At 45.4% G+C, this 72089-nt stretch overlaps 2 protein-coding genes and 1 pseudogene across 2 annotated transcripts; 2 read left to right on the forward strand and 1 right to left on the reverse strand.

Annotated features, from left to right (window-relative positions):
• The first annotated feature begins 8427 nt into the window (after positions 1 to 8427).
• On the forward strand, positions 8428 to 17504 carry LOC123085597 (rab3 GTPase-activating protein catalytic subunit). The gene is made up of 21 exons (XM_044507261.1): positions 8428 to 8708; positions 9359 to 9402; positions 9499 to 9562; positions 9646 to 9760; positions 9872 to 9939; positions 10299 to 10396; positions 10815 to 10986; positions 11825 to 12041; positions 12393 to 12519; positions 12632 to 12741; positions 12841 to 12930; positions 13151 to 13279; positions 13364 to 13497; positions 14066 to 14152; positions 14229 to 14321; positions 14402 to 14473; positions 14724 to 14763; positions 14955 to 15199; positions 15552 to 15729; positions 16057 to 16262; positions 16694 to 17504. The coding sequence occupies exons 1-21, from the start codon at positions 8481 to 8483 to the stop codon at positions 16988 to 16990; spliced, it is 2814 nt and encodes a 937-aa protein (XP_044363196.1). The 5' UTR covers positions 8428 to 8480; the 3' UTR covers positions 16991 to 17504.
• A 22464-nt stretch (positions 17505 to 39968) lies between these two features.
• Positions 39969 to 48544, forward strand: LOC123083762 (sphinganine C4-monooxygenase 1-like; annotated as a pseudogene).
• A 495-nt stretch (positions 48545 to 49039) lies between these two features.
• LOC123081859 (gamma-interferon-responsive lysosomal thiol protein) lies at positions 49040 to 50383 on the reverse strand. The gene is made up of 5 exons (XM_044504368.1): positions 50034 to 50383; positions 49893 to 49958; positions 49614 to 49754; positions 49424 to 49516; positions 49040 to 49312 (listed from the first exon to the last, which is right to left on the reverse strand). Exons 1-5 carry the CDS (start codon positions 50298 to 50300, stop codon positions 49199 to 49201), a joined length of 681 nt encoding a protein of 226 aa, XP_044360303.1. The 5' UTR covers positions 50301 to 50383; the 3' UTR covers positions 49040 to 49198.
• Positions 50384 to 72089: the final 21706 nt, after the last annotated feature.

Here is a 72089-nt window from a genome sequence, read left to right on the forward strand (position 1 = left end):
ATCTCTATGAGGACTACTTCACCCCTAATGCACTATTCGACCACTATTTTTCAACACCGATACCAGATGTAGCGACCATTGGTCTTGTAGATCATGGAAGGTGTCAGGGCCTATATGATGGTTACTTCAACCTGAATAAGGATGTCGTTTGTTGTATTGGGTTCTCTGGTCTCTAGAAGTGCAGAAATGATATGAGGATGCTCGTGCATGACACAATCGTAGACCAATGAGATGAGTTCTTCCGAACGTCTGAGAGCAGATGCCCGCAAACCATGGTGAGATGTGCTACAAAGTGGTCAAAGTGTTTGGACTAGAATAATTGTGTGAACCAAATGCCGAAGAAACAACAATGCTCCTGACACTTGGAGAATTAAGGGAGTTTCCAGGTATGCTCGAATCCCTGGATTTCATACACTGAAAATGAAAGAATTGTCCATATGCTCAACAAGGGCAATACCATGACCATTAAAAAAGGCCACCATTATTCTTCAAGTAGTTGCATCACAACACCTTTAGACTTAGCACTATTTCTTTGGCATGATAGGGTCTCACAGTGCTGCGGCGATCTTCATTTTTTGCAATGTTGTGTGCAAGCGAAGCTCCTGTGTGCAACTATGCAATAATGGGCATGAGTACAACATGGGATACTATATTTGTGATGATGTATATCCTCCATGGGTGACCTTTGCCAAGACCATCTTCAATCCACTAGGTAACAAAAAAATCTCACTTTGTTACAAGACAAGGTGCTAAAAAGAATGTGGAGAGGATATATGGGGTGCTCCAAGCCTGTTTCACAGTTGTTCACGGACCTGCTAAACAATGAGATCCAAAGACATTGTGGGAGGTCATGAAAGCTTGTGTGACTATGAACATCATGACTATGGAGGATGAGGGCGAGGCGGTTCGCCAAGTTTTCAATTTCGAACAGATGGGTGATCGCATCCAGCTTCGAGAGCAGAATGCGACGGCGTCTCTGCAATTTCTCTAGATGCGTCATCAGATTCACAATGGAGGAAATCATATAAAGCTTCATAATGATCTGATGGAGCATCTGTGGGCGATTCATGTGGACGATTAGAGCATGTGTCTTGAATTTAAATCTGAAAATTTTTATTTTATAAGAATTGTGTTATATTTGACTTAATGTGACATTGGAACATTTATCTTTGAATTATTGACGCATTGTGGTACTTATCTTTGATTTTTTAAATATTTAGAGTACAGAAAAAAGAGGGGGCATATATTTGAGAGCATGGGTGGTGTCCGCCTGTCCAGATGTCTGTGGATATGTCAAGATGTGTCCGCGGACATTTGAGGACATTTATTTTGGGGGGGGGGGTAGCCTTGGAGATGCCTACCTTCCAAATGGAAGTGGGAAGTTGGTAGTGGTGTCTACTCAGAGTCTCGCAAGTTTTAGTTGTCATCGGGGTTGGTTGGGTCTGCCAAACAATGACGGATCTATAGGATCCAAGAACCAGGGTGCCACAATTTATACATACAATACATGACAACATAAATTCAATACGTATGTTCAAAAATTCGTTAAAATTACACAAATAGTACAATTTAGTCTAATTATCATCACAACTCCAACAAACAAAAAACATGCTTCATATTTTAGAAATATAGTATTTAATATAGGCATAAACTATTTCGTATTTCTTAAGAGGTGCCATTGCACCCAATGAAAACCCCACCGTATCCGCCCCTGCTGTCTAAGTCAAAAAGTATTGTTAGACTTGGATTAAGAAAAAGTGCAATGAGCAAGTGGCGTTCTTATGTTGTAATAAGTCAATAGTCCAGATAAGCTGAAGTTCTAGTGCCACAACATTAACAACGCATGATAGAGGTATCACTTTTTTTGAAACGCTTGTATAGATGCATTGTAAATTTGTAATATAGTCACAGCTAATGATAAAAAAAGATACAATCTCACCAGACTACTATTCAGAGCACAATTTATCCTTTTACATAACTTGGTGTGGCGAGCAAATTTGAATTTGAAATCTTATGAAATGCCAGATACATCTTGGACCAATGGTGCCTATTTTTTTAGTTTCCATGTAACAATTACCAATTTGACACAATAACTGAAAACATGACATATACCATTTGCCACATAACAAAAAATGGGTATACTGCAAATAGCACAATTATAGAAGTACATATAACTTACCTGAACAATGTGAAATAAGAACACGAGTGAAATACATGTCATGTTCGGATAAAAAACTAACAAAAACATGGTAACAAGATATGACATGTTCAGATAAAAATAAGTGCAATGCGAATACTTCACATATAGATAGTCCATGTAACACCAAATGAATAACATAAACACACAAAATTGTACTAGTTAATCAAACAATATAAAACAGACAAAGAAAAACACACTGTAGACTTCGTAATACATACTGGAATTCTGCAGATATGCATCGAATCAGACTGGAATTGTAAGTGGGCTATTGGGGGCAAAAAATTAAGTGGCAATATTTTATAAGAGTTTAAAACATTTTCTTGCAGTTTTTGAAAAAACACTCCCTCTGATCGAAATTAATTGACAGTTTTAGTTTTTTGAGACAAAATTGACAGTTTTAGTTTTTTTTTTTGAGGGATGAACACAACTTTATTCATCAAAAACCACAATTTGTGGGATACAGTTTAGATCATGGGGGTTTAGAAGCCACACATGGCGCCCATGTACAAGAGTTAACAAAAATTTAGCTACCCTATGAGCATCTATATTTGATCTACGACCTTCATATACAATCTTGCTGTTGAAGTTCACCGCCCTTGCTCTAATTTCAGTAATGATAGAGCCATATGATCCTCTAGCATTGCTATGAATATCATCAACCACTTGTTTTGCATCCGATGCCACAATGAAGTTGTGAAGCGCCAAGTCCTCAGCCAAAGCATACGCCTCCCGGCAGGCTATAGCTTCGAGTGTGGCCGCATCGTGAACTCCCGTGACCACTAGGGAGGAGCTCCCTAGATAGTTGCCATGCTCATCTCGACAGACTGCCATTGCTGCACCTCTCCTACGATGGGTAGATACGCCGGCATCAACGTGTATTTTGGCATGTCCCTGTGGCGGTGCCCTAGGGCGTGTGCTTCCAGCAGCTCGCCGCCGATTCCCAGTTGCATTGTGAGTCGCTTGCAGCTTCTCCTTGATGATCTCCAAGTCCATCAGGTACCTGTTAATGAACGCATGTGTGGCTCCTGGACTCTAAAAATCGCCCTCGTGGATGGCCTTCCTTCTTGCGGACCATATCGCCCAAAGGGTTACTGCAAGCCTGAGAAAAGCTTCATGCGATAATGCTTGAATCATAGAGAACAACCAAGATTTTGCTGTTGGTTCTGAGGCTGACCTCAACTGCTCCGCCAACTCTCCATCAACTAACGCCCAAATGCATTGGGACATTGTGCACTCTAGCAATGAATGTCGCCACGAGTCCGGAGCGCCACAGAGTGCGCATGAGCTTGTGGAAGACATGTGTTGATGTTCTCTAACATCTTTCATTGGCAGCGAGTGCCTAGCAAGCCTCCATAGAAACATCCTTATCTTTCCCGGTACCTGAGTGCTCCATAATGACCTCCAAGAACTGCGATCACACTCTATGTTGGATGGTCCAGCCGTTCCATCCAGCCACGCTTCTCGGCGCTCTTTTGTGTGTACAAGCATTTTGTAAGCAGATCTAACCGAGAACAGGCCATTTCTCTCGTGATTCCAAGACCAAAAATCTGCAGTTATTCTGGTGCAAAGCGGTATGCTAGTAATGATTGGTATATCTATAGGGAGCATAACTTGCCGCAAGCGGTCCATGTTCCAGCTAGCCGTAGTTGGATCAATGAGCTCGGACACATTTTGGGGAGGGTTTAATATCTTGCACCCATATGGTCTCATCATCTCCTCCCTAGGCAGCCAATTGTCAGCCCAAATACTTGTAGTAGTGCCGTCACCTATTCCGCGAATCAGGCCAATTTTGAGTATATCTCGACCCTCTACTATAGCTCTCCAAATTTGGCTTGGGTGGTTTCCGAGTGCAGCCTCAAGAATAGATGTGTTGGGAAAATAAACAGCCCCGAGAACACGTGCACTCAGTGAGTCTGGCGACTGTAATATCCTCCACACCTACCTGGCAAGTAATGATAAGTTAAAAAGCCCAAAATCCTTGAACCCAAGACCTCCCATGTCCTTTGGTTTGGTCATGTCCTCCTAGGCCACCCATGCAGGTTTCCTCTTACCATCACGGCTTCCCCACCAGAATTTGCGGATTAGCATGTTGAGATGTTCACACAAACCTCTGAGAAGCTTAAAACATGACATAGAAAAGACCGGAACCGCCTGAGCAACTGCCTTGACAAGAACCTCCTTTCCTGCCGTTACCATAGTCTTTTCTATCCATCCCTGCACCTTACTCCATAAGCGGTCTTTGAGATATTTAAAAGCACCATTCTTTGAAGAACCCACATCAGATGGCATGCCCAAATATTTCTCACTGAGGGTTTCATTAGGCACATTGAGCAATCCCTTAATTTCTGCCGTCACACTATCAGGAACTCCCTTACTGAAGAAAATCGAGGACTTATCATAGTTGATTCTCTAACCTGTGGCCTGGCAGTAAATATTCAACATCTGAAGCACCCGTGATGCTTCCACTCCATTCGCCTTGAAAAACAGCAGGCTGTCATCTGCAAGTAATAAGTGGCTAACTGGTGGCGCCGTGGATGCCACTTGTATCCCACTGTGGTTAGATGACTCTTCTCTGGATTTTATAAGGCACGAAAGGCCCTCTACTGCTATCAAAAACAAATAAAGGGAGATCGGGTCTCCTTGTCGAATTCCACGTGTAGGTGTAAACTGATCAAATTTCTTACCATTGAACAAAACGGAAAATTTTACCGACATGACCATGTTCATCACAATACTCACCCAGCCTTCTGTGAAGCCAAGTTTTATCATAATAGCCTGAAGATAAGACCACTCCATCCTATCATAGGCCTTCATCATATCTAGTTTCAAAGCGCAGTGTTAGTTCTTCTTAGCTTTTTTTCGTTTCATAAAGTGGAGGCACTCGTATGCCGTGATTATATTGTCTGTAATTAATCTCCCAGGCACAAAGGCTGACTGCTCCTCTGAGATAATTTCCGGCAACACTATCTTCAAACGATTAGAAATCACCTTGGAAGCAATCTTGTACAAAACATTACACAAGCTGATCGGGCGAAACTGAGATAATAACATTGGGTTTTTTACCTTGGGATTTAGGACCAACAAAGTCTCATTAATATTTTCTGCAAATTCTGTTTCATCCACTATTCTGAGTACTGCTTTTGTTACTTCATCACCACATACCTCCCAGTGCCTCTGAAAAAAATATGCTGAAAAGCCGTCAGGGCCCGGTGCCTTCAGTGGGAACATTTGGAACAACGCTTTTTTCACCTCCTCCTGGGTATATGGGGCATTCAGGATGGCGTTCATATCATCACTGACTCTGCGAGGTACTATATCAATAACCTGCTCCATGTTTTGTACACCCTCCGAGCTGTACAAATCAGAATAAAAGGCTGATGCGGCTGCCTCCAACTCATTTTTATCCTCCGTGACTCGGCCGTCAGGTAGCTGAAGTGATTTGATTTGATTCTTCCTTCTTCTCCTGCTTGCTCTTAGGTGAAAAAAATACGTATTTTTATCCCCGTGGACTAACCACTCCAGGCGAGCTCGTTGCCTCCAGAGAATCTCTTCCCGATGATATAGCTCAACTAATCTATCAGTGATTTTAGTTTCCAGGTGAGACGGAGCAAAACGTCCTGGAGCCGAACGTAAAGTGTCTAGTTCCTTTTTAAGCTTTGTAAATTCCTGCCTGACATTCCCAAAGTTCGTCCGTTCCTAGTTTGACAGATCAGATGAAAGCGCGCTGAGCTTATCATGCACTGCTGCAACGCTGTCCGCCGGGTTTGTAGTCCATCCAGCAGCGATCACCTGCTGCAGCTCCGGGTCTCTTTCCGAGGCTAATTCATACTCCCTCCGTTCCAAAATAGATGACTCAATTTTATACTACCTTTAGTATAAAGTTGAGTCATCTATTTTGGAACGGAGGTATTTAAATGATCGTGGAACTGGTCTGCATGCATGCACGTAGTCTCGTCGAAGCAACAGTGGTGAGTGGTCGGACGATGCAACCGTTTTATGTTCCAATATGGCAGGCGGGTATTGGGCCATCCAGCTGGGCGTTGCTACGCATCTATCCAGGCGTACACACGTAAAGGTCCCGCCTGTGACTTTCTTCTCAAACGTCCAACTGTTCCCTTGATATCCTATGTCCACCAGTTCGCACGTGTCGAGTGCATCCCTGAATGCATCCATTTGTGCCTGACTGCGTTGCCCGACACCATCATGTTCTTGGGGTGTAAGTACCTCATTAAAGTCGCCTATAACTGCCCAAGGTAAGCTAGACACACTGACAATGCCCGTCAACATGTTCCATGTCTTGTATCTTTCCGGGACTTGAGCCTCTCCGTAAACAAAAGTTAATCTGCAAGCTGATCCTCCATCATCGATAGTAACATCTATATGATATTCCGAATAGCCAATAACTTCTAACTTTATTGATTCATTCCAAAAAAATCCGAGTCCACCGCTCCTACCAGAGCTACTTACAGCAAAGCTACTATCAAAACTAAGTGTACCAGCAAGATTCTCTACTCTGGAGCCCTCTATTTGGGTTTCAAGGATACATGCTATAGAGGGGGCAAATTGCCTCGTCATATCACGAAGCTCGCGAACTGTTGCGGGTTTGCCAGCCCCACGACAGTTCCAACATATGATATTCATTGCGCTAGGCGCGACCCCCCTGGGAGGCCCGCCAAACGCGCATCAATGTTTTTGTTTGCCGCTGTGTTCTTTCCAACGGGCTTCTCTCCTGTGGATGGACTGGGTTTAGTTCTCTTTGGCTCTTGCTTAGAGGAAGGACTTTGGGGAGCGTCATGCGGTGTGATCAGCACCTTGCTGCCATGTTCTGTAGACGTATATGATTTCTGTTGCATTGGCGCTACCACCAAAGCCACCGCATCCCTCTTCTTAGCCTCTTCCGCCTCTTCCATCAGTATATCATGCTGGTTCCCCCCTGCGTTCTTGTACTCCTCATACTCAGCTGTGCTCCGCTGAGTATTGGTTCGGCCGCGACCACCGTTAAAGCGGCCTCGGCCTCTGCCCCCCTGGTTCCTCTTCCTTCTCCAGGACCGTTGCCAGGGCCCTTAAACCATGTTGCTTTCAGATCCTTGAAAACCAGGGTCTTCGGATCATGCACCCCATCGCCGCACTATTTGAACAGGTGGCCTAGGTAGCCACAGACTGCACACCAATCTGGTAGTCTTCCAAATTTGATTCTAAAGATCACACGCTGAACGCCTTCTTTTTTCTTGATCACTAGCGAGACGGCGTTCTTCAGAGGTTTAGTCACATCAATCCTCACCTTGACACGGGCAAAGTTTCCCTCAAAATCCCGCGATCTAGGCTCGGCATATATGAACTCCCCCACTGTAGCAGAGAGGGCCTTGATCTTGGAGAAAAAGCCATCCGGCAGGTCATGTATCTGCATCCAGATGTCGATCTTAGTGAGATCAATGGTTGAGGGTTTTGTAATTCCATCATACGGGGCCAGAACCACCGCTTTCCCTTTGAAAGTCCACGGGCCCTCTGCCATTACTCGCCCCCAATCGCCGAGACAGGCAAACTGCAGGGTATACATATTTTCTTCGAGTGAGCGTATCTTCACTTCCTTCGCCAGATCCCATGCAACTCTCATGTTCTTGAAGAACCAATACTGGCTGTAAGTCTTCTGTGTGTGAACCCTGGCTATTGCCATCCACCGCGTAGCCTCGACAGGGATCTCATCATCCTCCACGATCACATCCTGTAGATCCTCCTCCTTCAAACCAAGCTCATCCATCATTGCCTCAAGTTCAGTCGCCGTCGTACCTGAGCCAGATGCGCCATCATCCATGCTTCTCTTGCCCGTGAAGATCTCTTCCGCGGGCGGTACTGTCCCCAACGTACCTCCCGAGCCCGCCATCGCCAAGACCCTAGAGCCCTGCTACCGGCGAGAGGATGGGGGGCGGGGTAGATCGATCTCAACAGCAGAGAGGAACGCCGCCGAGAGGAAGAAGAAACCCTAACGAGAGGGGGCACACAGCCCACGCTCAGCTCTCTACCGGTCCGTCCATTATTCCCAGTCCAGTGGACCGACATGGACTTCACATTCACCTATACGCCGAGCCCTCAACCAAGGCCCAATACCCGGTCCACTGATAGTACACATGAGCTAATCTTCATTGTCTAAAAAAAAAAAGAAACGAGTTAGCTTCAACTCGAAACAATACGAGCTACCTAGACACAGTCTTGGTGCACCGTGGACACGTTCTCTCGGCCAGCGCACCAGTACCAAGTTCGCGAAATCTTCGGGCGACGCGGCATGGGCACATCACCCTCCCTCCCTCCTCCTCCACTTCGTCTTCCCCCCACCGATCCAACGAGGCAGACAGGGAAACTTCCTCGCGACCCCGCCCCGCCGCCCACCTCCTCCCCCGCCTCGCCGAGGGAGGGGATCGCCGACGCCGCCATGGCCTCCACCTCCTCCAAGCACGCCAAGCACCGCCGGATCGGAGAGGACGACGACGAGGAGGAGGAGGCCGAGGAGGAGGTACGCACGCTTCTGATGGCTGCTGCTCTCCCTCTCTCTCGACCGTGATTACTATCCGCCGCTGCCGTGCGCTAGCTTTCCAGCTGGGGGCTTCAATTTTATGTACCAAACGTGCGGGTGCTGCTGTTGTTGCGTGACACCGAGGTCACGGTAATGTGACTGATGCGGTTGTTACTTGTTATATTTGGTTCGTCAGACCAAGAATTAGATAACTGGATGTTTCATCACACGCTAATGTGATACAGCTGCTAGAAGGCTGTAAAGAGTTTGGTGATTGGATATTGCCCCGTCAGTCTGAGACCTCAACTAATTGTTGGCCGATTCGTCACCTATGGGAGTCTACTTCTGCAGGTGTATGCAGTTTGATGGGATCATATGTCAATGTGTGCACGCCATTGTGCTAATTAGTAACTAATGGGTAACTGTACCTTTCGTGCTTCGTTTGGTACTGTTGGTCACACCCATTTGGGAGCATGTATCTGGTTTGTAGGATCTTGTTTTCTCAATGTGATGTTTTAATTTTAGGCTTTCTACCTGTAGTTTACTAGACCAGTTTCCTAGATCTTAGAAGTCAGCATTCTGCTTCGGTTGAATATATGTCTGAGTGGTCAATTGTCTCCTGATTTATCATACTTTGTGCATTTGTGCAGCTCGGGCGATTTGATGATTTCACCATTGCTTCATCTTGGGAGAGGTACTCAGTGCTCCCCATTATTAGTTAGCTCATTTGCAGTTATCTGCAAAAAGCCAATTAAGTACGATTGCACTTATGAGTTTCTTAACCATCTAGGTTTATATCTGAGATAGAGGCAATTTGTCGTCAATGGCTAGCAGATGGCTCAAAGATCTTGATGGTATTGCTCCTTCCTGGACCCTATTTGATGCTCCGTGTGATGTATATGTATCTTTGATTTGTTAACTATATGCATTCTTGTAGCAAAAAGGTGCAGAGACTGTGCCTTCCTTTGAAAACTTGTACATGGTCAAGCGTGAACTGAAGCATGGGAAAAGAGTCTACTGTATGGAGTATCATTTTAGGAAATCTGCAAAAGGTGAGAGAAATTTACGTGCTTACTCTCCTTAACAGGTTATGCTGTTATTATTCTCTAAAACAACATTTTTGTTGAATACTTTTGTACTCAGTTACAAATACCTTTCTGTAGGCAAATATTCATACTGGGATGATGATACACATAGTACACAACTATCCTTTGGAGTAGATGAGTTTCTGGTACAGTTCACTCTCTTGTTGCATACCATACAGATACATGGATACTGACCACACACCATGATACTTTGTTGATATATTAATGAATTGCTGTTCACATTGTACTTATTTGTATTATATCAAATTACCTTGTGAGTTTCCTGGTACAGACATGATACTTTCCCGAGTAAAGAAATTGCATCAAGTTCCTCATAGAAATCTGGAAACCATCATTCTATTTTAAGTTCATCAGCAGTAGCACTCACATTTTCAAATTGTTGCAACAAGCTGTCAAGCTTCCGCATTGTGGAGGCCAGTTAATGCATATAGTTTAGTTTACATAAATACTAAATAAACTAATTATACTTTTTTATTGCTGTCAGATAATTGCCCCCTTGAGTGCCAGCGGTGTTGTTCTTGATGATCCTGAATCAACTAAGCTTTTGAGTTCTGTAGCAATTGCATTGTCTAATTGTGCCAGGTTAGTGACTTTTGACTAATTTATGAAAACTAGCAGTGAATAGTTTATTTGGTTTATCATGTGTTAGAAAAATAGTTTATTCGATTTATGGCCAGGAGAGAAAGTAGTGTATTACTGTTTAGTAGGTTAGCACATGAATATAAGCAGTGATGGTTTATTCTTTGTGTTCCCAAAGCAATTGCTTCAGTTTTTTTCTTTTGCTGTCAACTATCTTTTGTTGCTCGCGTGTTATATCTTTCCGATTAGTGAGTTTACCTTGCAGAAACAAGTAAACTTAATCTATACGAGGGTATATCAAGTCATTCACATTGCATTTGGCACATGCTGTCTTTGCAGTGGTGGAGGGTGTTGCCAGGCCATTGTTAGTTACTAGCATATCCGCTGCCATTTCTTTTACTAACATAAATTTCAATTTTAGCAATTGGCCAGCATTTGTACCTGTTCATGACCCTTCGCGAAAAGCATATATAGGAATTCAAAACATGGGAACTGTATTTACTCGAAGATTTGAAGCTGATCGAATTGGTAGCCAGGTCCCAATACGACTCATGCATCTGGAGGGTTTACATGAGCTATTCCTGTCAAAGTTTGTGAGTCTTCTCTTCAGTTTGTTACTATTATTCTTTCATAAGACCTTACTGGATCGCAGCCGGAATCAGTCTGTTCCTCAACTAAGTTTATCATTACTGAGTTTAGTAGTAGCTTGGAAGCAAGTTACACCACATGCTTCCCTCTGTTTTTGACTTTTTCCACATGTTCATATGAATTTTACGTTGAGTTTTTGTTGCAACTTTGCACAGACATGATCACATAATGTGCTAAAGCTTTTGAAATCTGGAAAGCTTGCTTTATTCCACACATCAGAAGTATACAGCCTTTCTAAAACAATGTTGCATGCAACTGACAACTGTTGAGACACGTAAAGGAAACGAAAAACACCAGCTAACCACTACCTACTCTTAACAATAGATATGATACCCCGTGAGTTGCTGCGGGAACTGGATGCACTTATTTCTTTGTGAGTTGGCAGTATGAAACTTTAGTATTTGAATTAGCAATATGAGAATTGAAACAAAAAGTGCATATAATTTATTATATAGTTGTAAACTATTTATTGAATATGAGTAGCATGCATGGTGCATGTTAAGGGGGTCTTTTCCCATGCATAGTGGCATGATGAGTTGCCATAGTTGCATGTTGAGAGTATTAAATTAAGTGGAGCATGCATGGCGGCATGGTTAGTTGGCATAATTGTGTGTTAAGATAATTGAGTTTGTCAGGATCAACTATTTAGGTATATAGGATTTGTATTTTAAAAATACTACAGTTGCTGTTGTGCAGTAATTATGTTTGTCTATGAATCCTCAATGTCACAAAATTGTCCTGGATTGCTTGTTGCATACCTAACCTTCATTGTTCTGTTTGAAGGTCCTATCCTCAACAGATTTTCCAGCAAAGGTAAAGGTAAACTTCTCGATGAAGCTTACCTACAGAACTCCTGAACATGATTATGATCATGAGGAGACTTTGGATTCTGAAGCTACCGAGTCAATACCAGAAAGTGAAGTTGCAAGCCAACCCAGAAAACAATGGGATGATGATTGCCCTTGGGCAGAGTGGTACTCTGCCGAGGATCCTATTAAAGGTAACTGCAGCTTAGATCTTTTACCCGCAATGTTGTTAATAATAACTACTTTCAAGAAAAGATAACGGGAACTACAAACCTTACCATGGATGTATTTATAAGGATCATATCAACCATCATAAGCAAACGTGGAACAAGAAGTAATGTGCATATAATATGATATGAGAAAAGTTTTAGTTATCATAAAGACATGGACTATAATAGCATACATATCCACAACCTTTTCCTTTCCTTCTAGTAGTTGAGCGATATGTGTGCAAAGTATTCTGTCAACTCTATTTTACTTTAGTATATCTCACGTTTTGGTTTAGTAGAAGATATGTAATAACACATGCTGGCAATGAATATTAGGTTTTGAGTTGACAACCATTTGGGGAGAGAAAATGTTTGAAGAGAGCTTTGAGATGGCTGAGGTGGAAAATGCTTCGTCGTTTGATGCTGATAGTTGGCTTCTTCAACCAGTGGTGTCACCATACATGTAAGCCTTTTTTGTAAAATCATCTTGATATAAGTATCATATTGTTGTTCATATTTCATGGATTGTTCCACCTCATGATGTATTCCTTTTATTTATTTCCATTCATTTTTAGGGTTGATGATTCTATTGGGAAGTTTGTTGGGTTTGCATCCCAGCTACATCTGCTAGTAAATGCATTTGAATCGTCAGCAGAGGCACAATTTTTAGAAGATTTTGTTGCAGGTTAAGTACTTCATGCATGTCGGAATTCCTTTGAAGTGATGCTAATTACTTTTTGTAGCATTTTTTTTCTGATTTTAAATTTGTCATGTTAGGAAGCAGATAATTCAGGCCAAGACAATTCAAAATCTTCTGTTGCTGTGCCTCCACCATCTGTCATTGATCGTGTTATGAAAGATCTTTTCAATGATGGTATTTATACACCCTCCTTTTCCAGTCTACAGATTCTTTAATTTAATGAACCAAAATATAAATGAGCATAATTCGTTTTGGGAAACTTAGGAAAATCTCCTGTCGTATATAATCTTGATTTAAGGAATCCACAATGCTGCACTCGGCTAGATCTATAAACTCAAACTAGAGTAATTCATTTAGACAAAAACCGGTTAACTTACATTTTGGTGTTTCTCAGAGGCTGGAAACTCAAATTATGTGGAAGCAGAAAACAAGTATGGTCGCGCTTTGAAAGGAGCACCTTCAGATTCTCTCTTTGCTCAGTTCTGTTTACATGCATTGTGGTTTGGCAACTGCAATATACGTGGTTCGTGTTCTGTGCTTAATATTTTCAATAAAGCCCTTGTTTCAATTTCATGAACTATATTAATGATTTACATTGTTATGGCAGCAATAGCAGTCTTATGGATTGATTTTGTGCGCGAAATTCGTTGGTGCTGGGAGGAGTCAGAACGACTACCGAGGATGAAAACCACTTCTAGCATTGACCTCTCTGCTTGTGTAATCCACCAAAAACTACAAATGGTACTTGTGCTAATTTCCTTGAAGCCCTTACTCAATGATATCTTTTCTCATACGAGAATTAGCAGGTTTTGTCTACGAGCAAATGTTACATTCTTATGTTGTCCAGTGTCCACTGGTATTATGTGAAATCGTGTGGGAGTTTATGTTATACATGGAATATTTGTTTGTCTGGTTACTCTGATTAGTAATATGAACTCTAGGGAGTCCCATAATTTCATCACTTGCTTTGCAAACTGCCTTTTGTGAACAGTGGACTAATACACCATCCTTTTAGCCACCTCTTTCCCTTCTGACAGACTGTCAATAAACCACCGAGTAATGTTGGTTTATTTCTCCCAAAATCTCAATTGCACAAATCTATGCATTCCATGAACAGGGTTATATTCATATCAAATTAACACAGCTAACCATGTTCTTTGTTAAAGTGTGCTGTATTTGTATTTCATGGTTCTATTGTGATCTGTAAGTCTGTAACACTGGAGTCCGTGCTACACTTGGTCCTTTTTTGTTTGTAAACAATCTGTTTCCGTGAGATCAGCATATTTACATGATTTTGCCTCCCTGCAAGCTTGCGATATGCATTGAGCGGAAGAAACCATTGAATCGTAAGAAGGATACTGATGATGCACATAAAGAAAAGACTTCAAATAGCATGGTAATATGCATCCATGCCCTTGGTATATATTTGAAGTTAAAAAGGATTTGTTGCTAACATTTCTATTTACGAACAGGCACCTGATAAAATACGTAAAGGATCAGCAGGCGCTGTCCCTTCAATGATGCTGATAAATACATTTCAGGAAATGCATGCTCCATATACTCAGGTTCTGCTTAGCACCACTCTTCTTCAGATTTAACATCAAGATGCGCATACGGCCCCCTTATTTTTCCACTAGTTTCTTAGGATGCACCTTTGATGACAGAAGATATGCATGAAGAAAGGCTCCATGCAGCTGAAGCTTTTGGCAATGCTGTTGTAAGTTCTTGAACTTAGATTACCTTGATTGTCCACACTACTAGTCAACTCTTGTTGAATTTCCATCTAATTTTTCCCGGTAAGTTGTCACCTATATTGTACTCCCCCCGTCCCATAATATAAGACATTATTACATCCAATATGTGATTATATTGGATGTAATAACGTCTTATATTATGGGATGGAGGGAGTACTTATTAGTTACCTCAAAATTAGTGTGATGTATCATACCATTCCTATTCTATTGCAGGGTTTATCTGGTCAACTGGAAAGGGATATATTATCTTCCGGTAAGGTTTATCTAAAATGCCCCCTTTCCTCAAATGGTACATGTAGACATAGCTAATTATTACTTCTATCTTGAAGAATATTATCTTACTTCCTGTGCTGTACGAATAATGATCATTGTTTTTGGAAGATGTGTGATTCCTCTTGCAGAATTTCTTCACCTGTTACTAATTAAGCTCTACTGCATGCTTAGATATGTCTGCTTTTAAAGCCGCAAACCCAGATGCTGCTTTTGAAGATTTTATTCGGTGGCATTCACCTGGTGACTGGGTGAGTGAGGACAAAAGTGATGGTAATCCAGCCTGGCCACCCAAAGGAAGGCTTTCTCAGCGTATGTCAGAACATGGGAATATGTGGCGCAAAATTTGGAATGATGCCCCAGCTTTGCCTGTCTCTGAACAGAAATCTCTGCTTGATTCTGTTCGAGAAGGAGAAAAGGTGGGTTGCTCTTTGTTATCCTAAGTTCGTATCAATAGTGATTACTTCATCATATACAACTGCATGACCTAATAAATAGGTTAGAGCAGGGGGGTTCGTGGCAGAAAGTGGGTGTTCAATTATGAAGGCTCAACACAATTACTTGTAGTTGTGTTTCAAAGTCTATGCTGAATATAACAATAAAGAATCATGAAATTTAGTTGCATATGTTCAGATGCCAGATGGAATCTTGAAATTTACTGGTTTTGCATGACTTGAAATTAAACTGGAATAATGCTACATGTGATTACAAGTAACTGCAGATAATTAGCTATAAGTTTCTGACAGAGCTTTGCATATTTGTTATATGCAGGTGGTTCATTACCTTGAAACTTTGAGGCCACAGCAGCTTCTTGAGCAAATGGTCTGCACAGCTTTCAAATCATCAGCTGACATTCTAAACAAGACCACATATGGTGGCTTCAAATTAATGAAGACTAAAATGGATCAACTATATGCTACAATGGCGTCGACATTAAGATCTCTTCAAGGTACATACTTGTTGTACAACTGTGCATAAACTGTAGACTTACATTTTGTTTTTATTTGGGTGGCCTGACATTAGTAGGGCTTGTTCTGACATGAATCTATTGAGCTTTTCTACTCCTGTGTCATTTTATTTGGATAGCTAAATTACCAGTCCAAATAAAAAGGGGACATTATTACTAAATGAAGGAACTGCCTAGTATTATCAGTTCCCTAGCAGATAAAATATCGAACTGATTAGGTTGGAAGCTAGCCAACCTTCAGTTATCAGTGGGTCTCAGGGATAATGGGACTTCTTGCCAGCTTGAATACTTATTTGGTTATTTTAACAGGGAAATCTGACACAAGTGATTTGGCTGGAGATTTGAAGCGACTTTGTCAAGTTTTTGAGCATATAGAGAAGTTGCTGATTTTTGCTGCTTCGGTCCACCGAAAACTTATAGATGCTCCAAGACTGGCTCAATCAATTTTTACCGACTACTTCAATTACTATCTTCCAAAAATGGGAACCAGCCTGGAAAGTATTTGTTATGAAAAGGTAAGTGCTATTCTTCTCGACATTTGCTATCATTACATAGTGACTCTCAAATGACAAAATCAGTACTCATAGATTTGAGGGAAGGAATAGGAGATCAGGAGCTTCACATATTCAGTCCGGTTCATATGCCTGATCGAATTGGAACCCTTATGGGTTTGCTAGTTTATACTGTATATATCCTGCACACCAAATGCCTTTTTTTTGCGGGAACCAAATGCCTTGTTAGCTACAGGTTTCACCTGTTAGAATATCAAGAAAGAAAGTTGGAGGACTAAAATGCTCATATATATTGATGCAGTGGGCTGGGGCCTGGCTGCGATTGCCCTAGCCATATGAAATTGGTTAATGGGTTATTTACAGTACCTGGCCATTGTTTTTTCTGTGAATTTCCATGGTTATATTTCTGATTTCCTCCAAATCTCGTATGTTAGGAGTTCACTACTAAGGAAAAGGTGGGGATGCTTGAAAGGGAGGCTGTATCAAGCCTGTTTCGTCCCCCTACTGCCAATCAGTCATGGAGGAAAGTTTTGAGCATGGGAAATCTTTTGAACGGGCATGAACCAGTACAAAGAGAGATTGTATTCTCAGTTCTGGAGAAACTAAGCAACGGTCACTATTCGAGCCCAACTCCGTTATCTACAGACGAACAGATTGAGACACATAGGATGTATATATCTGGTACATCTAATGATCTCTGGGTTGCTTTATCCGTGACATCCTGGGACTGAGATGTTCATCAGACACATGAAGAACAATCATAGGAGTTAGCCAGATGTGTTGATATTGCAGATCTATCAATTCCTGGGTTGAAGTTTGAGTGTACAAGAGAAGTGATCCTTTGGCATGAGAACAATGGTGGTGGCTGAATCGCAAAGCCAATGTTGCGAGAAAATTGAAGTGTCAAGTGTTGACTTGTTATCGACGAAAAACAGTGTGATCTGCATGAGGTGGCAAGCAATTGGATTGTCCAGCGACCGGGATTAAGAAGCCTGGACCATCTTTCCTGATGACGCAGTTGTAGCTTTTGTGCTTGTGGGCATCTGGAGATAATCGGGCTGCCAAGCTCCCATGTGATACCATGATTTACAGTTGCCTGTAAGAACCGTTTGTACAAAGTCTTGTACAGATTGTTTTGTTTACTCACCCTCAGTGGAGTAGTTAACTGTGGTTCCAAGTATTACACCCCCTCCACTGAGGGTGATGGCATTTTGTCCATTTTTTTAGTTGCACTATATCCAAATTGAACAGTACGTAGTAGTAGAACTACATATGGCCGGTGGTGTTGCCTCGTGCCACTGTACATCATGGGGGTGATGTTATGATCAATGATGGCGTTGAGAGTGGCGGGGTTGAGTGGGGGAGGGAGGGAGATCCTTTGTACAAGGGGCGTGTTTGGTTGTCTGCATGCAACCTAACCGGCCCGGTGCGGGATGTGCGTGGCCTGTTTGGTTGGCTGAGCTGCATGCGATTCGTGACCCGCACGGACCTTAAAGCAGGCCTGAGCCTAGCCCGGCGAAAACTGTTGAATCGGCAGTTTCTCGCGAGCCTGGCTCGGCGCGGCCATGCGTATAAGAGGGTTGCACGCCTCGGGCAGCGTGGGAGACGGAGGGGGCGTCTCATAATGCCCTCACTCTTGTCACCCTGCCCACACTGTTCTCACTGCTCCTCTCTGCCTCACTGCCCCTCCCTTTCCCCTCCTCTGATGGCTCTGCCTCGCCCACTGCCGCGCCGTCTTCTGACCCCCGTCGACCAGCGCATCACCAGGATCCAATAGCGCTGGGTGGCCGGGCTCTAGAACTCAGGCAGGGACTTAGCGTTGGCGCTGCGAGCATCGTCCCCCATCTGTTGCCGGCCACCACGAGGGCTGACCAATGCGATGACGGCCATTCCTGCTTCGCCGCCGTTGCCGGACCTCGTGGTCCTGGACTCGGCGTTGGCTTCGTCCACAGAGCCGCCGCTTCTTGGGACCCCATTGGGCAGGGGAGTTTTCTTGACCCCCGTCCAAGGGTTTTCTCCCGTCGACGCGCCGTCCTCCTCGACCTCCGCCGTGGCCATGAGCATGGGCCGATGCCGCCGGCCGTCGCCAGGGCCGGCTCCTCCTCTGCTCTGCCACCTCTCTCCTTCCCGCCGGGGTTTTCACCCCGGCCTCGGTTCGCTGCAACTGCGCAAGCTCCGCCGAGTCAAAAAATCCCCAATGCTTGCTCGTACATGTAGATTAGGGGTTTCTTTCTTAGGCATGTGCTAGTACTTAGTGGATTCGATAGGATTGGAGTAGATCCGATTCGATGCGATCCCAATCGAATTGAATCCGACCGATCTGTTCTTGTTTGCTACAGTGTGTGTTCTAGGATAATGTTCTTCTACTAGTGCTTTCTTAGGATATGTGTTCATGCTAGAATCCCCAATGCTAGTGTCATGTGCTAGGATCTGTGTTCATGCTAGGGTTTTGCTAGGATCTGTGTTCATGCAAATGGCATGTTCATGTTCAAGCTAGGATCATGTTCATGTTGCTGTTCATGTTGCGTGCTCTAGATTGTTATACATGTTCAAGCTAGGGTTTGTGTTGCATGCCCTAGATTATTATACGTGCATGTAGTAGGACTATTTTAGGATGCTGCCAAATGTGCATGGGTGCACATGGGTGCTATTTTTAGATGTTTCCATGCTTAGGATAGTGCACTGATGAGTGGCAGTTGCAGAAAACCAAATGCCACTGATCAATGACATTTGCTCATGGACAACTACCACTGATCAGTGCCACTTGCTATTGGGCAAGTCCCCTGATCAGTGGCATTTGCCCAAGAGCAAGTGCCATTGATAAGTGACATTTGGCAAAGAGTTTGTGCACTGGTCAGTGGCATTTGCTCTTGGGCAAATGTCTCTGATCAATGCCATTTGCTATAGTGCTAGTGTAACTGATCAGTGGCATTTGCAGAAGAGCTAATGCCACTGATCAGTGGTTTTTCATTTTGCAAGCACCTCTAATACTTGTCATCTTACCTGACAAGATATTGAAGAGTGATTGGGACTTGGCGGGTGGAGGAGCTTAGGTGGTGGCCGGAGCTGAGGGTGCCGAGGATCTCATCCCCACGAACAGGTGGCTCCACGGGGTGGACCTGCCTGGCAGGGTGCCTTCATGAGCCTACCTTGTTCAAGGGGACGATCTCCGAGGACCGGCCATGAGGAGGGGGCCCGAGAGCCGCTGCGCTTCTACCAGCAGATCAAGGACAGCGAGAACCTCACCATGCTCATCATCCCTTGCAAGTTCGTCGAGGTGATGAAGGAGTGGCTGGTCATCAAGTGGCTCTCATGCGTGGTCAGGCTGTCGGCGAACAAGCGATGCACGTTCTGGGTGCAGGTCCAGAACTTCGAGGGGCACATGGTGCTTGGCCGGGGCCGGAACTACTTCTGCCGCCGCCACCGGATCGTCCCCTACGACCTCGTCGTTGTGCGCATCTCAGGACTCGGCATGAAGGTCCAAATCTACAACCACGACTCCTCGGTCATGTGCAGGTTTCGTTGCAGCAGGCACAACTGCGTTGGTGACATTGATCATGCAATATAGTTAACTGAGGTGTTAGTGTTGAACTTATTATGGTCTGTCGCTAGAACTTATGGTACTTGTACTGCTGTGAACTTGTCAATATTTTGGCCAGGATCAGCACCCTGGCGTGGAGCAGGGAAGGAGGATGCCCTTGCTGTTAATCTAAGTAGTTTACTGTCATTTCCGTTGCTTACTTTATTTGATCTCATTTGGTTGCTTGTTTTGTTTGCTGTCAGTGCTTGCCTCTTTGATCCGCTGATTGATCTGTTGTCAGTTGTGTTGATCATGTGGTGGTAAGGCCACCACATTTGAATGGGGTGAGCAGAACACAAATGCTGTTTGCAACCAAACAGCTGAAGTTTGCATCTGCTCACTCCCTAAGCACAAAAATGACAACCAAACAACAGGGAGGTAAGTGCCCCTTCATGTGATGCAGGCAACCAAACATGTTGCATCTGCTGCATATGAAGAACCAGGCTGGCTGGAGATGTACATGCAAGGGGGGTACTGCAGCAAACTGCAACCAAACACGCCCAAGATGCCATTTTTGTGTGTGTGCGCGGGGGGGGGGGGGGGAGGAAGGGGATAAAACTATCTCTCCACTCCGCTGGACTCTGTGGAGCAGTGGAGCTCAGTTTTAGCCGCTCTATGAAAATGAGCTGCAGCCTGGTCCGCTTCAGGAGTGGAGTTGAGGAGCGGAGAGGAACCGAACAAGCTTTAAGTGTACTTTTTTAGATGAAACCAAGCATATTTGCCTTAGTTCAACCCCGCATGGTACAGAAACTATAGGACATCAGTTAACACACGACATCGCAAATGAGATTAATATTACGTAAGATAAAAGTAAAGAGTTCAATTTCAGTGGATAAAACCGAGCATTCACCACTATAACATGAAGTACTGCAGTCCAGGTTGACTTAGAGCATCTCCAACACCCCCTATCTCCAAAACAGTCGTCGTTTACGGAAAGTTGAGGTAAAAAACCTATTCAACGGTATCTGCAAAGTGACCATAACTTTTATAGGATCTTGTAAAATTGGTCTTTACTTCTCGCAGGTATACGGGAAGATCATCTTCTCATAAAGTTATGACAACTAAACCATTGAAGAGCCTTTTTTTGTCTGAACTTTCCTAAACGTCGCCGGAATGCTCGTGCCACCGCTGTGCTTCCCGCTGCCACGCCACCTTGCGCTCGCGCTGGCGGTGGCGGCCACCGCACCTCTTCGCCTCGCCCCTTGTCAGTAATTATCTATTTTTTGTTTAATTAAAAATAAAATAAAAGTGGATTTAGGGGAAGAAGTTTACAAAAACTGATAAAAGTTGTTCTCGGACAACTTCCCCTAAATTTTATGGTCATCCCATAAAACCAGTTTTACTGAAAGTTTTTAAGGGACCATTGGAGTTGCTCTTAGCCACCCTTAATGTTCCATTGGTCCCTGTATTTCCCATAATAGGTCATCAACGCTACCACCAGCGTATTTTTGTAGCTTCCTGCATCACTCGTCATGTGCATTTTCTGTCTCACACTAGCATAACACTTGTGTGTTGCTACGGAATTACAAAATAATTACAGTTTTATTGAATCATCAGCATACAACAATAATGAACTCGTAACACTGTAAAATTAAATAAAGCAAGTACACAACACCGCACCACAATAATTGCATGGCCATGTGAGCATTGATAATGTACTTACAAAATACTTTCACATTCAAAACACATGAGTGAGGTGGTCGTTTGCTGGTTTGATTGAACTGAGTGTAGAGGCAGGTGTGTGGTTAATTATGGCTCTCCAACCACATTATTTTTTTACCGTTTTATTCATATATATTTTTTCAAACCGGAAGAGTTTGGTGGGTTTTAGGTGGATGAACTCTTCCAAACCGAAGGGGTGTGATAGTTTCTAAATGGACGAGGGAGATTGAAATGGAGTGAGGGAGTGAACTCATCACCACCACCACCAACTCCATTTTATAAGGTAGCAGAGATGTCTATAAACTGGCCACTTATCTGCCTTGGATATCTACGGTGTCTTCTCTTATCTTTTTGTTCATGGTATTTTCCTCATCAGATCCGCCATGCAAATCAGTAGGTATATGCGTTGTTAACTTTTGAATGACATGGTTTAATGGGATCTGCAACCACACCACTGGTAATTTAAAAACACGAAGCCTCTGCATTTTCACTATCCGCCCTTGCACTGGCGGAGCTTCAACAAAGCTACATGGGCCATGGCCCACCCAGCTTTGCAACACCTCCTCCTATTATAGCCAACCCATGGGCCGAGGAAATACCAATTTCATGCAATTTAGCCTACCCAGCCCACCCAGGAATTTGCTGCAAGCTCCGCCACTGCTTCGTTGGCTGCGAAACTAGGCGTTTCATTGTCTGGGGTCCTCCCATTTCTTGTTTTTTTCTATTGTTGGTGCTGCTCTAGTCGGATTCATAACTAGTTACAGTCTTACGGGCCATTGTGGTACCCCCAGGCCTATATAAGGGGAGTACCAATGCCATAGCGATGGAGGGACTCACTCGTAGTTGGATTAGCTCCCTCTATGAACTCAATAGAAGACTAGAGCTAGGAGAAGAATAGAGCTATCTCGAGCACTAGATCTTATGTATTAGTCATAGAAAGATAATTAAAATTTGATTATTATGTTGTTATGAGGGCAAAACAACTTTTCTGCAAAATTGCCACAAACCATTCATTTCACTTACCGACATGTAGAAGTAGGTCCGTGATATGTCTCCAACGTATCTATAATTTTTGATTGCTCCATGCTACTTTATCTACTGTTTTGGACTATATTGGGCTTTATTTTCCACTTTTATATTATTTTTGGGACTAACCTATTAACTGGAGGCCCAGCCCAGAATTGCTGTTTTTTGCCTATTTCAGTATTTCGAGGAAACAGAATATCAAACAGAGTCCAAATGGAATGAAACCTTCGGGAACGTGATCTTCTCACCGAACGTGATCCAGGAGACTTGGACCCTACTCCAAGAAGTTTCCGGGGAGGTCATGAGGGTGGAGGGCGCCCCCCCTGGGCGCGCCCCCCCTGCCTCGTGGGCCCCTCGGAGCTCCACCGGCGTGCTCCTTCCAGAATCTTCTGTAGTAATCTGTTTAGATGTGGTTTTATCTTTTAATTAGGTTTGTGCCAAGTTAAACCTATTAGATCTTCTTGGAAGATAGTTATTTGATCTTGCTGTAATTTCTAGAATCTTTGCGCTCAGTGCCCGAATTGTCAAAAATCACCAGAATGTGATAAAATAGTGATACCAATTGCTGCTGATAAAAAAAAAATTCCCAGGTCGTCTAATTTTGGTAGAATTTTTTGGGTTCCATAAGTTTACGTTAGTAACAGATTACTACAGACTGTTCTGTTTTTGACATATTCTGTTTTGCGTGTGTTGTTTGCTTATTTTGATGAATCTATGGCTAGTAAAATAGTTTATAAACCATAGAGAAGTTGGAATACAGTAGGTTTAACACCAATACAAATAAAGAACAAGTTCACTACAGTACCTTAAAGTAGTCTTTTTGTTTTCTTTCTCTAACGGAGCTCACGAGATTTCTATTGAGTTTTGTGTTGTGAAGTTTTCAAGTTTTGGATGAATTCTTTTGATGGATTATGGAACAAGGAGTGGCAAGAGCCTAAGCTTGGGGATGCCCATGGCACCCCCAAGATAATCCAAGGACACCAAAAAGTCAAAGCTTGGGGATGCCCCGGTACACAGCTTTTGAGAGAGCCATATTTTTATTTGGAGCTATATTTACTTGGAGCTATATTTTTATTCACCACATGATATGTGTTTTGCTTGGAGCGTCTTGTATTATTTGTGTCTTTGCTTGTTAGTCTACCACAATCATCCTTGCTGTACACAGCTTTTGAGAGAGCCATGTATGAATTGAAATTTGTTAGAATACTCTATGTGCTTCACTTATATCTTTTGAGCTTGATAGTTTACTCTATGTGCTTCACTTATATCTTTTTGAGCATGATAATTTTTGCTCTAGTGCTTCACTTAGATCTTTTAGAGCACGGTGGTGGTTTGTTTTAAAGAAACTTGATCTCTCATGCTTCACTTAGATTATTTTGAGAGTCGTTAATAGCATGGTAATTTGCTTAATGTTAATATACTTGGTATTCAAGATATGTGAAACTTTCTTTTTAGTGGGTTGAATACTAAGATAAGTTTGATGCTTGATAATTGTTTTGAGATATGGAGGTGATAATATCATAGTTGTGCTAGTTGAGTAGTTGTGAAATTGAGAAATACTTGTGTTGAAGTTAGCAAGTCCGGTAGCATGCACGTATGGTTAAAGTTGTGTAACAAATTTGAAGCATGAAGTGTACCTGGCTTGTGCATCCTTATGAGTGGCGGTCGGGGACGAGTGATGGTCTTTTCCTACCAATCTATCCCCCTAGGAGCATGCGCGTAGTACTTGATTTTTGATGACTTCTAAATTTTTTCAATAAGTATATGAGTTCTTTTGACTAATGTTGAGTCCATGGATTATACACACTTTTACCTTTCCGCCATTTGCTAGCCTCTTCGGTACCGTGCATTGCCCTTTCTCACATTGAGAGTTGGTGCAAACTTCGCCGGTGCATCCAAACCCCGTGATATGATACGCTCTTTCACACATAAACCTCCCTATATCTTCCTCAAAACAGCCACCATACCTATCTATCATGGCATTTCCATAGCCATTCTAAGATATATTGCCATGCAACTTCCATCATCATCATCATCATGACATGCTTTACTTTTGTCATATTGCCATTGCATGATCTTGTAGTTAACATCGTATTTGTGGCAAAGCCACCATGCATTATTTTTCATACATGTCACTCTTGATTCATTGCACCATCCCGGTACACCGCCGGAGGCATTCATATAGAGTCATATCTAGTTCTAGTATCGAGTTGTAATCATTATGTTGTAATCAATAGAAGTGTGATGATCATCATTATTAGAGCATTGCCCAATCAAAAAAAAGAGAAAGGCCAAAAAGAAAAAAAGAAAGGCAAAAAAAATAGAAAATAAAAAGGGCAATGCTACTATCTCTTTTTCCGCACTTGTGCTTCAAAGTAGCACCTTGTTCTTCATGTAGTGAGTCTCATATATTGTGCTTCAAAGTAGCACCATAATTTTCATATAGTGAGTCTCATAATTTGTCTTCTTCATACTAGTGGGAATTTTTTATTATAGAACTTGGCTTGTATATTCCAACGATGGGCTTCCTCAAAATGCCCTAGGTCTTCATGAGCAAGCAAGTTGGATGCACACCCACTAGTTTTCTTTTGTTGAGCATTCTTAGCTCTAGTGCATCCGTTGCATGGCAATCCCTACTCCTTGCATTAACATCAATTGATGGCCATCTCCATAGCTCATTGATTAGCCTCGTTGATGTGAGACTTTCTCCTTTTTTGTCTTCTCCACACAATCCCCATCACCATATTCTATACCACCCATAGTGCTATGTCCATGGCTCGCGCTCATGTATTGCGTGAAGGTTGAAAAAGTTTGAGATTATTTGAGTATGAAACAATTGCTTGGCTTGTCATCGGGGGTATAGAAGTTGGGAACATCTTTGTGTGACGAAAATGAAGCATAGCCTAACTATATGATTTTGTAGGGATGAACTTCCTTTGGCCATGTTATTTTGAGATGACATAATTGTTTGATTAGTATGCTTGAAGTATTATCATTTTTATGTCAAGATGAACTTTTGTCTTGAACCTTTCAGATCTGAATATTCATACCATGATTAAGAAGATTTACATTGAAATTATGCCAAAGTATCACTCCGCATCAAAAATTCTCTTTTTATCATTTACCTACTCGAGGACGAGCAGGAATTAAGCTTGGGGATGTCTGATATGTCTCCAACGTATCTATAATTTTTGATTGCTCCATGCTACTTTATCTACTGTTTTGTACTATATTGGGCTTTATTTTCCACTTTTATATTATTTTTGGGACTAACCTATTAACCGGAGGCCTAGCCCAGAATTGCTGTTTTTTGCCTATTTCAGTATTTCGAGGGAACAGAATATCAAACGGAGTCCAAATGGAATGAAACCTTCGGGAACGTGATCTTCTCACCGAATGTGATCCAGGAGACTTGGACCCTACTCCAAGAAGTTTCCGGGGAGGTCACGAGGGTGGAGGGCGCGCCCCCCTGGGCGCGCCCCCCTGCCTCGTGGGCCCCTCGGAGCTCCACCGACGTGCTCCTTCCGCCTATATATCTCCATATACCCTAAAAACATCCGAGAGCAACATAGATCGGGAGTTCCGCCGCTAGAAGCCTCCGTAGCCACCGAAACTCAATCTAGACCCGTTCCGGCACCCTGCCGGAGGGGGCAATCCTTCTTCGGTGGCCATCTTCATCATCCCGGTGCTCTCCATGACGAGGAGGGAGTAGTTCTCCCTCGGGGCTGAGGGTATGTACCAGTAGCTATGTGTTTGATCTCTCTCTCTCTCTCTCGTGTTCTTGAGATGATACGATCTTGATGTATCGCGAGCTTTGCTATTATATTTGGATCCTATGATGTTTCTTCCCCCCTCTTCTCTCTTGTAATGAATCGAGTTTCCCCTTTGAAGTAATCTTATCGAATTGAGTCTTTAAAGACTTGAGAACACTTGATGTATGTCTTGCCGTGGATATCTGGGTGACAATGGGATACCACGTGCCACTTGATGTACGTTTTGGTGACCAACTTGTGTGTTTCGTGACATTGGGAACCTATGCATAGGGGTTGGCACACGTTTTCGTCGTGATTCTCCAGTAGAAACTTTGGGGCACTCTTTGAGGTTCTTTGTGTTGGTTGAATAGATGAATTGAGATTGTGTGATGCATATCGTATAATCATGCCCACGGATACTTGAGGTGACATTGAAGTATCTAGGTGACATTAGGGTTTTGATTGATTTGTATCTTAAGGTGTTATTCTAGTACGAACTCTAGGGCTGTTTGTGACACTTATAGGAATAGCCCAACGGATTGATTGGAAAGAATAACTTTGAGGTGGTTTCGTACCCTACCATAATCTCTTCGTTCGTTCTCCGCTATTAGTGACTTTGGAGTGACTCTTTGTTGCATGTTGAGGGATAATTTTATGATCCAATTATGTTAGTATTGTTGAGAGGACTTACACTAGTGAAAGTATGAACCCTAGGCCTTATTTCCTATCATTGCAATACCGTTTACGCTCACTTTTATCATTAGTTACCTTGCTGTTTTTATATTTTCAGATTACAAATACCTTTATCTACCATCCATATTGCACTTGTATCACCATCTCTTCGCCGAACTAGTGCACCTATACAATTTACCATTGTATTGGGTGTGTTGGGGACACAAGAGACTCTTTGTTATTTGGTTGCAGGGTTGCTTGAGAGAGACCATCTTTATCCTACGCCTCCTACGGATTGATAAACCTTAGGTCATCCACTTGAGGGAAATTTGCTACTGTCCTACAAACCTCTGCACTTGGAGGCCCTACAACGTCTACAAGAAGAAGGTTGTGTAGTAGACATCAGTCCGCTATGATCATTCCTGTGTGACTTGCCAATACATTCAATGTACTGACCCACAGGGTGCAACTTATCATGTTGCAAGATTTTATATGACGAGTAAGTGATGCGATGTAGGGCGTGTTTGGTTGCCCGCATTAGGCCCAGCCTGGCCCGCGCGGGAATAAAGTGGCCAGTTTGGTTGCCTGCTTTCACTGTGCGGCCCGCATCGCACAGAACTTAAAGCATGTCTAGGCAGGGGAGGGCGACGCGCTTCTCCCCTCGTGTGAGGAGGGGAGATGGTGCGAGCTTGCCCGCGTCACCGAAAAATCTGCGGGAGGATTTCGGCTCACCTCCCGCCGAGTCTACCCCTATTTAGCCCCTCCCTCACCGCCCCAACTCCCGCCACCATTCTCCCTTCGTTCGAGCTTTCCCGCCGACGCGCATCGGCACCGACGAGCAGGTAAGCGGCGCATCTTCATCGGCCGGCAGTCCACGGCGTCGGCGCTCCTTCACCGGCCGGCGTTGATCTTCCACGACCGTCCCCCCTCGTCCTCAAGCTGCAGCCATGGCCTCTGTGAGTTCAATCCCCTTTCTCTTTGTTCCTTCTAGCTAGATCTGAGCTGCAACTAGGGTTTGATCTAGATGCATGGTTGATTAGTGGTCTGATCTGTGAGCTGATATGGTTGATTGCTATGCTGCGGTTGCAATTTGTGGTAGGTCTAGATGTTCAAGCATGTGGTAGGCTAGATTAGTAGTAGAGTTTGAAGTTGAACCTTGTGCTTGTGTTGAATCATGCTTAGATCTGTGTTTTGTAGCTATTGGTTGTCCATTTATAGCATGTTGTTTGTTGTAGTTGTATGTTCCTGCTCATAGATTATCCGGTCTGCTTGGTAGGGTAGCGATGAAGCATGTGCTTACTATGATAGTAATGAACCATGTACATGTATGCTTCTGCTTTCATGGATTGTCCGGTATGTTGTGTGCTATGCTTACTGTCAATGCGTGCTACGATTGTAGGACATGACCACGCAGACGCAAGATCTTAGTTAGGCCCTTGTCTTGTCCACCGGCCAGTTTGCTCCATCGTTTGTCGAGGACTCGCAGCCTATATCCCAGATGGCACCTGATTCAGAGGTGTTCGCCTCTGATTCCCTCTATGTGCCAGTAGTGCTCATTGAGCCAACTACTGCTGCTGCTGCCGCTGCACTCAAGCTAGCAGCAGCAAAGGCAAAGAAGGATGGTAGGTCGAACAACATGAAGTGGCAGCCGTTCATGTCCACATTTGTGCTGAACAAGATATGTGAGCTCATCTCTAGTGGAGTTAGGACTGACAAGGGCTTCAAGGAGGTGCACTTGAACACCGTTGTGAAGAAGGTGTTTGAGTTCTATGGGCAAGAGGCGTCTGTCACTGACACGTCTCCAACGTATCTATAATTTTTTATTGCTCCATGCTATATTATCTACAGTTTTGGACTATATTGGGCTTTATTTTCCACTTTTATATTATTTTTGGGACGAACCTATTAACCGGAGGCCCAACCCAGAATTGCTATTTTTTTGCCTATTTCAGTGTTTCGAAGAAACGGAATATGAAACGGAGTCCAAACGGAATAAAACCTTCGGGGACATGATTTTCTCACCGAACATGATCCAGGAGCCTTGGACCCTGCTCCAAGGAACAAAAGAGGCGGTCACGAGGGTGGGGGCACGCCCCTCCCTAGGGCGCGCCCCCTGCCTCGTGGGCCCCTCGGTGCTCCTCCGGCGTACTCCTTCCTCCTATATATACCTACGTACCCCCAAACGATCAGAACAGGAGCCAAAAAACTAATTCCACCGCCGCAACTTTCTGTATCCACGAGATCCCATCTTGGGGCCTGTTCCGGAGCTCCGCCGGAAGAGGGCCGTCATCACGGAGGGTTTCTACATCATCATAGCCTCTCCGATGAAGTGTGAGTAGTTTACCTCAGACCTTCGGGTCCATAGTTAGTAGCTAGATGGCTTCTTCTCTCTCTTTGAATCTCAATACAAAGTTCTCCCCCTCTCGTGTGGAGATCTATTCGATGTAATCTTATTTTTGCGGTGTGTTTGTTGAGACCGATGAATTGTGAGTTTATGATCAAGTCTATCTATGAATAATATTTTAATCTTCTCTGAATTCTTTTATGTATGATTGGTTATCTTTGCAAGTCTTTTCGAATTATCCGTTTGGTTTGGCCAACTAGATTGGTAGTTCTTGCCATGGGAGAAGTGCTTAGCTTTGGGTTTGATCTTGCGGTGTCCTTTCCCAGTGACAGAAGGGGCAGCAAGGCACGTATTACATCCTTGCCATCGAGGATAACAAGATGGGGTTTATTTCATATTGCATGAATTTATCTATCTACATCATGTCATCTTGCTTAAGGCGTTACTCTGTTTTTAACTTAATACTCTAGATGCATGCTGGATAGCGGTTGATGAGTGGAGTAATAGTAGTAGATGCAGAATCGTTTCGGTCTACTTGTCACGGACGTGATGCCTATATACATGATCATGCCTAGATATTCTCATAACTATGTTCAATTCTGTCAATTGCTCAATAGTAATTTGTTCACCCACCATAGAATACTTATGCTCTTGAGAGAAGCCACTAGTGAAACCTATGGCCCTCGGGTCTATTCTCATCATATCAATTTCCATCACTTTAATCTTGCTTTGCTTTTTTACTTTGCCTTTACTTTTTACTTTGCATCTTTATACCAAAAATACCAAAAATATTATATCTATCATATCTCACTCTCGTAAGTGACCATGAAGGGATTGACAACCCCTAATTGTGTTGGTTCCGAGTAGCTATCGTTTTGTGCAGGTACGAGGGACTTGAGCGTGGCCTCCTACTGGATTGATACCTTGGTTCTCAAAAACTGAGGGAAATACTTACGCTACTGTGCTGCATCATCCCTTCCTCTTCGGGGAAAACCAACGCAAGCTCAAGACGTAGCAAGAAGGATTTCTGGCGCCGTTGCCGGGGAGTCTATGCAAAAAGTCAACATACCAAGTACCCATCACAATCCCTATCTCTCGCATTACATTATTTGCCATTTGCCTCTCGTTTTCCTCTCCCCCACTTCACCCTTGTCGTTTTATTCGCGCTCTCTCTCTATCCTCCCTCTCTATTTGCCTCTTTTGCCCGCTTGCCTTTTTTGCTCGTGTGCTAGATTGCTTGTTTGTCGCGATGGCTCAACCGAGATTTGGTGATCTCCACCTCAAAAGGTTAGAGGAGATCGAAACCAACGTTAGGAAGTTTATGGTTTTGCAATTTGAGCATAATAATTTCTTTAGAAACGAGCTTAAGGAACAAAAAAGTTTTATGAGTTATATGAATAAAGAGCTTGATGATATGTCTAAAGAATTTGATGGTATAAGATCCCAAATTGCTCGTCTAGAAAAGATGACTGCTGAAATTTCGGATATGCAAGCCACCTTAGTCAATAAGATGGCCGCTAAACCGAATGCCTATGAAAATCAAGATGAAGATCTAAAAGTTATTGATGTGTCCCCTATTAAATCTTTGTTTTGCAATATGAATCTTGTTGAAACTGAATATGATCTTCCTTTACCTAGAAGGCGTTCTAAAAATTCGGAGTATTTAGATCTTAATGATGAAATTGATGAAAGTGGGATTGAAAGAAATAAAAATCTAGATGTTGCTAAACCCACTATATTGGATTTCAAGGAATTTAAGTATGAAAGTTGCTCTTTAATTGATTGTATCTCCACATGCTTATAGTCAAAATAAAGCCTTCACCGAACATATTGTTGACGCCTTGATGCAATCTTATGAAGAAAAACTTGAGTTGAAAGTTTCTATCCCTAGAAAACTCTATGATGAGTGGGAACCAACTATTAAAATTAAAATTAAAGATCATGAGTTTTATGCTTTGTGTGATTTGGGTGCTAGTGTCTCCACTATTCCCAAAACTTTGTATGATTTATTAGATTTCCGCGATTTTGATGATTGCTCTCTAAACTTGCATCTTGCGGATTCCAATATTAAGAAACCTATGGGAAGGATTAATGATGTTATTATTGTTGCAAATAGGAATTATGTGCCCATAGATTTCATTGTTCTTGATATAGATTGCAATCCTTCTTGCCCTATTATTCTTGGTAGGCCTTTCCTTAGAACGGTTGGTGCGATTATTGATATGAAGGAAGGGAATATTAGATTTCAATTTTCATTAAAAAAGGGCATTGAACACTTTTCAAGAAATAAAATAAAATTACCATATGAAACTATTATGAGAGCCACTTATGGATTGCCTACCAAAGATGGCAATACTTAGATCTATCCTCGCTTTTATGCCTAGGTAGGGGCGTTAAACGATAGCGCTTGTTGGGAGGCAACCCAATTTTATTTTTATTCCTTGCTTTTTGATCCTGCTTAGTAATAAATAAATTATTTAGCCTCTGTTTTGGTTGTGTTTTTTGTGTTTAATTAGTGTTTGTGCCAAGTAGAACCGTTCGGAAGACTTGGGGAAAGTCTTGTTGAACTTGCTGTAAAAAACAGAAACTTTAGCGCTCACGAGAACTGCTGTCATTTTTATTTGAAGAGTGATATTTAGTTAATTCTTTTTGCAGATGATTAATAGATAAATTCCTCACGTCCAGAAAATTATTTTAGAATTTTTGTGGTTCCAGATCTTGCGCTAGCTACAGATTACTACAGACTGTTCTGTTTTTGACAGATTCTGTTTTTCGTGTGTTGTTTGCTTATTTTGAAATAGTTTATAATCCATAGAGAAGTTGGAATACAGTAGGTTTAACACCAATATAAATAAAGAATGAGTTCATTACAGTACCTTGAAGTGATCTTTTGTTTTCTTTCGCTAACGGAGCTCACGAGTTTTCTATTTTGAGTTTTGTGTTGTGATGTTTTCAAGTTTTGGGTGAATTCTTTTGATGGATTATGAAACAAGAAGTGGTAAGATCCTAAGCTTGGGGATGCCCATGGCACCCGCAAGATAATCCAAGGACACCAAGAAGTCAAAGCTTGGGGATGCCCCGGGAGGCACCCCCTCTTTCATCCACTTTCGTCGGTAATTTACTTGGAACTATATTTTTATTCACCAACATGATATGTATTTTGCTTGGAGCGTCTTGTATTATTTGTGTCTTTGTGTATGAGTATGCCACAATCATCCTTGCTGTACACACCTTTTGAGAGAGCCATACAAATTTGATAGAATACTCTATGTGCTTTACTTATATCTTTTAAGCGTTATAATTTTGCTCTATGTGCTTCACTTAGATCTTTTAGAGCATGGTGGTAGATTTGTTTTAAAGAAACTATTGATCTCTCATGCTTCACTTAAATTATTTTGAGAGTCTCTTAATAGCATGGTAATTTTCTTAATAATAATATGCTTGGTATTCAAAATTTGTGAAACTTTCTTTTGAGTGTGTTGAATACTAAGAAAAGATTGAAGCTTGATAATTGTTTTGAGATATGGAGGTGATAATATTAAAGTCATGCTAGTTGAGTAGTTGTGAATTTAAATAATACTTGTGTTAAAGTTTGTGATTCCCGTAGCATGCACATATGGTGAACCGTTATGTGATGAAGTCGAAGCATGATTTATTTATTGATTGTCTTCCTTATGAGTGGCGGTCGGGGACGAGCGATGGTCTTTTCCTACCAATCTATCCCCCTAGGAGCATGCGCGTAATACTTTGCTTTGATAACTTCTAGATTTTTGCAATAAGTATATGAGTTCTTTATGACTAATGTTGAGTCCATGGATTATACGCACTCTCACCCTTCCACCTTTGCTAGCCTCTCTAATACCGCGCACCTTTCGCCGGTATCATACACCTACCATATACCTTCCTCAAAACAGCCACCATACCTACCTATTATGGCATTTCCATAGCCATTCCGAGATATATTGCCATGCAACTTTCCACCATCTAGTTCATCATGACATATTCATCATTGTCATATTGCATATCCCGGTACACCGCCGGATGCATTCACATAGAGTCATATTTTGTTCTAAGTATCGAGTTGTAATTGTTGAGTTGTAAGAAAAATAAAAGTGTGATGATCATCATTATTAGAGCATCGTCCCAAGTGAGGAAAGAATGATGGAGACTATGATTCCCCCATAAGTCGGGACGAGACTCCGGACGAAAAATAAATAAAAGAGGCCAAAGAAGCCCAAATAAAAAGAGGCCATAAAATAAAAAAAAGAAAAGGCCCAAATAAAAAAATGAGAGAAAAAGAGAGAAGGGACAATGTTACTATCCTCTTACCACACTTGTGCTTCAAAGTAGCACCATGATCTTCATAGTAGAGAGTCTCTCATGTTATTACTTTCATATACTAGTGGGAATTTTACATTATAGAACTTGGCTTGTATATTCCAATGATGGGCTTCCTCAAATTGCCCTAGGTCTTCATGAGCAAGCAAGTTGGATGCACACCCACTTAGTTTCTTTTTGAGCTTTCATATACTTATAGCTCTAGTGCATCCGTTGCATGGCAATCCCTACTCACTCACATTGATATCTATTGATGGGCATCTCCATAGCCCGTTGATATGCCTAGTTGATGTGAGACTATCTTCCCCTACCTTTTTGTCTTCTCCATAACCACCATTCTATTCCACCTATAGTGCTATATCCATGGCTCACGCTCATGTATTGCGTGAAGATTGAAAAAGTTTTGAAAAAGTTAGAGTATGAAACAATTGCTTGGCTTGTCATCGGGGTTGTGCATGATTTAAATACTTTGTGTGGTGAAGATAGAGCATAGCCAGACTATATGATTTTGTAGGGATAACTTTATTTGGCCATGTTATTTTGAGAAGACATAATTGCTTTGTTAGTATGCTTGAAGTATTATTTTTTTATGTCAATATGAACTTTTGTCTTGAATCTTTCGAATTTGAATATTCATATCACGATTAAGAAGATTTGCATTGAAATTATGCCAAGTAGCACTCCGCATCAAAAATTCTCCTTTTATCATTTACCTGCTCGAGGACGAGCAGGAATTAAGCTTGGGGATACCTGATACGTCTCCAACGTATCTATAATTTTTGATTGCTCCATGCTATATTATCTATTGTTTTGGACTATATTGGGCTTTATTTTCCACTTTTATATTATTTTTGGGACTAACCTATTAACCGGAGGCCCAGCCCAGAATTGTTGTTTTTTGCCTATTTCAGTGTTTCGAAGAAACGGAATATCAAATGGATTCCAAACGGAATAAAACCTTCGGGTACGTGATTTTCTCACCGAACGTGATCCAGGAGACTTGGACCCAGCTCCAAGGAACAAAAGAGGCGGTCACGAGGGTGGGGGGCGCCCCCCTAGGGCGCGCCCCCTGCCTCATGGGCCCCTCGGTGCTCCTCCGACGTACTCCTTCCTCCTATATATACCTATGTACTCTCAAACGATCAGAATAGGAGCCAAAAACCTAATTCCACCACCGCCGGATGAGGGACGTCATCACGGAGGGCTTGTACATCATCATAGCCTCTCCGATGAAGTGTGAGTAGTTTGCCTCAGACCTTCGGGTCCATAGTTAGTAGCTAGATGGCTTCTTCTCTCTCTTTGAATCTCAATACAAAGTTCTCCCCCTCTCTTGTGGAGATCTATTCGATGTAATCTTCTTTTTGCGGTGTGTTTGTTGAGACCGATGAATTGTGGGTTTATGATCAAGTCTATCTATGAATAATATTTGAATCTTCTCTGAATTCTTTTATGTATGATTGGTTATCTTTGCAAGTCTCTTCAAATTATCTGTTTGGTTTGGCCAACTAGATTGGTAGTTCTTGCCATGGGAGAAGTGCTTAGCTTTGGGTTCGATCTTGCGGTGTCCTTTCCCAGTGATAGATGGGGCAGCAAGGCACGTATTACATCATTGCCATCGAGGATAACAAGATGGGGTTTATTTCATATTGCATGAATTTATCTCTCTACATCATGTCATCTTGCTTAAGGCGTTACTTTGTTTTTAACTTAATACTCTAGATGCATGCTAGATAGCGGTCGATGAGTGGAGTAATAGTAGTAGATGCAGAATCGTTTCGGTCTAGTTGTCATGGACGTGATGCCTATATACATGATCATGCCTAGATATTCTCATAACTATGCTCAATTCTGTCAATTGCTCAAAAGTAATTTGTTCACCCACCGTAGAATACTTATGCTCTTGAGAGAAGCCACTAGTGAAACCTATGGCCCCGGGGTCTATTCTCATCATATCAATCTCCATCACTTTCATCTTGCTTTGCTTTTTACTTTGCCTTTACTTTTTACTTTGCATCTTTATACCAAAAATACCAAAAATATTATATCTATCAGATCTCACTCTCGTAAGTGACCGTGAAGGGATTGACAACCCCTAATCGCGTTGGTTGCGAGTAGCTATCGTTTTGTGCAGGTACGAGGGACTTGAGCGTGGCCTCCTACTGGATTGATACCTTGGTTCTCAAAAACTGAGGGAAATATTTACGCTACTCTGCTGCATCATCCCTTCCTCTTCGGGGAAAACCAACGCAAGCTCAAGACGTAGCAGCCACCCAGGTGTACAACCACCCGAGGAAGTGGAGAAGTCGATGGATCCAAGTGTCCAGGCTGAGAGACCTTAGTGGTGCCTCATGGGATGAGAACACTTGCTCCATAGTTCTGGAGGCAGAGCACTACGCCGGCCATGTCGCGGTTAGCTCACAACCTTCTTCCTTTTCATACTGTCCACCATTGCCTACTCCTAATCGCAACTGACAACACTTGTGTTTCATTCTTAGACCACCCAAGGGACGCTGAGTTCCTCAACACACCCATACAGAACTACAACCAGATGCAGCACATCTTCTTCTTCGGGTTGGCAACTGGGAAGCATGCCATGGGCCCGGGGGAGCCTCTTGGTTCTCTCATGCCAGACTTCCCTGGGACCCCGAACGTCAAGGTCCTCGATGGCCCTGACAAGCCCGCTGTGAAGCCCTTCGACAAGCCATTTGACCCCGTCCATGATAGGAAGAGGAAGAGAGGAGGCCTGATGGAGGAGGAGATCAATGTCTTCTGCAGCATGACTGAGGCGGTGAAGGAGGTGGCAACAACCATCAGGGAGTGCAAGCCCCTCGACGTCCACCCTGACCTGTATGGCGCTGTCATGACCCAGGGTGGCTTCAGTGATGAGGCTCTCATGGTAGCTCTCAGCCACCTGCTTGACAACAATGCCCAGGGTGTTGGGTTCGTTGCCATGGCCGACGCTCACAGGGTCCTGTGGCTCAGGAGCTGGCTGGGCAAGCACTACTACTAGAGTGGTGCTGCCTGTGAGCGTGCATGATCCCCGACGGAGATGGCGGTGGCGACGACAACGACGATGACGACGTACATTTTGTGTAGCTAGGGCTCAAAAACTATTTCATGGTCTGTATATTTTGGTGAGGTGGTATATACTAACCCCTCACACTGATGGTGAACTTGCGATGGTAGGACGACACCCTCTTTTGGATGTGGTGGTAGGTTAACACCAAGGTAGTGCTAGGAAGAACTTGCTATGCCGTATGATCATGCATGCTTTACTTCTCTTCTGCTCCATTGTTGTTTGTGTGCTACTTTACTTGCTACTTGTGTGCTCCATTGATTTGCTGCTTCAACTCTTGCTCTTGTGCATTGCTAGAGCAAGTGGTATGCCGTGTTTGTCGCTAAGGTCCCAGGGGTTTATAGTTCATGGGAAGAGGCCAGTGCACAAGTGGCATCTTATAGCAACAGCACCCATAGAGGGTTCAAGACTAGGCAGGCAGAACAAGCTTACTCCGACTGGGTGCGAATGCACGGTAGCAGTGTTGACAGTCGCAAGGTTGGAGGTGTCAAGGTGGATCGTCAGTTTGGGCTGAAGCTGAAGAACTTCATCATCTTCGCCCAGTTCATCGCCGTTGTTGTGCTATGGCGTTGGTGTGCTAGGTGTGGGTAAGCTCACCAACTAGGGTACAAGGTAAGCACAACATGTATGTCGTATGCAACCAAACCCCGTATTCATCTGCCGCTCGGGTCAATGCAGGCAACCAAACAAAGTGCACTTGGGTATTACCTAATGCAGGTACACTAGATGCAGGCGACCAAACAACTGGCAGATGGCGTATTAGGGCCTGTTTTTGCTCAACCAGGCTGGTTTGGGAAGTGTATGCGATGCAGGCCCTGTAGCAAACGACAACCAAACAAGCCCGTAGTGTTACAATGCTTATACTCAATTTTGATGGTGGCATTGATGGAATTCATGAATATCTTATTGGTTTCCGTTGTATTTTATTTGTAAGCTAGCCTTGAGCTATGGATGCATGTATTATATTAAAGTCTGGATCTACAATATAATACTTATGGCATGTGGTTTATTCTTAGTATTTCATCTTATACTATGTGTGCTGGCAAATGACCTAGGGACTAGCACAGTAAACACAAAGACTCAAATCCTACCAGGTTTGGTCACTACATATGCTCTGATATCATTTGCAGTGATCCGACGGGCTAGGATCCGAATCTTCGTGCTTTTTATACTAGTCCCTAAATCAATTGCTAGCACATAAAGTACATGATGTAATACAAAAAAACACATGTAATAAGTATTACATCGCAGATCCAAACTTCACTATATTAGATACCTACATAGGTCAATACTATCTTACAATAAGATACATCGAAAAACAATAAAGAATCTTCGTGGAGTCCAACGCCACAGGCAAAAGTTGAGTATAGATATCGTACCCCTACTCTGCATCACTTTTTCATCATGTGCAAAGCCTGCAACATAATAGGTTGTAGCGAGGCAGCGAGGCGCGGGGATGTTGGTGAAGCCCTGGGTGAGAGAGACGCGGAGTCGGCGATGACGCGACAATGATGTCCTAGCTGGAGGGAATTTTAAGGGCTGATGGTTCGGGTGCAAGGAGGGGGTGGGGTGTGGGGCTGCACCCGAGAGGAAGGAGAAAGGCGATTAGAGGTTGAAGGTGACTACCAACCGTCCGAACTCAATCGTGTGGTCCAAAAAATCGTCTGACGGTTAAATTGTTTCAGGCACCCGATGGATAGGCGGTCCCTTTGTTGTAATTTATTTCTTCTTAATTCTTTGTACACCCGGCCACTGCGTTGATGGTGTTTTCTTTGTCAATTTATGGCTCTCGAATTGATGTAGCAGTGGTACATCTTTTGTTTTAGTGGTCTACTGCCTGTTATGCTGTTGCTACGTGTACTTTATCATCTTTGTCTTTAGGTTTGAAAATTCGCAAGGGGGCGTAAGTGCGGGGACACTCACCTGTCAAGCTCTGCCGCCCGCCCGATTTACTTCGCGGTCCATGAAGTAGTTGAATCCCACATGAGGACACAGTAAAAAAAAGGAAATTCCTCAAAAAGCTTTAAGGTTCAATGATGAAACTTACTGTTTTTGCATCTAAAAATGCAAAGTTTCAACAAGTTTTAGAGAAAAAATTTAAGCAACTTTTTATGTTTCTTGTAGACACAAAATAATTGATTTTTGTTGATCGCTCGTACTAAGTTTCTTCATTCGGAACTTAACTTTTTTTAATAGTCCTCAAAATATATTCAAAATAGAACTTATTTTGAAGCGTTGGTCACGAGAAACATGAATATGAAAATATAACTTAATTTGAATTTTTCGTTTAAAAGAAATATAACTTTAAAAATCAGAAGTCAAAATAAAAAGCGGACACCAGAGACCTGAGGGCCCCCGCACTTGCGTGTTGCAAATCCCCGTCCTCTTAAGGTTGCCACTTTGTGAAAGGAAAACTAAAAACCTCGTGGAAGATGTACATAATAACAAAAATAAAGCAATTCATGCCCTAAGAAAGTGAGAAGACTTGTCAAGGTCACCAATGCAGAACGAGGATCTGAAGGAAGCATTTTGGAGATACACGAGGGGTGAAGTTTGAAGTAAATTTCCAGAACTTTTGTTTATTTGTTTAAGCTAACTTTTAATATTTCTAGATTTCACTGTATTGATGAATCTTATCTCCTTTTTGTTTGTCAACGATCTTGTCTTTCTATGCTATTCCCTCCGTCCGAAAATACTTGTCATTAAAATGAATAAAAGAGGATGTATCTAGATGTGTTTTAGTTCTAGATACATCATTTTTTGTTCATTTTGATGACAAATATTTTTGGAAGGAGGGAGTACCAAGTAAGCAAAATTACTGAACTCTTATGCTAGGGACAGTAGGCCGTCAGCCAACCGTTACTAACATGTTAAGAGGCGCGCCATTGGCATGCCCCGGGCATCTTGTTGTCTTGTTTATTACGGATGGATGTTCCACAAGGTAATTAAGCTCCAGCACTGAGCGGCGACTACCAACGAAATTACATTGGTGAATCCACGTGGTGCTAGCTTTGAGTGTACCGGCAGGGCGATATATCGCTCGGTCACCTGTGGCTGGCCCTCTCCCTTGTTCGCACGCTCGAAAGCGATACTTAAATTGCTCACCGATCACCCTATATGGACAATGGATATTGCACTACTTATCCCTGGCTTGCAACTACAAGACACACACAGTCGTTATACATATATATAGCACACCTCTACCTACTTATCTACTTGGCTAGCTAGAGTGTACACCTCGTAGATCAAAGGGATCGACATGGGGGTGTTCAGGTTCTCGGACGAGGCTGTGGCCGCCGTCGTGCCCATCCTGGTGTACTGGGCCTACTCCGGCGTGCACACGGCGCTTGGCCATGGACGCGTCATGGCCAAGTACAGGCTCAACACCAAGGCTGAGGAGGACAGCAAGAACACGGTGTCCAAGCGTGCCGTGCTCGGGAACGTCCTCATGCAGCACCTCATGCAGCTCGTCGCCGTCACCGTGCTCACCCCGGTAACATTCATGCACACATGCATGCACGTACCCGTACGTCCTAGTACTTTGTACACAGCCTCTGATCAACGGACAAGTTTGTCCCGTAGAGGGGCAGGGGGAGCGACCACGGGCGACTCGCCGGCGACCGCGTCGTCGTCGTACCTGACAGCGGCGCATCAGATCGCGGTGACCGTGGTGCTGTACGACGCGTACGGCTACGCGTGGCACCGTCCCGGCGCACCGCAGCTCAGGGGCGGAGCCAGGATTTGGACATAGGGGGCCAAGCAAAGTTGAAAAAAAATACCGCTTCATTGCTATAGAGTATAGACATGTGGTAGTTACATTTAAATTAGTTGTATAATCTCAACGATTTTCAATAACACAAAGTATATTAACAATTTCATTAGAAGAGAATTCAGTTGTAAATTCCTTTGAAGCAAGTTTTCATGCAATGCTCAAGCAAATCGTCTCTCGTTTTACTTTGAAAACATGCCTCTGACAAATAAGCTGAAATAATATTTCTGGTGTTTCTCGACCCTTTTCTCTTGATAAATGTAAATCATAAAAATGACATCACAAGTCACATAATTAAAAAAATTGAAATTTGATGTACAAATTTGATAGGTATAAGATGGGAACTGATCGAGATGAGCAAGCAGTTGTTAGTTGTGCTAACCTTGGCTAGTTGGCCGAAGAATTAACGAGCTCACGATGGCGCCGACGTCGCCTCTGATCTAATCCGGAATTGATTGCCAAAATTTGCAGGAAGAACGTGAAGTAGCAAGGATGTACGGCAGAGCCAATTTCCTTGATCGTTTGTTCAGTTGCTAAATTGTGCAGATCCAATATCCTAATGCAATCACTGTGATTAATAGAGTAATACACTATTTTACAGACAACACTAACGCACCATACTAGGATAGTACTCCCTCCGTTCTTAAATATTTGTCTCTAGACATTTCAAATGACTACTACATACGGATGTATGTAGACATATTTTAAAGTGTAGATTCACTCATTTTGCTCCGTATGTAGTCACTTGTTGAAATGCCTAGAAAGACAAGTATTTAGGAACGGAGGGAGTAGGATTTTAATTTATAGTAACTGATAGCTACAAGTACGTAATACTAGTACCTTCCTCTATCCGATCTTCGACTCCCAGTAAAACTCTGATCTAATGAAGCCGCCTTCTCCTGCCTTAGTCCTCAGACACTGGACAAACAACGAACAAAGACGACATATCAACACAGCCGATAGGGTAGGGGCGGTGGCGTGGTAAGCGCCTTACCTGAGCGGGAGCGGCAGCGGCAGCCGGGCAGCCGGCGGCTGGGCGGCGGCTGCAAACAACACCCTAGACCCTAGTGCGAGGACACGATCAAAGAATCGATCGCATGGGGCAATCAACAAAAGGCCACAACCACATGACAATGACATGGGCTATTGGGCTTCGGTCTAGGATAGTTATTATATTATTAGTACTTATACGGGCTAATTTCCCTAGAAAAATCTTATATGGGCTAATGATGTGATTATCTCCGACCAATTAGCACATCTACAGTATATATACTACCTATACTACTACTTGCTAGAGATCGTTGGGGGGGGGGGCGATCTAGCCCCTACTCGCCCCCTGTCTCCGCCCCTGCCGTAGCCGGTTCTTGTACCGGCACCTCCACTCGTGGCACCACCGCCTGGTGGTGCCCTACGCGTTCGGCGTCAAGTACGGGCACCCGGTGGAGGCCCTCATCACCGACAAGGCCGGCGCGTCGCTCGCCATCCTGGCCTCCGGCATGTCGTCGTCGCAGCGCGCCACGGTCGTCTTCCTCTCGCTGTGCAACATCAAGGGCATCGACAACCACTGCGGGTTGTGCCTCCTGCCGCGCCGCCTGCAGTCGCTCCGGAACAGCGCCGCGTACCACGGCGTGCACCACCTGCCGCGCACCTGCCGCACGGCGTCAGGTACAACTTCTCTGACCTCTTCTTCGTCACGTGGGACAAGGCGTTCGGGACGTACCTGCACTACACCATGCTGAAATTTTGTCTATTTTGGGCCTAACTCAATAACAGTTTCAGAAATTCTTAATAAATCCTAGAGGCCCACGCAGCCCATTCGTGCAAGGCAAGAGATGGAACTAATGTTTAGTCCCACATTGCTAGTTTAGAGGGAGTTGGACCTCTTTATAAGGGAGGTTCTTTCCCCACTTGTATGAGCATGAGAATAAGAGGGACATCCACGCGCGCTCCTCCTCCGTCGCCTGCCTCGACGCGCCGCGGCACGGCGCGGGTTGCGGGAATGAGCCGAGCCGATGTCTAAATTTTTGCAAAAGTGGAGTTCGAATGCGAACGGTGCAACCCTCTCGCATCCTCCTCTTGCGCCTATAAAAGGGATGTCACTCCTCCCAGAGAGACGCAACAGAACGACTCCTTCCCTCGCCACCGGTTCCATCTCTGAGCTGCTGCTGTCTTCCTCATCCCGGCTTGCGGCGTGATATACTGTCTGCTCTAGATATGTTTAGTTACAGTTCATATATGAAGATGATGTTTACCTTCTCTTTGTCAAATCGCATGACTTGTTTTATGACCACTATACTGTTCATGCTTTATCTAGTATTTATGTTAATAAAATCATTCGATAAATTGCTCATATTTCCAACAATCCAAAAACCTTATTATTGGCAATTTACCCCGAGTGATTTTGCTGCTTCCATGAGACCTCCTATGTTTGAGGGTATCCACTATAAGAGGTGGCGCGTGAGAGCAGTCTTATGATTTCAAACCATGAGTTGCTATGACACCACTCTTGGCAAACCTGAAGGAGAGCTTGATGCTCAACAGACACAAGCCTTTCAGAAAATGGATACTCTGTTTAAGGCTGCTCTCTTGAGTGTTCTTGATGAGAACATAGTTGATGCTTATGCGTCAATTGATAATGGAAAATATATGTGGGATGCACTCGAGGCCAAGTTTGGGGTCTCGGATGCTGGCACTGAGCTGTACATCATGGAGCAATTCTATGATTACAGGATGACTGAAGAGCGCTCCGTGGTTGAGCAAGCTCATGAGATACAGTCATTTGCTAGAGAACTTGAGCACTTCGGTTGTATGCTACCGAACAAGTTTGTTGCCGGAGGTATCATCAGTAAGCTTCCTCCTTCATGGAGGAACTTTGCTACCTTGCTGAAGCATAAGAGGCAGGAGTTTTCCGTCCCGGATCTCATTGGCACTCTTGATGTGGAAGAAAAGGCGAGAGCAAAGGACACACGTGCTCGAGGTATTGAGGGAGGATCTAGTGCCAATGTGGTACAGAAGCAGAACTTCCAGCCCCATAAGTTCAAGAGCAAGGGCAAGTTTGATGGTAAAGCAAAGTTTGATGGGAAAAAAAGGTTGTCCAGCACAAGAACTTCAAGAAGAAGAATGACAAGAAGAAAGGTGTTTGTCATGTGTGTGGGGATCCTGATCATTGGGCTCCTAGTTGCCCTAATCGCTATGACAAGCGTTATCCTGGGAAAGGCGGCAAGACCGCTAATGTTGTCATTGGAGACATTGATATGAAGGATGCTAGATATGGTATATTTCCCACTATTCTTTTAGTATGTCATTCTCCTGATTGGTTGATTGACACGGGTGCTAATGTGCATGTATGCGGTGATATTTCTATGTTTTTGTCTTATCAGACCGCAGGGACTTCAACCGTGCTGATGGGCAACGGTTCAAATGCTTCTGTTCGTGGTGTTGGCATGGTCGATCTGAAGTTTACTTCGGGGAAGATCGTGCAGCTGAAGAACGTGCATTATGTCCCCTCGGTCAATAAAAATCTTGTTAGCGGATCTCTTCTGTGTGGAGGTGGCTACAAGCATGTCTTTGAGTCGAATAAATTTGTAATATCCAAGTATGGAATCTTTGTTGGTAAAGGCTATGAGTCAGGAGGCTTGTTTCATTTATCCTTATCAGACGTTTGCAATAAAGTTGTTAATCATATTTGCAACAATAGTGAATTAAATGTGTGGCATTCATGTCTTTGTCATGTTAACTTTGGTTGCATGTCGCGACTAGCAAAGTTGAACTTAATCCCTAGTTTCACCACTGTCAAGGGATCTAAGTGTCAAGTGTGTGTGCAAGCTAAGCAACCTCGTAAGTCTCACATGACTGCGGAAACGAGAAATCTTGCACCACTAGAGCTCATACATTCAGATCTTTGTAAAATGAATGGCATTTTGACAAAAGGTGGAAAGAAATATTTCATGACGTTAATTGACGACTCCACTAGATACTGTCGTGTGTATCTTCTGAAATCTAAGGATGAGGCTTTGAACTTTTTCAAGATCTATAAAGCTGAAGTGGAAAACCAACTTGATCGAAAAATCAAGAGGCTTAGGTCCGACCGTGGTGGAGAGTATTTTTCCAATGAATTTGATGCTTTTTGTGCGGAACATGGTATAATCCATGAGAGGACGCCTCCCTATTTATCTCAGTCAAATGGGGTGGCCGAAAGAAAGAACCATACTCTAACTGATTTGGTTAATGCCATGTTAGACACATCGGGTCTCTCCAAGGCATGGTGGGGGGAGGCGATATTGACGACATGTCATGTCCTAAACCGAGTTCCCACAAAGAACAAAGAAATAACTCCATTCAAGGAATGGGAGAAGAAAAGGTTAAAACTCTCTTATCTACGAACATGGGGTTGTTTGGTGAAAGTCAATGTTCCAATTCCAAAGAAGCGGAAGTTTGGACCAAAGACTGTGGATTGTGTTTTCCTGGGATATGCTTTTCATAGCATTGCCTATAGATTCTTGGTTGTAAAATCTGAGGTACCTGACATGCATGTCGGTACGATCATGGAGTCAAATGATGCGACTTTCTTTGAAGATATCTTTCCCATGAAGGATATGGCTACCTCATCTAATCAGGAAATGCCTAGTTCATCGAATCAGGAACCAGTTACAATTACCGAACCAGCCATTTCGATGGAACACTTTGAAAGTCCTGTGAAGGAGAACAATGAAGTTCCTACTAGGAGCAAGAGACAGAGGACTGCAAAGTCCTTTGGTGATGATTTTCTTGTGTATCTCATAGATGACACTCCTAGTTCTATTTCAGAGGCCTATGCATCTGAAGATGCTGACTACTGGAAGGAAGCGGTTCATAGCGAGATGGATTCCATCTTGGCGAATGAAACTTGGGAGATAACTGATCGTCCTTATGGGTGCAAACCTATAGGATGCAAATGGGTATTCAAGAAGAAGTTTGGGCCTGATGGTACTATTGAAAAGTATAAGGCTCGACTCATGGCTAAGGGTTATACCTAAAAGAAAGGTGAAGACTTCTTTGATACTTACTCACTTGTGGCTCGACTGACCACTATTCAAGTTCTACTTTCACTAGCTGCCTCACATGGTCTTCTCGTTCATCAAATGGATGTTAAGACTGCTTTCCTAAATGGAGAGTTGGACGAGAAAATTTATATGGAACAACCAGATGGATTTGTACTAGATGGTCAGAAAGGAAAAGTGTGCAAGTTGCTGAAGTCTTTGTATGGACTCAAGCAAGCACCCAAACAGTGGCATGAGAAGTTTGAAAGAACTTTAATAGATGCAGGCTTTGTTGTGAACGAAGCTGACAAATGTGTGTACTATCGCCATGGTGGGGCGAGGGAGTTATCCTTTGCTTGTATGTTGATGACATACTAATTTTTGGAACAAATCTGAATGTTATTAAGGAGGTCAAGAATTTCCTATCTCGCTGTTTTGAGATGAAGGATTTAGGAGTGGCTGATGTCATTCTAAACATCAAGTTGTTGAGAGACGATGATGGTGGGATTACATTGCTTCAATCTCACTATGTGGAAAAGATCTTGAGTCGCTTTGGCTACAGTGACTGCAAGCCCTCTCCAACACCATATGATGCTAGTGTGTTGCTTCGAAAGAATCAAAGAATTGCTAGAGACCAATTGAAGTATTCTCAGATTATTGGCTCGCTTATGTACTTAGCCAGTGCTACAAGACCTGGCATCTCTTTTGCTGTTAGCAAACTGAGTCGGTTTGTTTCAAAACCAGGAGATGTGCATTGGAAAGCTCTAGAGAGAGTTTTGCATTATTTGAAAGGCACTGCAAATTATGGAATTCACTACACCGGGCACCCAAAGGTGCTTGAAGGGTATAGTGACTCAAACTGGATCTCAGATGCTGATGAGATAAAGGCCACGAGCGGATATGTATTCACTCATGGAGGTGGCGTTGTTTCTTGAAAGTCTTGCAAGCAGACCATCTTAACGAGGTCAATAATGGAAGGAGAACTCACAGCGCTAGATACAGCTACGGTCGAAGCAGATTGGCTTCATTGGCTCTCGAATGACTTGCCGGTTGTTGAGAATCTGTACCGGGTATCCTTATGAATTGCGACAATCAAACTGTGATCATGAAAGTGAGCACCTCAAAGGATAACATGAAGTCGTCAAGACACGTTCAGAGAAGGTTAAAGTCTGTCAGGAAAATGAAAAACTCTGGAGTTATTGCATTGGATTATATCCAAACGTCTAAAATTTTGGCAGATCCTTTTACTAAGGGTCTATCACGTAATGTGATAGATAATGCATCGATGGAGATGTGTATGAGACCCACAATATGAGTTGTTCACAGTGGTAACCTATTCTTTGTGATCGGAGATCCCGTGAATTAGATATGGAAGACAATCTGTTGGTCAACCGAGAGGAGAGTATCCTTACTATTCACAATACCACTCCATGAAGATGCAATACTCTCCTAATCTGCATGGCTGGTTGATGTATATCTTAATGTGTTCTAAGTGGCTCATTTAAGCAGAGATGTTATCCTGCAGAACATCTTTTGAAGAACACACCTATATGAGTCTGATTGTCAAACATCGCAATCTATGAGAGTAGGGTTCTCTCTAGTAAACTCATGAAAGGTCACGGAGTATGACGCATAAACTCCACCCGCGGGGAAGACCCACGGTAGCCACGTATCAGTGAAGGCTTTATGTGAAGCTAGATTCGCAGAAAACTTGCAGTTCAAGGCCCGGTCCATTGTTCAAGTTGCTTACTAGTGTAGCATAGAGTTCTGGGTGGAAGTTTAACTTAACAGTCTCCACTGCAGTACCGGTATATAAAACAGTGTTTTGGAACCAAAGACAATTTTTGTGTGCCTCTGGGATCTGATGGGGGATTGCTGGAATTTTGTCTATTTGGGGCCTAGCCCAATAGAGCAGTTTCAGAAATTCTTAATAAATTCTAGAGGCCCACGCAGCCCATTCGTGCAAGGCAAGAGGTGGAACTAATGTTTAGTCCCACATTGCTAGTTTAGAGGGAGTTGAACCTCTTTATAAGAGAGGTTCTTTCCACACTTGTATGAGCATGAGAACAAGAGGGACATCCACGCGCGCTCCTCCGCCGCCGCCCGCCTCGCCACGCCGCGTCGCGCCGCGCCGCGCCGCGGGAATGAGCCGAGCCGATGTCTAAATTTTTGCCACGCACTACGGGTATATGAAAGGTCACACGGAAGCTGAAAAGATTTTTGCGAAAGCGGAGTTCGAATGCGAACGGTGCAACCCTTCGGCTGCTGGTTGTTCGCTTCATCTCCGTCTCTTCGTTTCACCTCCCGTCGCTGCCCTCTCGTCTCCTTCTCTTGCGCCTATAAAAGGGAGGTCGCTCCTCCCAGAGAGACGCACCAGAACGACTCCTTCCCTCGCCACCGGTTCCATCTCTGAGCTGCTGCTGTCTTCCTCATTCTGGCTTGCGGCGTGCACCGCACGTCGGGACAGTAGGCCTCCGAAATCGCACCTTTTGAGTCCTGTACGGGAGAAGGGTGATAAGGTTTTTGGGGAGCGCTCAGCGCGACTACTGGCTGCTTCATCACGGACGATCCGGTCGCCGACAACTACTTCCCCGACGACGACTTCTTCCCCGACGTCCACGACCTCCTCGATGACATGGCAGGCGAGGACACCGACCCCAAGTCCAGCGCTTCTGCTGCTGCTGTCCCGTACGTGTTCTTCTCCTTTCTATTAGAGGTCCTGCTACAGTTTCTTGTTCTAATATTTGCCCTACATATGTTAGACTCTATTTCATATATGCAACTTGCTATACTGTCTACTCTAGATATGTTTAGTTACAGTTCATATATGAAGATGATGTTTACCTTTTCTTTGTCAAATCGCATGTCTTGTTTTATCACCACTATACTGGTCATGCTTTATCTAGTATTTCTGTTAATAAAATCATTCGATAAATTGCTCGTATTTCAACATACCGTTCAGGAGAGGCCCGGCGGCGGGGGCTGGTGATCCAGCCGGTGCGCCCCAAGGCGTCCAAGGCCACCGCCGTTGTCACGCCAGTTGACTGACTCCGGCCGGGCATGCTCATGCACGCGCCCGGCGTACTACGTACTGTTGCATTATAATTTCATCAAAATGTATGTGAGTTGTGTTGATCTTGTTTGCACCGCTTGTTTCGTTTAGTTCTCCTAATAAATCTGGAACGTGATATAATTGGTTGTGTAGGGGGGTGCAGTCATGTTGTACACTCTGTAGATCGAGTCCAGTCGTTTGCGTGTTTCAAACAAGGCCTGATGCTTTCCTTAAAAATAAGGCCTGATGCTTGCAAATGAGTCCAGTCGTTTTTTCTGTTTTGTTCGTTGTCAGTACGGCACCAATAAATGATAAACCTACAAAAAATCTACAAACGTTTGCTTAAATTTCCAAACTATAAATTTGGCATTCAGCATAGTCTAGAGGACCGAAACTTTCCATGCTGCCTGTTTGTTTTCAACAGAGCATGTACTCCAGGTCCAGGATCTGGCTATTGATTCCATATGTCAACTGAACAAACCAGATCAATCTAAGAGCACAACCACTCGATTTATTAACCTTGACAGAGAGATTGAACCGCCCTATGTTCAGATGTATGATCCCCAAAAGGAAACATAATTTATCAGTTATTATTATCACCATCCGGAAGGACCATCCTAATCTCGTCGATGGCATCACCATCGGCACGATCAAAGTCGGCCGTACACATCGTTCTCTGCCTCCATGCCCGGGCTTCGACACGCCTCCAGGAGGGGATAGCCCTTGTACGCCTTGCAGATGTAAGCTTCGAATTTCCCGTAATCCTGATACCAAGACATGATTGATTATTTCAAGGACTAGCTTATGCATATATAGATGGTGAAATGCAGACATGAAACTGTCCCATGGCAAAAACGAAGAAAACGGCCCCTTACGTTGTAGAGCGGCTTGCCGTCGACCACAACCCATGGAACGAACTGGTGAGGAGGCACGAGCTCAGCTGTCTGTCTCCCGTACTCGAGCGAAAGCTGGATGGAACATGCGAAATGCCAACACTGGTTTAGCAATTTTGCATATAAATTTCATGTGAATGATGCAACAAAAGCAGATGCAAAGGGGACGGACATTGTGGCCACGCTCGCCCTTGTAGCACTCCGTGACTGGCTTGGGGTCAAGCCCCTGTTTCTGGAAGCACGACTCCCACTCCCGGTGCCTGTTCTTCATCACCAGGTCCGACACGCAGTAAATGAAGCCGAGATGCACTTTCTGCATCAAAACAAAACAACAGCTATCAGTTTCAAGAAAAGTTCTCGTTGTCGTTGTTGTGTCGTGCAGTCGCAATAATACGTTGGGTGGTGAAGCAGCGAGCAGAGATTAAGATGAGGTGTGAATAAACTGAATTACCACGTCCGGCCAGGCGTCGATGGCGCAAGCCTGAACGGTGTTGAGAAGGCATTCATCGGGGCCATGCTGCATGCAACAAGCCAGTATCCCAACGTCAGTATGAGCATCTCTACAGCCGAAGGGAGAAGGAGAGGAACCCACCTGACATGTGATGGCGCCGTGCGCGTCGACCTTGGCGTTGCCATAGGGGACGAGGGTGAGGTCGGCGGCGTCGAGTAGGCCGTCCCTGTAGGCCTTCAAGAGGTGGTTCGTCACGAAGCGGGCCGAGTAGGGGCACAGCGACTCGTAGTAGATCGCCACGTGCACCTTCTCGCCGCCGCTGCCAGTCGCGACGTCGCCGGCGGAGGTGGCGGAAAGCTGCTGGAGGAGCGCTGCGAGGAGCAGGAGATGGTGGAGGTCGCGAGCCATGGTGTTCGCTCAACCGATCGAGCAATGCGGCAGAGGTGATGGCAAAGTGTTATAGAAGGTGATTAGCGCCAACCGGGCGGCCGCGTGTGCAGCCGGGTGCTGGAAAGAGGTGAACGAGTTCGCTGCAGTGTCACGATGGACTTACTCTCTAACTGAAAGCGCATAGCTCCATCTAGAAAATAGTTTTGGATTGACAAGCTGACGTATTTCCCAGGATATGTACATAAGCAATCCAAGATAAGGTGAGCGTGATTTTGCCGTTCTATAAGAGTGCGAGACAGCAGCACAACTGCGTGCTCTGACATTCGGTACGTTTAGTGTATACGTAACCATGCAATTATGTTGGCTACTGTTCGAGCGGTTGGCTATTTCAAAAACAATCAACAACTATGCTGGCTTTTTTCCTACGCGCAAAAGAAAAATGGAAACAAAAAGTGCGAGACGACCCCATGTGTGTCGTCACATTTTCCCTGCTACAAATCTGAGCATTGGGAACGATGCTCGATGTCAGTTTTAAGCCACGGAAATTTCACTCTACTCTAATTGTTGAATATGTGAGGTGGATTGCAAACTGAGTGTAGCTTAGATGATTAGATTTCTTGTGGTGGAATCAGCCCACCCGGGAAGTTCTAGGCGTGACAATCGGGCTCGTATTTTTCTGAATTTATTGCAGACTTTTCAGCAATGTTCGTTTAATGGGAGGAGTTGTTTCCATACGAATACACAAGATCTATCTAGGAGATGCATATCAACGAGAGGGGGAGAGTGTGTCCACATACCCCCGTAGGCCAAAAGCGGAAGCATTAGCTTGACACGGTTGATGTAGTCGAACGTCTTCGCGATCCAACCGATCAAGCACCGAACGTACGACACCTCCGAGTTCTGCACACGTTCAGCTCGATGTTGTCCCTCGAACTCTTGATCCAGCAAAGTGTCGAGGAAGAGTTTTGTCAGCACGACGGCGTGGTGACGGTGATGGTGATGTGATCTGCGCAGGGCTTCGCCTAAGCACTACGGCAATATGACCTGAGGAGTAAACTGTGGAGGGGGGCACCTCACACGGCTAAAAGAACAATTGATGTGCTTTGGGGTGCCCCCTGCCCCCGTATATAAAGGAGGGGAGGAGGCTGGTCTAAGGGGGGTGCCATGGGGGGAAACCGACTAGGACTCCTAGTCCAAGTTGGCCACCCCTTCCTTCTTTCGGAGGGGGAAAGGGGAAAGGAGAGGGAGAGGGGGAAGGAAAGGGGGGTTGCGCCCCCTCCCCTTGTCCAATTCGGACCGCCCATGGGGGGCGGGTGCGCCACCCCTTGAGGGCTTCCCTCTTTCTCCCCTCTGGCCCATGTTGGCCCATTACTTCCCCGGGGGGTTCCGGTAACCTCCCGGTACTCCGAAAAAACCCAAAACACTCCAAAACAATTCCGGTGTCTGAATACTATCGTCCAATATATCAATCTTTACATCTCGGCCATTTCGAGACCCCGATCTCATTCGGGACTCCGAACAATCTTCGGTCACCAAAACACATAACTCATGATACAAATCGTCATCGAACGTTAAGTGTGGGGACCCTACGGGTTCGAGAACTATGTAGACATGATCGAGACACATCTCCGGTCAATAACCAACAGCGAAACCTGGATGCTCATATTGGTTCCTACATGTTCTACGAAGATCTTTATTGGTCAAACCGCAATGACAACATACGTCATTCCTTTTGTCATCGGTATGTTACTTGCCCGAGATTCGATCATCGGTATCTTCATACCTAGTTCAATCTCGTTACTGGAAAGTCTCTTTACGCGTTCCGTAATGCATCATCCCGCAACTAACTCACTAGTCACATTGCTTGCAAGGCTTATCGTGATGTGCATTACCGAGAGGGCCCAGAGATACCTCTCTGATACTCGGAGTGACAAGTCCTAAACTCGATGTATGTAAACCCAACAAACACCTTCAGAGACACCTATAGAGCATCTTTATAATCACCCAGTTACGTTGTGACGTTTCATAGCACACAAGGTGTTCCTCCGGTATACGGGAGTTGCATAATCTCATAGTCAAAGGAACATGTATAAGTCATGAAGAAAGCAATAGCAATAAAACTTAACGATCATTATGCTAAGCTAACGGATGGGTCATGTCCATCACATCATTCTCCTAATTATGTGATTTTGTTCATCAAATGACAACACATGTCTATGGTCAGGAAACTTAACCATCTTTGATTAACGAGCTAGTCAAGTAGAGGCATACTAGGGACACTTTGTTTTGTCTATGTATTCACACATGTACCAAGTTTCCGGTTAATACAATTCTAGCATGAATAATAAACATTTATCATGATATAAGGAAATATAAATAACAACTTTATTATTGCCTCTAGGGCATATTTCCTTCAAGAAGGCTAGCAAAACATTAACATCTAGATTGAAAAGGCGCAGGCCTCATATCTGGGAGCCACCTATCTACTCCTGGTCATTGGTTCCACGTAGTAGTAGGCTCCGTCGGGGTAGTAGTAGTCGTCGGCGGGATCATCTGGCTCCTGGGCTTTGTCATCTGATCGCAACAATCGGGTAAAGGGGAAAAAGGGTAGCAAAGCAACCATGAGTACTCGTCCAAAGTACTCGCAAGACTTACATCGGATCTATGATAAATATGCATCGGCGTCAAAGGAATGGGGCTATATATTTGGACTATACTTGGCATTGTACGATTCTTTCGAAAGCTCTCAGACGTCAGGGGTTTAGCGGCGCGCGCCCGGTTGGACGGTAACCACCTGCCCTTGTATAAGGGGGTGGGTCTGCTCTAGGCCGTGTTCACAACATGAAGGATTACAAAGGACCATTGGCCCATGACCCCTTTGCATTTAGGATGTAGACCGGCGTGCTGGCCTCTCTGTTGAGCCTAGGTAGGACTACTATGTGTCGATCAGCCGAGGCCGGGCATGACCCAGAAAAGTGTGTTCGGCCAAACTTAATCGAGCGTGTTGGGTAAGTTTGTGCACCCCTGCATGGAAGTATATCTATTTGAATAGCCGTGTCCACGGTAACGGACGCTCGGAGTTGTATCCCGATCTATTACAACTAGAACTGGATACTTGAGACACTAAATGGATATGATGCTCCAGGATTGCTTTTTCACGGGGAGTCAATGAAGGATCCCTGGGCGTTACTAAAATATACCTGTTACTTTATAATATGCTAATCTGCACTCTTCTAATGCTGCAAGACGATCCAAGATGCTAGTCTTTGATAGGCCAAGTGCCCATACTTATTCCCGTGTGGTGGTTAGTGCGAAAAGGCCAGAGGCCTAATCAGATCACATATCCAAACCCGTTAGTATCTTAGGAGTGCGCTAAGACGATCAGTGATCCCATCACCCCGTCTCGAGGACTTACGGCAAGGGTCAGGCCCCTCCCTCTCTAGGGTGGTTTGACTGCCCGACCGTACCTCGTAATTATCTCGTGGGTACCCTCATGGTCAACCCGACTTCAGTAACTCTCGTGGGTACCCCATGGTGTCGACCCGACTTTAACAAGGTTCTGGGGTAAAGTCAAGGTAACCGTGTGTCCATAACATCAAGAGGGAAAACCAAGGAATCACCCTTGATGGATTCCCACTCGATGTAACCGTCAAGATGACCTTGGAGGAATCACCCTCGAAGGGTTCACACTTGAGGTGTTGCACGACAGAGTCATTATCGGGAGTGGTGAAGGAGGAATCACCCTCTGTAATCCATGACCGATTAGCTACACTATAGAGATATCATGAGGAGTGCATTACAAGGTATCACCCTCAGCACTCGATAGTAGCTTTTGCATAGTCGTACAACTAAGGGGGTGTGCGGTGATGTGTCGGTCTTTGCACATCGATCACGTTGATGAAGTCACCGGTACAAAAGTGGGGCAACGAGGACAAGGGTGAGGGGTCACTGATGGATCTCTAACCAACCTATGATAAGCATATATGATATCACGTAAAGTACAATAGCAGGTTACAAAAGCAGGCTATGCATCAGAATATGAGCTCTCAAACAACAGTATCAAAATCTAATGCAAGCATGAGAGAGAAAGAATGGGTGATATAGGAATGATTAAGGGTTTTTTTTGCTTGCCTGGAAGCTTTTTTGAAAGGGACTAGTCGTCAGGTGTGTAGTCGTACCCAGGAGCAGCATCGGTCTCAGGGTCTACCAGAGAGAAGAGGGGGGAGAAACAATAAGTATAGAGCAAACAAATGCATCGTGATGCATGCCATGGCATTATGATGTGCTAGGGGTGACCTAACACAGTGCTATGCATTACAGACGAAGCGGGAAAATATATGTGGATATTTCCCCGGCTTCAGACAGTTATCGGACAGATGATCCGGAGGGGAAGGTTCCATGTTTATAGTGTTGGAGGGGTGAGGGAGTCCTGGATTAGGGGGTGTTCGGGTAGCCGGACTATACCTTCAGCCGGACTCCTGGACTATGAAGATGCAAGATTGAAGACTTCGTCCCGTGTCCGGATGGGACTTTCCTTGGCGTGGAAGGCAAGCTTGGCGATGCGGATATTCAAGATCTCCCACCATTGTAACTGACCTTATGTAACCCTAACCCTATCCGGTGTCTATATAAACCGGAGGGTTGTAATCCATAGGCAATCAACTCCATACACAACAATCATACCATAGGCTAGCTTCTAGGGTTTAGCCTCCTTGATCTCGTGGTAGATCTACTCTTGTACTACCCATATCATCAATATTAATCAAGCAGGAGTAGGGTATTACCTCCATCGAGAGGGCCCGAACCTGGGTAAAAAACATCGTATCCCTTGTCTCCTATTACCATCCGGCCTTGACGCACAGTTCGGGACCCCCTACCGGAGATCCGCCGGTTTTGACACCGACATTGGTGCTTTTATTGAGAGTTCCTCTGTGTCATCGCCTTTAGGCCCGATGGCTCCTTTGATCATCAACAACGATACGGTCCAAGGTGAGACTTTTCTCCCCGGACAGATCTTCCTCTTTGGCGGCTTCGCTCTGCGGGCCGATTCGCTCGGCCACCTGGAGCAGATCGAAAGCTACGCCCCTGGCCATCAAGTCAGGTTTAGAAGCTTAAACTACACGGCTGACATCTGCGGAGACTTGATCTTCGACGGGTTCGAGCCACGGCCAAGCGCGTCGCAGTATCTCGAGGGGCATGATCTAGCTCTGCCTCCGGACAGTGTCCTGGAGGCCGCACACGCATCGGTTCCAACCCCTAACTCGGAGCCTATTGCGCCAATCGAGGATGAGCGGTTGGACGTCACCTCGGGGGCTGCGATCCTGAAAGCGATCGAGCCGAACGCTAGCCCCACACTCTGCACGACCCGTGACTCCGAGGATCCGGACTCCTCCCCGGACTCCGAACCCCCGCGCCCCTGCCAATTGAATCCGATTGGGCGCCGATAATGGAGTTCACCGCCGCAGACATCTTTCAGCACTCGCCTTGTGGCGATATCCTGAACTCTCTCAAGACTCTCTCCTTATCAGGAGAGCCCTGGCCGAACTACGGTCAGCGAGGATGAGATACGGACGATGAAGAAATTCAAAGCCCACCCACTTGGTAGCCACTGTCAACAATTTAAACGACATGCTCAACTTCGACTCCGGAGACATCGACAGCATGGATGACGATGCAGGAGATACCGACGAACCAACGCCCATAGGGCATTGGACAGCCACCTCATCTCACGATGTGTACATGGTGGATACCCCTAAAGGAAGCGACAATGAGGAAAAAGGGGATGGGACGGGAGATCGACCCCCCGAAAAGCAATCAAAGCGTCGGCGTAAACGCTGACCCAAGCCCCGCCTCAACAAAAACCCAGCCATAGAGCAGGACGAGCCGGTAGACGACGAGCAGGCCTTAGAGCAACCCTCCGAACAGGGCAACACGGATAGAGAAACCGAACATCCCTCCTCCGGCGAAAACGGCATTCCGGATGACCTCACGCCGAATAAACCTATGGACCAGAAGAACCTCCACGAGAGGCTCGTTGCAACTGCATGCAGCCTAAAGAAGCAGAAGCGGAAGCTAAAAACAGCGGAAGACGCACTCCGGATTAGACGGAGCAAAATAATCAATACCACAGATAAGTACGGCGACAGTCGCCACACTAAAAGCTATCTAAAAAGAAAGCTACTGCCTGAATTTGACGAAGAGGCCCTAGAGCCCTCGCATTCAAAAAATGAAAAAGCCACACGGTCGGATAGACGACCCCATAAAGCGGCAAGCGGCGCCGCACCTAAATTGGCATGCGACCCACTTAAGGATTCGCATCATGGCCCAGTCAGGTCTATTTATGGGCCAAGAAAGCAAGCTCTCGTAAGCAACGCTATGAAGCCATCATCAGAATCCGGCACACCCAAATACAGGGGCGCCGCACACCCCCTATGTTTCACCGATGAGGTCCTGGACTATGAATTCCCAGAGGAATTCAAACCCGTAAACATAGAGGCATATGATGGAACAACAGACCCTGGAGTCTGGATCGAGGATTATATCCTCCACATACACATGGCTAGAGGAGATGATCTCCACGCCATAAAATATCTACCCCTTAAGCTTAAAGGGCCAGCCCGGCATTGGCTTAAAAGCCTTCCCGAAAACACAATTGGAAGCTGGGAAGAGCTCGAGGATGCTTTCTGAGCAAACTTTCGAGGGACCTATGTCCGCCCTCCGGATGCAGACGATCTTAGTCACATAACTCAACAACCCGGAGAATCAGCTCGGCAGTTCTGGAATAGATTCCTCACTAAAAAGAATCAGATAGTCGACTGTCCGGATGCCGAAGCCTTAGCAGCTTTTAGGCATAACGTCCGAGACGAATGGCTCGCCAGACACCTCGGCCAAAAAAGCCAAGAACAATGGCCGCACTAACAAGCCTCATGACCCGCTTTTGTGCAGGGGAGGACAGGTGGTTGGCAAGGTGCAGCCCCAGCGACCCAAGTACATCCGAAACTAGGGATGGAAACGGAAAACCGCGACGCAACAAGGACCGTCGCTGGACTAAGGACAAAAGTCCGAAGAGCATGGCAGTCAATGCCGGTTTCAAAGGCTCACGACAAAATCAGGAAAAATCGCCCCCAGGATAACAGGGACGATCCATCCAACCTAAGTAAAATCCTGGACAGGATATGTCAGATACACAGTACTCCCGGGAAGCCTGCTAACCATACCCACAGAGACTGTTGGGTTTTCAAACAATCCGGCAGACTCAATGCCGAACACAAGGGGCTCGACACACCAAGCGAAGACGAGGACGAACCCCAAAAGCAGAGCACCGGGAAACAAAAGAACTTCCCACAAGAAGTAAAAACAGTGAACTCACTTCACATAAAAAAATGTGCGGTGCCCGTAAAGGTACGCACCACACGGCCCAAAGGGTCCTGCCACTGGTTGTCAAAACCGATCATCTTCGATCAGCTAGATTATTCTAGGAATATCAAGAATGTAGGCTGGATTGCCTTGATACTCGATCCAATAATTGGCGGACTCCAGTTTTCAAATGTCCTTATGGACGGCGGCAGCGGACTAAACCTGATATATCAGGATACAATCTAGCACATGGGGATAAACCCAGCAAGAATCCGCCGCAGCAAAACCTCCTTTCAAGGGGTAACACCTGGTCCGGACACCCATTGTATGGGTTTTCTCCGGCTCGAAGTTATATTCGGCTCTGCCGATAACTTCCGCCGCGAAAAGTTGACCTTCCATATCGTCCCGTTCTCAAGTTGCTATCAAGCACTACTGGGACGCGAAGCTTTCGCCCGCTTTAACGCAATACCGCATTATGCATCTCTCATGCTTAAGATGCCCGGTCCACGAGGCATCATATCTTTGAAGGGGAAGCACTAAAGTGCGCCTCCCCAAGCGGGGGACTGTACGACCGCTTTGATAGCCCCACAGTAAAATGGCCTCACCGGCCAAAAAACTTTGAAATAGGTCATTAAAGACCACGAACGCGGATAGACGAGTTCAGTACAAAATCATCATTGATGCAGGCTTAGTGGACATATACCCCCGCACTAAGGGCTCCATGCATATACAATAAGAGACAATAAAGCTTAATTTTATATATTTTACTTTACACTTTGTTTATTTTAAACTTTTGTTCGGCACGACCCGTTTTCAACTCAGTTCCTCTCTTTTACAGATGAACATCGTGCGGCGCCCGTCCAGGATACGGCCCAACGGAGACACAGGCGCAGACGTGCAGTAGGGACCCGTCCTAAAGGATTCTTTTTAGATTAAGACCCTGCGTAAACCTTTTTTACTGTCTCTTGTTGCTACACATCCCCTGGTTTTTTCTGATATAACCAAGGAGGAGGCTGGCGTCTTGGCATGTGGCCATGTCAGAAATTTTTGCACGTACCTGGACATCAGGGGCTTTTTTTAATAAAGAGTGTTGTTTCGCCCGCACTCATAAAGACCGAACACCTTAGGGAGTGTTCGGCGTCGCGAGTTTTGGCATTATATGCATCAGCTCCGAATCATGTCTTTGGTCAAATATTGGGTTGCACGGTTCCTGAGTTCGGCTACCTTACGTTCCGCTCTATCGGCTAAGGTAGCACCAGGAGAACTACTGCGATTGTGCCCCCGGTTCGGCCGGGCGAGCACCTCAGTAGAGAAAGCCGAAAACTGACTGTCATGATGTAGCGTGAGACTGGGCAGCCACTCGATGACCTATCGGAATCTATCGGATTCCTCCGCTTTAATGAAGGGCCGCTTCCCGGTCAGGCACATACACGCCCCGAATTCGGACGAGCGCAGTTTCCACCAAGGAGCTACCTAAAGAGTCTCATTGTCAAACTCCTATGGCTAAGTGAAAGTGTTAAAGCATTATAGTCCGGTTGCCTGGCCCGCTGCGCTATCACCTCCTTTGTAGGACCAAGACGTTGGGTTAAGTGTGAAAATGCGTCTTCTGCGAGTACCCCCGCACTATGTGCGTGGGGGCTGAAGCCAACGACTGCCATCTTTCAGATTCTATATATATATATATATATATCTTAAAACGGCCGCACAGGAGGTGTTCCCAATACTTGGAGGCACAAGTATAAAAAAGGCCACTACAGTTTATCAAAATATTTTTTTATAATTACATATGCTACCATAACATAGCATCTTTCGGGCACCGCGTCTCTATTACATGAGCGCCTTCAAGAACTTCCTGAAAATAGTGCTCGGAGGGTACTCGGCTTTTGTCCGAATCTCGGGACGCAACAACGGTGGACTCCATCTCTGCCCAGTATGTCTTAACACGGGCAAGAGCCATCCTAGCGCCCTCTATGCATGCTGACCTCTTCATTGCATTTATACGCGGCACCGCGTCAAGGAATTGCTGCACCAAGCTGAAATAACTCTTCGGCTCCGATCTCCCCGACCACAGGTGACCCATGACGTACTTCATGGCGAGTCCAGACAACCTATTCAGTTCGGCCCATTGAGCCAAACGATCATCCACTGCCATTGGACGCTCTGGATTGTGAAACTGCGACCAGAGAAGCTTTTCCACTTCGTGATCTTTCTGATCATGAAAGTGTTCGGTCGCATCAGCAGCACTCGCTGCCAAGTCCAGATAGGTATCCTCCACACTCCACATCCGGTCCAACGGAGCAAACTTCGGATCACAAAATTTCCTTCGCAGCATAAAGGGCTTTCCAGCCGCATGTTCGGCCTGACGCAGCTCCTCCTTCGCAGCTCTCATCGCAGAGCGAGCGTCCTTGGCATCGGCAACGACCTTCTCTAAGTCCGTCCGTCTCGCCCGGTCTTCTTTCTCAAGAAGTTTGCAACGGTCTGCAATGCTCTTTAACTTCTCGACCATCTCGGCCATCTCTTCTTTGCTTCGGCAGTGAGCAGCCTATTCGGCTCTCAGCTCTTCAAGGGCCTTCTTGGCAGCCGCATCGCTTTTTCTGGCTTGCTCCTTAGCTCGGGCAAGTTCTGCCCTAAGATTCTCCATGGCGTCCGTACCATCTGCGTCAAGCACACACATTGTAAGACACTGGCATGTAGCTCCTCTTACCTGATGCCGCCCGAAGAATTACATACCTTGAGCCTCATCAAGCCGCTTGTTGACAAGCGTGATGTCGGCATCTGCCACGTCCAGTTGCCGCTTTAGTTCGGCCACATCATCAGTTCGGCTAGATTCCGGACACCTTGCCACCTACATTCAAAGGCGACATCTTAGACCTGGGATTATGATCCTCTGCGTGTCGTCATTTCTTGACAACGCGCAGAGTCTCAGGGGCTACTATCTACACAGGGCGCATCTTACTTATGCGCAATTGACAAAAGTGTACACTATCTAACGTACCTCAAAACCCGTCAGTAAACTTTTGACGGCCTCATGCAATCCGCTTTCTGCGGATGAAATCCTTTCAATCACCGTGCCCATCAATGCACGATGCTCCTCTGAGATAGAAGCTCGCCCCAGAAGAATCTTTAGCTCCTCCGGCCGAGCACCAGACGGTGCCGGACTTGTCCTATGGCCTCTTTCGAAGGCCGGATGCGGAGAGCCTTGGGGGGCCACATAGCTATCTTCCGCCCCTGCCGGATTCAGAAAAACCCTCCGTGACGACACCTCAGGGTCGCCCGCCTCGCTAGGCGGTACGGCAAGGGGAGGCGTCCCGCTCTCCATCATCTTCGGAAGAAGACCCCCCGAAGACGAGCTCTGCTGAGAAGGGCTGAGGTCCGAGCTACAAGGTAAAATTTCAGTTAATCTTCTCAGATATAAATCAAGGATTTCTTTCATCCCTCAAAAGGAAAACCTCTCTCTACTTACGGCTCGCTGGAGGGCTGATCCCTTTGAGGGCGTAGTTCGGCCGAGGAACTCCCCGGCGTCGGACCCTCTAACGAGGATTTTCTCCCCCGCTTCGGGGCCATGGTCTCCGGGTCGTCAGAGGCGGCCCTCTTCTTCCCCTTGGGAGAGGAATTGTCGGTTCCTCCCTTCGGAGCAGCCTCCTTCGAGGAGGCCATAGTTCCCTTGTCCTTCCCCTTACTTCCCTCCAAAGGCATTATCTTCAACATCCTAACAAGCAAGGGATCCGGCCTGGTTTCGGGAAGGGGAGCCAGACACCTGACCAGCTTTGCCTTCGCTATCCACTCCTGTTTAAAAGGACAGCTCTTTTAGGGGCAAGTTTATGACGATTATATGGATAGTAGGTTCGGGCACAAGGTTACTTACTTCGGTACCCGGGCGATTGCAGCTTAGGCCTGCGTTCTCGATCAAATCCGGACACATCATTTGTGATCCGAAGAACAGTTTATACATCTCCACGGGCGTTGTGCCCATAAAATGATGGAGAGCTCGTGGTCCCTCTGGATTAAACTCCCACAGACGAAGGGAGTGACATTTGCCGGGCAGTGTTTGGCGAATCAGCATGACCTGCGTCACCTTGACCAGGTTGAGGTCTCTTTCTAAGAGATCCCTGATGCGGCCCTGCAACAAAGGCACGTCTTTGGATAACCCCCAATCTAATCCTTTGTTGACCCATGATGCTAGCCGTGATGGGGGACCCGAGCGAAAGGCAGGAGGCGCCGCCCACTTGGCGCTCCTGGGAGCGGTGATATAGAACCATTCTCGTTGCCACAAGCCGAGCTCCTCTTGAAAGGAGCCCTCGGACCATGGAGCATCAGCATTCTTACTTATGACAGCGCCTTCGCACTCTGCGTGCCGTCCCTCGATCATCTTCGGCTCCACTCCAAAAGTCTTGAGCCATAATCCGAAGTGAGGAGTAACACGGAGGAACGCTTCACACACAACGATGAATGAGGAAATGTGGAGGATGGACTCTGGAGCTAAGTCATGAAATTCCAGCCCGTAATAAAATAGCAGCCCCCTCACGAAGGGATCCATCGGGAAGCCTAACCCTCGAAGGAAGTGAGACATGAACACTACGCTCTCATCGGGCTAGGGACTGGGAATAGCCTGCCTTTGAGCAGGCAACCTATGCGAAATTTCGGCGGTCAAGAACTTAGCCTCTCTCAACTTTAGCATGTCCTCCTCCGTGACGGAGGAGGGCATCCATCGGCCTTGAAGGTTGGAACCAAACATTGTCGAAGGTCTGAGGCGCCCGGAATCTGAAGCCTAGGGTGTTGGAACTCAAGGCGACGGGCGAACTTGTTTTGGGATTGGAGAAAAGGAGTAAGGCCCTGGTCCCTTTATAAGAGGTTGAATACCAGGAGCCCTCCCCGTAACCGTTTGGGACTCGCCTTTAATCAAGAAAACATGCTAACGAGCACGATTGGGTTACCCACGTCCGTATTGATGAGAATCCCGTAAAAGGGGTGCACACGATCTCTGCTTTGACAAGACGTGCCAAGGAAACCGCCTCGCAAAACACGCTGAGGTGGAAGAGTGAGAATGATTCGAGTGAAGGACTTGGCTGTAGTGTGATGACGCACTGCGGAATACGTCAGTAGATTTGATTTGTGTTAATATTATTCTCTCTATGGCAATATGTGGAAGCTTATTTTTGCAGAACCGGACACTACTCTTGGTGTTTACAATCTTCTATGAAGGACTTGGAGGAGGAACCCGCCTTGCAATGCCGAAGAAAATTTGCGCGCCGGACTCGTCGTCATTGAAGCCTGGTTCAGGGGCTACTAAGGGAGTCCTGGATTAGGGGGTGTTCGGGTAGCCGGACTATACCTTCAGCCGGACTCCTGGACTATGAAGATACAAGATTGAAGACTTCGTCCCGTGTTCGGATGGGACTTTCCTTGGCATGGAAGGCAAGCTTGGCGATGCGGATATTCAAGATCTCCTACCATTGTAACCGACTTTATGTAACCCTAACCCTATCCGGTGTCTATATAAACCGGAGGGTTGTAGTCCGTAGACAATGAACTCCATACACAACAATCATATCATAGGCTAGCTTCTAGGGTTTAGCCTCCTTGATCTCGTGGTAGATCTACTCTTGTACTACCCATATCATCAATATTAATCAAGCAGGAGTAGGGTATTACCTCCATCGAGAGGGCCCGAACCTGGGTAAAAAACATAGTGTCCCTTGTCTCCTGTTACCATCCGGCCTTGACGCACAGTTCGGGACCCCTACCCGAGATTCGCCGGTTTTGACACCGACATTGGTGCTTTCATTGAGAGTTCCTCTGTGTCGTCGCCTTTAGGCCCGATGGCTCCTTTGATCATCAACAATGCTACGGTCCAAGGTGAGACTTTTCTCCCCGGACAGATCTTCGTCTTCGGCGGCTTCGCTCTGCGGGCCGATTCGCTCGGCCACCTGGAGCAGATCGAAAGCTACGCCCCTGGCCATCAAGTCAGGTTTGGAAGCTTAAACTACACGGCTGACATCTGCGAAGACTTGATCTTCGACGGGTTCGAGCCACGGCCAAGCGCGCCGCACTGTCTTGAGGGGCATCATCTAGCTCTGCCTCCGGACAGTGTCCTGGAAGCCATACACGCATCGGTTCCAACCCCTAACTCGGAGCCTATTGCGCCAATCGAGGATGAGCGGTTGGACGTCACCTCGGGGGCTGCGATCCCGAAAGCGATCGAGCCGAACGCTAGCCCCGCACTCTGCACGACCCGTGACTCCGAGGATTCGGACTCCTCCCCGGACTCCGACCTGTGGCGATAGTGCTGACTAGCAGAGTGGCGGTGGAGACACGGCTTGCACGAGCGCGAGGCAGAGCGGCAGGGTGCATCCAAGAGCAGGCGGGCACGTGGCCAGGCGCAGCCAGGTGCGTGTTGAGCAGGGCGTGCCCCGGGGCGGCCAAGGCGCAATAGGGGACAGGCAAGCGCGCATCAGAGCGAGCGGCAGGCGCTACGGGGAGCGCGAGCTAGCGGGCAGGGGCGCGCACAGGCAGGAGCATGGCGGATGCGGCAAATGCGGCCACACGCAGGCAGGCGAGGCAGCAGTAGCGAGTGGGTGCTCGGGCTCCGTCCATGGCGGCTCTAAGGGCAGCCTGGCATTTTCATACGGCGAGAGAGCGAGCGCGGGCACGAGAAGTGATTTTTTTTGAGACAATCCCACGAAGCTTTATTAAGACGTCACAATGTTTACAGGGATGAAAGAAAGGTTTCCAGGGTGCCCTAACCAAACATGGAGGCCCACCCCTAACTTCAGAGCATGCTTCGTGAGATTGTGAGCCTCGAAATTCGAGCTCCTAAACTCATGGACAACGTTACAAATAGTAAAAGACCTACTAGACTCTATTATTTCATGTATTATCGCACCGTAGCTTGCCAAACACCGTTGCTTGATGTCGTCCACCACCACCTTGCAATCAGAAGCTACATGTATCTTTTGTTCATGCAGATCTTGAGCTAGAGCCAGAGCCTCTCGAACTGCCATTGCCTTCAGTGTCGTGGGATCACCGATTCCGTTGAAACCGATCGCCGAGGCCCCCAAGAAGACACCGTTCTAATCCAGACATACTGCAGCTACAACACCCCTTCCCTGGTTACCTCTTTTCACCGCATCAACATTAATTTTTGCTAGACTCGCCGAAGGGCGGGGCCACTGTGTTGGCCTAGGAGTAGGTTGGGAAGTTGTCGTCCTTCCTGATGTTTCAACATCATTGAAATCATTCAGGTACGAGATAATGAACTGATGAGTAGACATTGGGCTAGTGAATATGTCTTCGTAGACAGCCTTTCTCCTTGCTCTCCACACTGCCCAAAGTGATATGATTAGCTTCACAAAAGCTGCGTGATCAAGAACCTCGTGCATAGAAAAAAGCCAGTTCTTTGCGTTAGCATCGCTGTTCATGCTCATCTGTTCCACCAAATGCTCGTCCGATAAAGCCCAAATGCACCTTGACATGGTGCAATCCAACAATGCGTGCCTCCATGAGTCCGGAGCTCCACACAGCGCACAGAGAGGAGACTGAGACATATTGCGGTGGTGTAGAACATCCGCCGTAGGCACTGAGTGCTGGGCTAAACGCCATGCAAAAAAATTCTGCTTCAATGGGACTTTAGTATGCCACAATGAGGTCCATGCTTTTCCTTGAGAGGTCATATCCGAGGCCCCGACATTTTCATCTATCCAATTCTCTCTCTTGTATTTGGTGTTCAGCACCATTTGGTATGTGGTCTTAACTGAGAAGACTCCCCGATGTTCAGCACTCCAAGCCCAAAAATCTTCTAAATTATGTGTGCACAATGGTATTGCCAAGATAGCATCTGCATCAAAAGGAATGAAAACTGACCGGGCGAGCTTTTCTCTCCAACTGGCTGTCATGGCATCAATTAACTCAGAAACGAGCCTGGGGGGGGGGGGGGGTTCACCACCAGTGCCGTGATGGGCCTCATCGGACCGACCCTGGGAAGCTAGTTGTTCTCCCATATATACGTGGACGCTCCATTGCCTATTCTTATGATGAGTCCTTGCTTTAGGACATCCCTCTCGTCAATGATGGCATGCCAAATTTGTGAGGGGTGGCTACCCAGCTGAGCTTCAAGAATTGTACCATGCGGATAATAAACGGCTCTCAAGTTCCACGCACTCAGAGAGGAGGGGTCGTGCAGAAGTCTCCACGATTGTCGTACCAACAAAGCCAGGTTAAAGATCTCCATATCTTGAAAACCCAAACCTCCCAAATGTTTGGGTGTGTCATCACGTCCCAAGCCACCCATGCTGGCTTCTGTTTTCCTTGCTTACTCCCCCACCAGAACTGCCGAATGATCGATGTTATATTCTCACATAGTCCTCTCGGCAATCGGAAACACGCCATTGAATATACTGGTATTGCTTGAGCCACAGATTTAATTAGTACCTCCTTTCCTGCAGCTGATAAAAGTTTCTCCATCCATCCTCTCACCTTTTCCCATATCCGGTCTCTGAGATACTTAAACTTTCCCATCTTTGCTTGGCCAACATCAGTGGGCATTCCCAAGTATCTGTCACTCAACGACTCCTTACGAACATGCAAAATGTCCTTGACCACATCTCTTCTCTGTTGCGGACAGCCCTTACTGAAAAATATAGATGACTTGTCATGGTTGATCTTCTGACCAGATGCATTACAATATGTTTCCAACAGGTTTGATACCGCAGTCGCACCCTCTGCACTTGACTTAAAAAGCAACAGGCTATCGTCAGCGAAAAGGAGGTGGTTCACAACCAGAGATGTAGGAGCCACCCTGATTCCCTCAAGACCCGACGACTCGGAACTGGATCTTAAAAGGCACGAAAGGCCCTCTACTGCAATTAAGAAAAGATAAGGGGAAATGGGATCTCCCTGCCGAATACCTCTGGATGGTACAAAATGTTCAAGCTTCTCACCATTAAACATGACTGAAAAAGAGACAGACCAAACCATGCTCATAACTGTGTCAACCCATGATTGTGCAAATCCCAATTTCTCCATCATGGCCTGCAGATAGTCCCACTCTAGCCTATCATAGGCTTTCATCATATCAAGTTTCAACGCACAAAAATTATTGGACTTGGACTTATTCCGCTTCATAAAATGTAGACACTCATAAGCACATATTATGTTGTCTGTGATTAGCCTACCGGGGACAAAAGCTGACTGCTCATGAGATATGATATCTGGTAGTATCTGTTTAAGTCTATTGGCAACAACCTTTGAAGCAATTTTGTAGATGACATTGCACAGGCTAATGGGACGAAACTGTGCAAGCTGAGTCGGGTTCAAAACCTTTGGAATGAGTACCAAAACCGTATCATTCACACATTCAGCACTTTCCTCACCTCTGACGATCCTGAGAACTGCACGGGTCACCTCTTCACCACAGATATCCCAGTGACGCTGATAGAAGTGAGCCGGGAATCCATCAGGCCCCGGTGCCTTAGTCGGGAACATCTGAAAAAGGGATGTCTTCACCTCCTCATTAGTATATGGAGCTAAAATAATGTCATTCATTTGTTGAGTTACCTTTGCGGGCACTTTGGATAGGACCTGATCCATTCCGTTGACACCCTCGGAAGTATAAAGACTCTTGTAGAAATCTGAAACCATCGATCTCAATGCTCTAGGATCATCAATGATCACCCCCAAAGAGTTGGCAAGAGCTTTAATCATATTCCTCTTGCGCCTCTGACTTGCACGAAGATGAAAAAAGTGAGTGTTTCTGTCTCCCGCCGACAACCATTCCAGCCGCGACTGCTGCCTCCACATCAGTTCCTCCTTGTGAAACAGTTCAATCAACCTCTCATTGATTTTCAGCTCCACATGAGATGGCCCTGTCCTCGCTGGGTTGCTCCTCAGTTGTTCAAGTTCCGTTTTGAGACCCTTGATCTCCTTGCATACTGACCCGAATGTGTTCTTGTTCCATCGCCGCAAATCTGTAGCCACCAGACCTAGTTTGATACAAAGCTCATGCATTCTGGCTGTAGCACCGCCCGCTGTCCAGTTCTGAATCAGTGTGTCACCCAGGTTCTCATGCATATCCCACATCACCTCATACTTGAAAGATTTCGGTGCTCTGAGTACCTGCCCATCATGCATGGTAAGTAAGATAGGGCAATGGTCCGAGGTGGCCGTCGTAAGATGTTTCAGATGTGTCGTCGGGAAATGTTCGTTCCAATCAGCCGTTGCCAAAGCTCGGTCAAGCCTCACCATGGTGTAACTCCCTCCAGTAACTTTCTTCTCATACGTCCAGAATTGTCCCTGATAGCCCATATCCATAAGCATGCAAACGTCCACGGCATCCCGGAAGCCCTGGATTTGAGCGTTACTCCTTTCTCCTATTCCTTCTTGCTCTCCCAGATGTAAAACTTCGTTAAAATCTCCTATGCACAACCATGGATCATCCATCAAATTGCTGATCCCTTTTAAAGTGTCCCATGTTTGATGCCTCAAATGGGTCTGAGCCTCCCCATATACTAAGGTCATCCTCCACGGATTTGAGTTCTCCTCAACAATCGAGCAATCAATATGATACGGAGAATAACCCAAAATCTCAACATTTATTGAATTGTTCCAAAACATCCCTAGACCTCCACTTCTACCTTGACTACTCACAGCATAGCCATTATCATAACCAAGAGTTGCAGCTAACTTCTCTACCCTTTCTCTATCAATTTGTGTCTCTACAATACAAAGTAGGGTAGGGGCAAAAATCTCCGCGAAGCCGCGGAGATCGCGAACTGTCGTGGCGTTGCCCGCGCCACGACAGTTCCAGCTCAAGACACTCATTGGGCCCAGCGGCGCCCCTACAGGGAGCCCGCCAATATGTTCTTAGCCATCAGGTTGTCGCTCCTGCCATCCTCTTCAGTCTTGTTCCTCTTTGATTCCCTCTTCGGTGGAGGGCTCAAAGGAGTAGAGCTTTGATGAACAACAGCTAACTCCAGCCCGGTCACCGTCATGCTGCTATTGGCCATTGCATCCACTACTCTTCCAGTTGATTTATCAGTCTCATTAACAAAAATGGGGTTCATCCTCTTCCTGCTTGAATCAAACATGTCCACGTCTGTCTTCTCCGTTGCCTCTGCAGCTTCTTCATGGGTGCTATCCGGGCATTGGGTGGTAGCCAGATCGCTATCGGGCCCGCTCCTTGACCTGCCTCCAGAGCGGCCGCACGGCGGCCCCCACGACGCGCCCTTCCCTCACCAGGGCCCCTTCTATTGTTCATAAACCATTAAGCCCGGAGATCTTTGAAGACTAATGCAGAGGGGGATGAACCCCATTGCCATGCTCTTTGAAGAGATGTCCCAACATCCCATAGACGGCACACCAGTCGGGCAATCTCTCGTACTTGACTTTGTAAATCTGTCTCTGTCCTTCTCTGATCATTGAAACCGCGTTCTTGAGTTGTTTGTGGACATTGATGTGCACCCAGACACGGTAGAAATTCCCTGTGAAATCATGGGATTGAGTTTCAACAAACAAAACTTCGCCCACCTTAGCTTCCAGAGGCCTGACTAGATGAGCATATAAATCTGGCACGTCATGAATTTGAATCCATATGTCAATAGTCTCCAGCTTGACCGTAGACGGTTTCGAGATTCCATCATATGGTGCCATAAGCACCGCATCCCCCCATGAAAATCCACGGCCCCTCCTGCATGACTCGCTCCCAATCTCCGAAGCAAGTAAACTGAACAGTATACATATTCTCCTCTAAAGGCTTGAATTTCGCTTCCTGTTCTACATCCAAAGTAGATCGCATATTCCGGTAAAACCACGTCTGGCTATAGCTCTTGTTGGTGTTGACCTTGATCAGCACAACCCACTGTGGTGTCTCCGGCGATGCATCCTTCTCACCGAAGACGAGATCATCCAGGTCCTCCTCACGAAGGCCTAGTTCCATCATCATCTTCTCCATGTCGCTGAGTCCAGAGGAGCCCGTGACCCCCTCACCAGCCATCTACAACACTAACCCGATGAGAAAACAGATCGGGTTTTGGGGGGAGCCCTAGTCTCCGCTGCGTCCCGGTCCAGTCCAAGAGCGGGCAACGATGCCTGGATCGCTCCCTGATCACTCGCAGCGGACAGTGTGACGAGAGTCGGCGGCAGGGAAAGATACCTCGACGGCGGTGATGAGATCGCCCCAGGAGAAAACGACGAAACCCTAACTAGAGGGAAACAACGTTGCCGGGGTGCGGGGCTGATTCAGGAGGGCCGACACGAGCACGAGAAGTGATGGGGAGGTATAGGGGAAAGGCCGGCCAAAATGGGCTGGGCCACTCTGTAGCAGATGTCCAAGTGCCCAGTAGCAGTTCGCTTTTTCTTTTGTTTTCTTGCTTTATTTCTTAGGCACTGTTTTGTATTTTCTTTTGCCAGCATTTGATTTTTGTTAAATGTGAAAACTGCCACATAAATACATTGTAATATATCAGAGCTCCACAAAATGTTTTAGGCCATTTGGAAGGTATAATTATTTGTTTAATTTTTTAAAGGGCAATTTAAAAGTTTTGTGGTTAATTTCAAAAATTCAATTGATGTTGGTTTCACATGCACAATTGCCAGGGGATTATTTAGAATATTGTACACATTTTTGTCCTAGGGTTTGGTGAAATAATTTTTGTACTTTATATTTTAAATTTGAAGTTGGACCAAATTAAGAGAGGGGTTATTTTCTAAATGCAACTTAATTATGACGATCATGATGACATGGCACATCAGCATGTGGTCACTGTAGCTAACCGCTGGGGGTGTTATAGCCGGCTTGCTGGATCACATAGCAGTTTCGGTTAGAGTTAGTGGCCGGCTTGTTAAGGGTGCCATGGATGGCACACGACCTGTCCAGGATCCAACCCAACGTTGAAGGACCCTCCTTGTACCGTTGAACAGGTTTCCGTTTGCTGCCTCTGCGTTGACTTGCGACCACGATATTGACTACTCCTTCCTCGGCATCGCTGGTGTTAGGTGTGGTGGGGCGCTTAACGTGACGAGGTCTAATGCTTTCACTATGTACCTCGAGGTCCCTTAAATTGTTGTTGTTGCGAGCAGTCCAGCTATCCTATCCCGCACAGAATATAGCCATTAGATGAGTGAAGGACGCCATTGATCGGGGTCTCTTGTTGGGGAACGCCGTATTTCAAAAAATTCCTACGATCACGCAAGATCTATCTAGGAGATGCATAGCAACGAGAGGGGAGAGTGTGTCCACGTACCATCGTAGAACGGAAGCGGAAGCGCTTAGTAACACGGTTGATGTAGTCGAACGTCTTTGCGATCAAACCGATCCAAGCACCGAACGTACGGCACCTCCGTCTTCAGCACACGTTCAGCATGATGACGTCCCTCGAGTTCTTGATCCAGTTGAGGACGAGGGAGAGTTCCGTCAGCACAACTGCGTGGCGATGGTGATGATGATGTTAGTGGCGCAGGGCTTCGGCAAAGCACTACGACGATATGACCGAGGTGTGTAACTGTGGACGGGGGCACCGCACAAGGCTAAGAGAAGACTTGGTGTGTCTTTGGGGTGCCCCCCTCCCACATATATAAAGGAGGGGGAGGCCGGTGGCCAGGGAGGAGGCGCGCCAGGTGTGGGGAGTCCTACTACGACTCCCTAGTCCTAGTAGGATTCCCTCTCCTTTTTCCTTTTCCGGAGTAGCTAAACGGGAAAAGAGAGAAGGAGTATGATAACCCACAAGTATAGGGGATCACAACAGTTTTCGAGGGTAGAGTATTCAACCCAAATTTATAGATTCGACACAAGGGGAGCCAAAGAATATTTGAAGGTATTAGCAGCTGAGTTGTCAATTCAACCACACACGAAGATTAATTATCTACAGCAAAGTGATCAGTAGCAAAAAAGTTTGATAGTTTTGATAGTAGTGACTGCAGCAATAGTAACAGTAACAGTGATAGCAATAATTTGTAGCAAGTGTAACAGTGATGATAGCAGTAGAAACTTAGCAGAAACAATATGGAAAAGTTTGTAGGCATTGGATCAGTGACTTGTTGGATGATATTCATCATGTGACCCTTATAACCTAGGGCAATACGGCACTAGATCCAGTTCATCGATATAATGTAGGCATGTATTCCGTAAATAGTCATACGTGCTTTATTAAAAGAACTTGCAAGACATCTTTTGTCCTACCCTCCCGTGGCAGCGGGGTCCATATTGGAAACTAAGGGATATAAAGGCCTCCTTTTAATAGAGAACCGGACCAAAGCATTAACACATAGTGAATACATGAACTCCTCAAACTACGGTCATCACCAGGAGTGGGCCCGGTTGTTGTCACACCGGGGTTGCCAGATCATAACCGTAGTAGGTAACTATAACTTGCAAGATCGGATCTAAAACATGGATATAATGATGAATTCATAAACGGTTCAGATCTGAAATCATGGCACCCGAGCCCAAAGTGACAAGCA

Source organism: Triticum aestivum, chromosome 4A (assembly GCF_018294505.1).
Source record: "Triticum aestivum cultivar Chinese Spring chromosome 4A, IWGSC CS RefSeq v2.1, whole genome shotgun sequence".
Classification (NCBI taxonomy): Eukaryota; Viridiplantae; Streptophyta; class Magnoliopsida; order Poales; family Poaceae; genus Triticum; species Triticum aestivum.

Excerpts from the sequence above, each read along its gene's own strand:
- LOC123081859 (XM_044504368.1), bottom strand. The coding sequence starts at position 50,300 with ATGGCTCGCGACCTCCACCATCTCCTGCTCCTCGCAGCGCTCCTCCAG. Across the intron at positions 49,755-49,892 it reads TCGACGCCTGGCCGGACGTG|AAAGTGCATCTCGGCTTCAT; the intron begins GTAATTCAGTTT and ends GTTTTGATGCAG. Across the intron at positions 49,517-49,613 it reads AGGGCGAGCGTGGCCACAAT|CTTTCGCTCGAGTACGGGAG; the intron begins GTCCGTCCCCTT and ends TGTTCCATCCAG.
- LOC123085597 (XM_044507261.1), top strand. The coding sequence starts at position 8,481 with ATGGGCACATCACCCTCCCTCCCTCCTCCTCCACTTCGTCTTCCCCCC. Across the intron at positions 9,563-9,645 it reads ATGGCTCAAAGATCTTGATG|CAAAAAGGTGCAGAGACTGT; the intron begins GTATTGCTCCTT and ends GCATTCTTGTAG. Across the intron at positions 13,280-13,363 it reads TGGCAACTGCAATATACGTG|CAATAGCAGTCTTATGGATT; the intron begins GTTCGTGTTCTG and ends TTGTTATGGCAG.